A 51,044-nucleotide genomic window follows, 5' to 3' on the forward strand; every position below is an offset into this window, starting at 1 on the left:
AAATGCATCACATGAAAAGGTTTCAAAATGGACTAATATAGCAATGAAGCCTGTACAGAGTTGTGAGTTATCTTAAAACATGTGTTTTCCTTTCTCATGTGTTTCCCTGACAGATACCTACAAATTATGTGCCTACTCCTGGATTTATATATATTGGAATATATTTTGTTATTTATATACGTACATTAATAGCTATAATAGCATTATTTCTTTTCTTTAATTAAATGATTATTTTTTAAATCTAAAAGTATCATAAGCATGAGTGGCAGGTTGTATAGATTAAATATATATATATATATACACTGGATGGGGATTCAGGAGCTAGAGTTGTGAGTATAAGAAGTATATTTCACATTAACTGCGTTACCTAAGTGAGAGAAATCAGGAGATAGTGGACAAATCTAAATTCTGATAGTATAAAATCAAATTAGAGACAAACTGTGAGAGAAGTAGGGGTGTCTTACACACCTAGGGGAGAGGTGGGAAGCTCCTATATAATGTGAGGGTTTTTTTTTTTTTTGTTTTGTTTTTTAGCATTTTATTTCCCTCCAGTTACATGTAAAAACAATTTCTAACATTTGTTTTTAAAACTTTGAGTTCCAAATTCTTTCCCTCTCTTGCTTCCCCTTTTTTTAATCCATTGTAATGAGTAGATCCTAGCTGTAGCACAGAGTTCTAATATTACACAAAAAGAGAATGAAAATAGCCTTGACAAAATTTATGGTAGCATGGCTCAGTGGAGAGGATCTGGACTTGGACTGAAAATAGGGTGTAGGACTCTAGTCTTCTACAAGCCACTTAATGTTTTTGAGGTTCAGTTTTCTCATCTGCAGAGTATAGATAAGGGTAATGCCTGTAATATAAATCTTACAAGGTTATTATAATGATTAAATGAGATGATATATACAAAAGGTTTTGTAACGTTTAAAGGCCTACATTTATTAGGTATGAAAAAGGCACTCCTAAGCATGGCAGGACGAGAGATTTAGGCAAATAAGGGAGTCTTTCCATGGACCCAAAAGTATAACAGAGCAGCCAAAAGAGCTAATGTGATATTACAATATGTTAAAAGAAGCTTAGAGTCTGAGGTAAGGGAAGTGCTAGTTTGATGTATTTTTGCCTTTGTCAAATTATATCTGAAACGTGTTGCGTTCTGGCTAATGTCTTTCAGAATTAACAAAGCATGGAAAGCAATTAGAGATGAGATTAGAGACAGTACAATGTAAGAATCAATGAAGGAACTGGGAATATTTAACCTACAGAAGAAAAGACCCAGGGCAGGGTGAATCAATGGGTGGATTACAGCATTATGCTTTAAATATTTTACCAAGTTGAATGGACTATCTCAGAATTTTGTGAGTTCTTACCTGCTTGAACTATATAGCTACTGAGGTCCCTTACAATTCCCAAATTCTCTGATTCTGTGAAATAGTTGAAAGTGTCATGAGGGTTTTGTTTATGTCCAGAACTCTTAAGATGTCATCCCCATGAAACATCTGTAAAATAAAGAGCTGCTTCAGAGACTGGAGCACAAGTCAGTGTTCTGTGCTAACTTATGACTTATATGCTGACAACTAATGGTTGGGAGCAGCCAATTTTCCCAATGGTTACATAACCAAAGTCACTGGGATCTCTTAAAGTGGCCTGCCTTCCCACAGCTTCTGCTGCATTCCCATTTTGGGGAGAAATTTACTCTTTCACTCATACCATATGGAAAGGGGGTAAATAGGGTCTTAGGGTTCTTTCCCCTCCTGAGGCCAAGTGGTAACAACAACAAAAAGGAAGCTGAGTCTCGAGTCTTTTTGTTTGTTCTTCAGTTTCTAAATCAGGACATAGAGTCTCTAATCTGGCCTAAGAACTCAATCCACAAGGATTCGAGCCTCGCGGAATCTAAGCTAAATGTTGCACCTAACTGAGTGGTAAGGAGAAGCATGGTCCTAGGAATCCAATCTAGCAGATATTATCTTTGGACATGAACTTGGGATGACTGGCATCATCCTTTTCTGCCTCAAGACCAGTGTGGTTTAGGAAAAGATTATGCTCACAATCAAAAACTCGTCTGTATTAAATATGTGGCTCATATTTGTGCTGGTCCCTTCAAATCTACACTGTGTTGATAAAAACTTTAATAATTACATCTCCACCCTTTCAGTTTGTTCCCCTTCCTTTGCAATCTCCCTGTTTACATGTTAGTAAATGGAACTGGCTTAGCTATCTGGTTATAATACAGTTTAAACACATAATAGGGAAACCCAAAAATATCACTTAAAGAGATTACAAGCCTAATGCTAGCTACTCAATCTGCAGCTAACAAGGGATTTTTCCTTTTCCCCCTCCTCCTGCTCCCATCCTCTATTAGGATGGACAAAAGACAAAAGGAGATGAAAGCAGAGAGTTTCTGTTCCATAAAAGCATTTGGGAAACCCCAAAACTAGTCTCACTAATCGATCTTCACTGCATAAATGTCCATTTGGTGCTATTCATCTCTAGAATGTGCTGTCTCCTACATTAGGTGTCCCCTTGACCCATTTTTGGAAAAGCTTAACATCAGACTTAAACTAGCTTTGCACTGCTGCCATTATCAATCATCTTCCAGGGCAGCTCCTTCTTCTTGGAGGAATTAAGAGGAGGAACTCTCAGGAGATGCCCTGGATGAAAGGGCTGCTGGGATGGCATATTCAGAAAAACTTCCAAACAACTGAAGTTGTCCAAAAGCAGAACAGGCTTCTTCAGGAATTACCAGAGTTCTAGGAGATCCATGAACACAGAGAAGAAAAAAATGCTATAATTTTAGTTCATTAACCACTAAATGAAATTAGAAATTTCCCTTAATTACTTAAAAGCATTAGTCTGAGACTGCCAAATGGGTCGATTGAAACAAAAAGCCAAGAACACCCAATATAATTAGAGGTAAGTATTCAGGAAGAGTCAGATGATCATTTTTCAATGACGTTGTAGAGGGGAATCCTTTTTAGACACTGGCTGAACTCAATGCCTCTGAAACTTCTTACAGTTGTGAGATTCTGCAGTAATGCAAAGAACCACAATGGCTACAACATATAGGGAGAATTGTTATGATGGAATTTAAAAAATATTTTAATGTACATTATTTAACATATTTAACATAATATTTTAATATGTTTTAAATATTTTAATATTTTCTTTCAAAGAAGAAATCCAAACTACCAACAACTATATAAAAATGCTTCAAATCACTAATTATCAGCAAGATACAAATTTAACCAACCCAATTCTATGTTAGTATCAAATTCAAATAGGAATCCTCTGAGCTGAAAATTGACTTAGAAAACCATAAATCAAAAATTTCTGTGTTGCATTATGTATTTTTATTTTGTGAAACATTTCTCAATGACATTTTAATCCAGTTCGGTCTACACTGAGGATTTTTCTGGGCTGCTTACAGAAGCAAATCATCAATCTGGCATTTCTGGCCCACCTCATAATGCTCAGATGATCAGAGAAGACCAAAAATCAAATTTTTGGAGGGTATTGGAGAATATAGATTCACTGAATTACTATTGGAACTTCATTTACCTTTATTCCTTTCCAGTACTCCCCTAGGAATCCTGATTTCTTTCTCAGCTATTTATTCTCCAATAGTCTTCTCAGCCAAATTTCCTCCATTCTGTGGCTTTCTCATCCTGGAAGAAACCTCCACCCTATAGCTCCTTCTGATAGGTCAGTTCCTCACAGAACCTGCATTATAAGAAAGTGCCCACATCCATTCCTTCAATCCTCTGGTAAGCTACTCTTCAGACTCTCCAAATTTTTCTCCCTCAGGCCCTGGCTCAGGTATCTTCTCCTACTCCCATTTTTCAGCTTTCTTTTTGCTGTCTTCCCATTACAATGTAAGGTCACTGAAGTAAGGAATTACCTTTCTTTTTACTTGTGTGTTCCCAGTGCTTAGCATAGTGCCTGGACAAACAGTAAGCTCTTATTACATCCTTGCTGACTTGCCTAGAATTGACTTGAGTTGTGAATTGGTTCAGCCATTCTGGAAAGCAATTTGAAACTATACCCCCAAAGACATTAAGCCGTGTATACCTTTTGATACAGCTATACGAGCTAAGCCCAAGATATCAAAGGAAAAGGAAAAGGATCCATATGTACAAAAATATTTACACTAACTTTGCAGCAGCACTGAAAAATATGAGGAGTGGCTGAACAAATTGCAGTATGTGAATAAAACAGAAATATTATCACACCATAAGAAATGATGAAGGGGATCTATTCAAGAAACCTATTGGTAATATTTATATGAACGAATTGAGAGGAAAATAGACAATTTATACAATAACAACAACACGGTAAAGACAAACAATTTTGAAAAACTCAAGTATTTTGAGCAATGCAATTCCGTAATTCCAGAGGACAGACGCTGAAGCATGCTACCCAACTTTGAACATGGAGATGACATGTTCTTTTAACATTTAAGATAGAGACATATATATATAGATATGGTCATTGTAGATTTTTTTTTTTAATTATGCAATTTTGTCCCCAAAGTGTTGCTTTTCTTCAATTTGGGAAGTTAGTGAGAGGGAGAAGGGGGGACATTTTAGCACCGGCTCCAAGAACGGGCTCCTTTCCCCAACTTGACAATATGCCCCCACCCCATTATAGAAAAAGCCAATTTCTGAGATTACCATTCTCTGCATCAGGTTCCATCTGAATACAGAGAGAGGGAGTGGCTAGAATTCTCTGAAGTTGCAGGCGGATCCCTACTCTGTGCCTCTGAGATCCTTTCCCTTAGTATAATTCAAACAGACTCCATCCCCTAGCAGGTGGAAGTTTATGGATTTCCCGGGAATAGGGATCTGCAAAAGAGAGTGGAGGTAGAATTGGAGAGAAAAGTCCAGCAATGCTTGAGGTATTTAGAATAAAGGAAGGAACTCCAGGAAGGAAGCCTGAGTAAGTGGTTTTGTATAAGCCAAAACAGGCCTTCAAAGAACCTCAAAAGAGCTAGAAATTCATCAATCTAATTCTAAAAAGAAAACAACAGCAAATCCAAAGGAGAAAGGAAACAAATCCAACAAGGAAACCTCCAGAGTTAAGTATGACTTGGCCTGAGTCAAACCCGATAGATTCTCTGTTTTAAAAATATATATAATAACTTTTTATTTTTCAAAATACTATGTTTCATACCTTTGTGAGGGGCAGAGCTGGTGAGAATTTGGGACAGAAGAGAGCCTTTGTCTTCAGCATCTGGCTTCAAGAGAGGACCACATACCATCCCAGGCTCTGTTCAGTGAGCGGTCCCTGGAGGGAAAGAAAGACTCTGGGAAAAAGCCAACATGTAGAAGAGCCAGTAGCTCAATATGTCTTTAATGTCAAACAGGCCACATTAAAGACTGTGGTGCTTTTCCTTTGGGGTACTACTGAGGACTCTTTTGCTTGAGCCATATCAGTCCCAGAGGAAGATCTTAACTCACTCTGTGTATCATCTGATATATTCTAATCTGTACAATTTCTCTTATTTCTGTTTTTTGTTACCTTGGGTAAATGGGTTTTACTTACGATTTGTGATTTTTTTTTTGGGGGGGGGTAACTATTTTTTTGGTGATAAAAAAGTTAAGCCTTCAGATGAAGCATGGGGAACACCTTCCCTGTCAAATGATAGTAGCTAGGCTTGAACCTAAAAATTACCTCCTCTAGACGAGCAAAATTTAGGGGAGGGGATCAGGGAGATACATTTCTTCTCTGGATATCCCCTTTCTATGGAGAGCAGAAAAAAAGCTTAAGAGCTCCAATTTCCTCCTCCCCTTCAAGAGAAATTAGTTTTTTTGAAGAAGGTTGAAAAATATTCCAGAAATCTATTTATCCTCTTGATAAGGCACATTTAGACATCCTACCTAAGCTACATGACAACACAAGGAACATATACATCTATGCAACCTACATGAGGAAATAAGGGGGGGGGGTTAAAACTAATGCAATGAAAATATCACAAATTATATTATTTTGTATATCTCTATATATATTACATTATGTGTATAATATAGACTTATTTCTTTTAATTTGAGAGAGCAATTTAAGGCCCATACTTTTGCTTCTCTAATAATTGCTTGGTTTCTATTTCTCTAATGCACATTATTAAGCACATAGTAGGTCCTCAATAAATGACCACAGAATGAATCAGCAAGTTTCATATTATAATTAAGAAATAGAAGGGACCCGGGTTTCTGTTTCTCCAAGGCACACTATTAAGCACATAGTAGGTCCTTAATGACCACAGAATGAATCAGTTTCATAATATAATTAAGAAATGGAAGGGACCCCGGTTTCTGTTTCTCCAAGGCACACTATTAATCACATAGTAGGTCTTAATGACCACAGAATGAATCAGTAAGTTTCATAATATAAGAAATAGAAGGAACCCCGGTTTCTGTTTCTCCAAGGCACACTATTAAGCACATAGTAGGTCCTTAATGATCACAGAATGAATCAGTAAGTTTCATAATATAATTAAGAAATAGAAGGGACCCCGGTTTCTGTTTCTCCAAGGCACACTATTAAGCACATAGTAGGTCCTTAATGATCACAGAATGAATCAGTAAGTTTCATAATATAATTAAGAAATAGAAGGGACCCCGGTTTCTGTTTCTCCAAGGCACACTATTAAGCACATAGTAGGTCCTTAATGATCACAGAATGAATCAGTAAGTTTCATAATATAATTAAGAAATAGAAGGGACCCCGGTTTCTGTTTCTCCAAGGCACACTATTAAGCACATAGTAGGTCCTTAATGATCACAGAATGAATCAGTAAGTTTCATAATATAATTAAGAAATAGAAGGGACCCCGGTTTCTGTTTCTCCAAGGCACACTATTGAGCACATAGTAGGTCCTTAATAAATGACCATAGAATGAATCAGCAAATTTCATAATATAATTAAGAAATAGAAGGGACCCCGGTTTCTGTTTGTCCAAGGCACTGAGCACATAGTAGGTCCTTAATAAATGACCACAGAATGAATCAGCAAGTTTCATAATATAATTAAGAAATAGAAGGGACCCCGGTTTGTTTGTCCAAGGCACGCCATTGAGCACATAGTAGGTACTCAAGAAATGCCCAGGGAAACAACCATCGAGTCTCAGCACATAATTAAGAAATAAAGGGACCTTGGGGATCCTATTGGTTGGCTCCTCATACTTACAATGGTCACTGATTCAGTCATCAGATACTGGCGGGCTCTGGCACCGCCCACTTGACCACCATACTCTGCCCCACGTGCCACTGGGGTCCGAGGGGGTGCGTGCAAAGGATGTGCTGTGGCAGGGAACCTGCTTTAGGGTGCATACGGAGCAAATGTAAAATGTACGGATAAAAACTCCCAACATGTGAATGTTTGTCTGTGTATGTGTGTGTCTAAGAAAGGCGGCACAGGGGTTCTCCCAAAGCAGAGCCCCTAGTCTTCCTCCCCGACCTTGGGAGTCCCCATGCAAAGGGCTCAGGAAAGTTCCAGAATCTTGCCCGCGGGGTTTAGGAAAAGGGTCACAAAGGGCAAAAGTTCAATTCAAACTGGGAGCTGGGAGGTGCTGACCCCGAAGCGCCGTGCGCAAGTGCAGCGAAGGGAGGCTCGGGGAAGGGAGAGAGGGAAAGGAGAAAAGGGCGGGACTAAAGGGGATACCCAATAAAAAACCGGCGAGTGTTTGCGCGTGACTACCTGAAGGAAGCAGGGATTGGCGAAAAATTCTTGAGATCATTTCCTTTTCCCTGATCTTGAAAGCATCCGGGTTATAGTCCTTCAGCTTAAACGCTGAGTGCCCACCCCGCCCCTTTCGACCAGTCTCCGGGACCTCCCTCTGGTTTCGCTCCTGCGCCGCGCGCGCCCGCCCCGCCCCCCCAAGTCGTTTCCCCCCACCTCGCCCCTCCCTTCTGGGGGGGCTGGCGTGCTCCGTTGCTGCCCCTCTCTGCTGCCGCCGCCGCCAGGAGGTGGGTGAGGGACCTTCCTGGGACCCCGGGCCCATCCGGAGAAACTGACCTCTTACTCCGCCCTCCATTCATTGGCCGGACTGTGGGGCATAGGTGGCGGCCGGGGTCCAGGAGCCCTGTGCCTGCTGTGGGTGGCGTGTGTGGGAGGATGGTCCTGGGATTGGGGAGTCGTGGGGGTCCGGGGTGGGGGCGGGGCGGAGTGACTCGCATGCTTTGTTTCCTCTCCTTGCGTCCTTCTTAGTCCCTCGTATAATTATCCCCTGTGTTTCCCTGCATTTTAGAGGACAAATGTTTCGTCTACCCCTTGGTGGGCTTAGCCCCCCCATTACTGTCTTCCTTTTGGGGGTCTAAGGAAGTGGCAGGAGCAGATGCTTCCTGAAGGGCCGCCGAGCTCCAGTCAGGCTTCACAATGCTGAGGGACCCTGGAGGTCCATCAAGGCCTTCAGCTTTTTTATTTTTATTTTCTGTGGTTTATTTCTTAAGCCTCAGATTTATGATTTTATTTCTGCAAATGAGAAAACTTCGCATGTGGGACTGCACCTGCCCTTCCACTCTAGGGCGTCCGTAGGTTATTTATCTGCGCTTTGTGTCAATTAGCAATTGGCTTGAGTTAAGAACTCCCAGCTCAGTTTTCTGTGCGTTGGCCAACTTTTAAAAAAAATAATTTTCTGAATCTAACGGGACGAAGGTTCCTTCAACATCTTCCTGTTGAAAAGCAAGGTCTTTCTGGAAGGCATAGGATATAATGATAGATTTCTATTGCATCCTTTTTTTTTTTTTGATCATTATTTTATGATCTCACCTGCTTTTTGTGTAAAGTACAGTAGATTTGGAAATTGAAGAAACTGAGTTCTTCAATTAAAAATTGGCATAAATTATAATTTTAGTTTTGGCATAATTTTAGTGGAAATCCCATTTCTCCCACAGTATTTAATATTAAAAGTGATGCTAATATTTTGTATGCAAAAACTTTTAAAAATTGAAAAGAGAGTTGTAAGGTGATCTAAACCTAATTCTGCCAGAGTGGTTTATGTTTTTCCATAGGAAAAATGGAGTCCATATTTTAGAGGTTGTGTCCCTCGGTTTATCAAATACTTGCCTACTATTTTGGATGACATCTGGGTCTCAGCTATATAATCTGTTCCATTGATCATCCGTGTTCTTTGTTAACCAGCACCAAATATTTTTGATTGTTATATTAATTTACATTACAGTTTAAGGGCTCCTTTATTTTCCCTTGTAGTCTCCCTGGGCAGGTCACTTTGCACTTCTAAGTCAGTTTTTTCATTAATGAAACGAAGAGTTAGATAACTTGAGTCTAAGATTGCTTCTTATTCAGTCCAATCCTACTCTTTGTGACACACACAACTCCCTCCCCCCCCCCCCCCCCATAACATGCTGATATTGTCTGGGGGTTTCTTGGAAAGGTATCAGATTGGTTACCTGTCTCCTGTCTTCTGGACTCTACCCACTGAACCATCTAGCTGCCTTTCAGATTGCTGCTAGGACCAATATTTCCTGAGAAGTTGGGATGAATTTGAATTTGTCATTTTCAAATCTTCTGCTTCAGAATTGACTTTGTTCTCTCCATAGCTTAATGAAAAAAAGTAAAAAAGTTATATGAAATCAACTCTAATAATGTAAACATTCTCTGATTTTGCACAATTGCAAAGGCAACAGAGATGGCAAGTATTGGTTGAAGTTGCAAGACTTCATCTTTGATGTCATTTTAAACACATAGTATTTTAATAAAGGAATAACATCATTTTATTAAACAAATTAGCTTTTTTTTTTACCCATTCTGGTAGTTTTTATGATGTCATGTAAATAAAATCAGTATCAGTATTTGCTTTTCAGTATTTGTGGTATTCTTTAATTATAATACAATTCTCTCCCAACAGGCAAGATGAATGGAAGGACCGATTTTGGGACAGAGCAGAATGCAGAAGTCTCACCACCACTCCCTAGTAAATATTTATTAAACGTTTGTAAATGCTAACTTTCTGTAGTTAACTTTTCTTTGACTTGAGTGATACTAAGATTAAGACATATTTGAAATAGAAGTTTGTTTGAAGTTGAGAATTTTTACTTGTTACAGAAGAATGAATATTGTTAAAATTTAGAGTTTTTTTTAATAAAGTAATTTTTAGTACAATATTTTATAGAGCAGTTTTCACCCTTTATCAGTTCCCTCTCTGGGTACAGACAGCATCTTCCTTCACATATCCTTTGTAATTGTTTGGGGTATTTATAATAGTCAAAATGACTGAGTTCTTAAAGTATTGCTGTTATGAAAAAATGTTCTAAATTCTTACTGATCAGAGAAATGCAAATTAAAACAGGCTTGAGATATCATTTTACACTCTTGTAGATTTTTGATTAAAATTTTTTAAAATTTTGATAGACATTGGAATGGATTACATACCAACAGAAGAAGAAAGAAAAGTCTTTGCTGAATGTAATCGAGAGAGCTTCTGGTACAGATGTAAGTCAAGTTTTTTACTACATTTTAAGTAATTATTATAGTGACTGAAAAGATCACAGTGTTATTAAAACAAGGTTTTCTTACAGTTCTTGCTGAAGGGCTAGTAAAGAGACAAATTTTGTAGCTTAATAAGCATAATAATTTCTTGATGATATTTCAGGACTTTTAGTGATTTTGGCTAATGTTATATTAACAAATATAGTAAAATTAACTCTCATTTTCTTATTAATAATCTTGTTATTAATCTTGTTATAATTTTAGAAGTCATTTTTTCATCTAATACTTAGTATTTAAAGTGATGGTGATTGTTTATGTGTAAAAATTTGGGGGGGGTAGGATGTGGGGGATTGATTTAGAGGTACAAAATGATCTAAACCTAATAGCTAGGAGACTGTTTTCTGTTTCTGTTTTTTTCTGGAATAGAGTCTTTATCCAGTTTTATCTTTTGGCTTATCTTATATATTATGCTAATATGTTGGATGGTTTCTGATCATCTTATCTATTTGTTAATCTGTACTAAATAATTTTTATCATTACTGATATATTTTACAGTTTTAAAATTCCCTTAAATTTTCTTTTTTCCAATATTTCTGTCATAAAAGTATTACATAATATATTCCTTTGATGGAATATATATTGTTAGTTGTGAAGATAACGCCAGCACATAATGAAAAGATAAACAGGATGGTTAAATGCTCAACTACATTCTTGTGGCTGCTCTAGGAAGTGCATTGGGCATTTAGAAAATGCAGAGAGATTAGTTTGGCCTGAAGTATTTAAGAAGACCTCCTTGAATAGGTGGCATTAAGTGGCCTTTACATCTGGGAAATAGACAAAAGAGAATTCACCCTAAAGTGTTATTAAGAAAGGCACAGAGACTAGAACGAATGACTGTAAATAGTGTGTGCCAGAGTTGGTGCTGAGGACCCAAATGGCAGCCAACCAGGCAACCCCTGCCCTCTGAGAGCCAATGTTCTAACAGGGAAAGACAACTTAGAGATAGTTGGAAGTGGAAGGGAGTCGGAAAAGACTGAGAATGCCATATGCAAACGAAAATGTCTAGGTAGGCCTGACTAGAACAGAGACTATGTGATGTGGGAAGAATAGGAATTCTATTGCTCTGGAAAGGTTTTGAGTGGCCCTAGCCATGCACTTTGTGCTTTTGGAGGACTAGAATAGATGGGCAATGTTCTCAGTCCTCTGTTTGCAACATTATGAAGAAGAGTGGTGGTATTATTAATAAATAGCATCTTCTCATAAGACATTCTGAAGTATTAGTGTGAAAAAGCAATTTTTAAAAGACTCAGTAAGAGGCCTAACTAAGCAATGTCATTCTGAGGAGATTTAAAGGATGAAATTGAAAGGATAAACAATGATAGAAAAGATCTGCAAAGTTGTTTTTTGTTGTTGTTGTTTTTTTAATAATAAACTTTTTATCTAGTACCTATTCCTAAACTTTTCATTATCAGCCACCCAAGATAACAGGACTGTAATAAGAGCATCTACTTGGTCTTGAAGAATTTATGTCATCTGGCTTAGATGAACTATATTCATGAGTACTGAAAAAACAGGCAGATGTAATTGCTGAGCCACTGTCAGTTATATCTGAAAAATGGGAGAGGTGATAAAAGATTGGTAAAAGGCAAATGTTCTATTTTTCAAAAAATAAATATCTTAGAACAGAATGTGCAATCTGTAAGTCATTGACCTTGACTTTAATTCCTGAGAGACCTCTAAAACATTAAGGAGAGTGTTGAATATGAAGAAATGGAAGTGGTGATTACGAAAAGCCAGAAAGGCTTTAACAAGACCTGGCCATTGCAGCCTAACCCCATTTCTGTTTTTGAAAGAATTACTAAATGAATAAGGATGAGGGGAATGCTGTGAATATAATTTTATCTACTAGATCTAGCACAGCTTCTGATAAAGTAGGCCATACTCTTTTTATAGAGAAGATGAATAGTTTCAAATAGAGAATTAGATGGACTGATTGAATGACTGTTAAAGTTTTAATGCCAGAGTGACAAGAATGCTTCAGTTGAATAGTCCCTGGATCTGTGTTGGCTCTGAGCTGTTAACCGTTTTGGTCAATGACCTGGATAATGGCATCAATAAAAGCAGAAATGACATTAGGGGCACCTAGCAGAAAGGTAGAATGTGTGACCGAACAAGTCACTTAACCTCCGGCTGCCTCAATTTCCTCAAATGTGAATGAGGATAATAATAGCATCTGCCGCCCAGGATTGCTGTATGTCTAAAGTGCTTGACATATAATGAGCATTCTGTAAATGTTAGCTATTATTACTATATTTATTGAATTTGCAGATGACACAAAGCTTAAAAAAAAAAAAGGCAATACATTACATCACATAGTCAGAATCCAATAGGATCTTGACAGACTAAAGCAATAGGCTGGATCTAATAAGACTGAAATTCAGTAGAAATTAAAAAAAAAAAATCGTCTACTTGGTTACGGGAAAATGACCCTTCCATATTATGAAATGAAGAAAAAGCATGGTCAGATAGCAATTATGAACAAGATCTTGGGCTTGGGTAGAGTACAAGCTCAGTAGGAGGCAGCCAGAAGCGCTAATGAAATATTGCATGGCATTAAGACAGCTTGAAAGTAGAGAGTCTTTTTATTTTATATTCTCCTCGTCTTCCTCTGAAGCATTGATATGGTTCTGAGCACCATATTTAAAAAAAAAAAACCATTGATCTGTTGGGGAAGAAGGGAAGATCAGGAAGTGTTCTAAGTTTGAATGATGTATGATTTGGATCAAGGAATTGATCAAGTTTAGCCTAGAGAAGATTTGTGGAGATGTTCACTTTCTTTCAAGTAGTTGAAGGATTGTGTAGAAGGGAGGTTTGATTTGTTATTTTTAGCTCCAGTATGCTTAAAATCATTTTGTGTAGAAATTGCAAAGAGACAAATTTAGATTGCACATCGGACATTAAGAGAAACTTCCTAACTGTGCTGTCCAGAAGTGGAGTAGACTTCCCTTAGAAGTGGTACAGATCCCCTTAGGAATGCCTCTTATGTATGGATTGGATTGAATAACGAATGAAATTACTTCCAAATCTCAAATCCTGTGGTTCTGTGAGAGTGGAACCACTACCACATTTTTGCTCTTAACATCTCATCCATGGCAGTGCTAATAGAGAAATTGGAGACAGTGGGGAAGAAAATGACAATAGGAAAAGTAACTGACTTATAGCAAATATACACAGAGGAAGTCCATGCTAGAGGCAGCATAATTTTGTTTGGGTATTAAAAGTTGAATTTCTGAGGAAGGGGAAGATCCTAAAGGTAGAAATAATTTTGGATTTAATTTTTATTTTAAAATAGAAATAGAAATAGGAAATTAGTAACCACCTATTTATATACCTCTTTTATGAGCTTTGTTTTTAAATTTTTTATTCACTTCAAACTTAAGCACACAAGACAACATAAAAAGAGGATTTGATAGAAAACCATGAATTTCCATTTGACACATTTACCTTTTTTTTTTTTTTTTTTTTTTGAAAATTATGTAACAAATAGTACACATCATTTTCAAAGCTACCTTGAATTGTTTTGTTTCCTTCTATGTTTGCTGTATATTTTTCCTCCTCCTCTCCCCCTCTGATCTTGGGAAGACTACCACATAGGTACAAAAATGTATTTATGTGTAAGTCTATACTGTACGTTTGTGTATCAGTTCTTTTCCTGGATGTGGACGGTATCTTCTTTCAAGGTCTTTTGTAGTAGTTTTGCGTATTTATAATTCTCAAAATGACTTAGTTCTTAGAACAGTATTGTTATTACTGTGCATAGGTAATCTGCACATTTCACTCATTATTTTGTGCCAGTCTTTCCATCTTTTTAAAAAAAATCAACCAGCTCATCATTTCTTCCATCAGTCATATCCACAGCTTTGTTTAGCCATTCCCAACTCATTTTCTTATGTGATTATTCATTTTTCCTGATGTTTTCCTCTTTCTTATTTGATATTTGAAGTAAAAGTTTTTCCAATAACTATTTTTGGGCTTTTAACCAGTTGGAATGGTGTTTATCATTTCACTGTCTTCTGAATATTAACCCAGATTTTCTCCACCATAGTAACTATGGGAAGCTGGCTTTTCTCTCCTCTCTGGCTGCTAGAGGTAGCTTTGGGATGAGGAGGATGGGGAGAAAGGGGGCGGATGATGCCTCAGGCTCCAAGTTTTCCATCTTGCTTCCTAAGCCCTTCTCTCCACTCCTGGCACCCTTCTTCCCCATCACAGACTTTAGCTTATTCCTAGACTGCAGCTGGACCCTGGGTCAGACAGAGCATGCTGCAGGTTTGCCCTGTCAGCCCTGGCCCCTGCCTAGCGCTTCCCCCAAGGCTTGTTTCTTACCTTCCCTTGAGCCAAACTCCCCCTTTCTGGCCTTTCCTCTGCCCTCCCAGTGGTCTTAAAGCTGCTGCTTTACCTGACGTTCAGGCTGTTCTGAATTCAGGGTGAGCTTGTGTTTAGTCTGCTTTTTGATTCTTGGCTGTAATCCAAGTTCCTTTGCCTTTCAGAATATCAGATTCCAGGCCTTTTGATCCTTTAAGGTGGAAGCTACTAGGTCCTCAATATTTCAATTGTTTCTTTCTGTCTGCTTGCAATCCTTTTTTCTTGGTCCAATAATTCTGAAATCTAGCTACGATATTCCTTGGAATTTTCATTTTGGGGTCTCTTTCAGGAGATGGTCAGTGAATTCTTTCAGTGACTATTTTAGCTTCTGGTTCTAGGACATCAGGGTAATTTTCCTTGATGATTTCCTAAAACATGATGTCTGGGCTCTTTTTTCCATTGTGGTTTTCAGGAACTCCAATAATCCTAAGATTGTCTCTCCTAGATCTATTTTCTAGGTCAGTTGTTTTTCCATTTTCCTATTTTTTCTTTTTCTTTTTCTTTTTTTTTTTTTTTTTGAGGGGGAGGGTGTTGTTTGACTGGTTTTTGATGTCTTAGCTTTATGAAATTTGGGGAAGCAACATGGAGAAGGAGATGGAGAGCCAGCCCTGAGCCCCTGGACCCAGGCCTCAGCCCTGGTGCTCACTAAGTGGGATCCCCCTGCAGTCCCTAAATGTGTCTGGAGGTTCACCTGCATCACTAGGGAGATTCTTTACCATGTATAGGCCAAAGACTAAAGTGATGTTTTGTTACCTATGTAGAGGTGAGCAGATGAAAAAGTACCTATTAAGCATTCAGTGCCAAACCCTTTGCTAAATCTTAGTCTCTTGGTTGGGGATCTCCTCCTCCTGTGCAGATGGGCACTTTCCCTGGGGCACTGAGAGGGATTTGCTGATGTGGCCTTGTGGGTCTTGGGGGGGAGGGAGTGAGCAGAGGAAGGTAATCAGCAAGGTCACACTGGAGGGCATTAGGGAACAGGAAAGCTTTTGTGAGCATCTTTCATTGCATCCATCTATTCATCATATTAAAATCAACTGAAAGATATAGAGACTGTGATAGCCTACTGTGTTACTTGGAAGGACAAACCACCTCTTCCTAAGGATGTTCCTCTAACAAGGTCTTCCCTATACATAATGCCAAAACTAAACAGCATTCCTCCAGAGATACAAAAGTATAAAATGGGGATATTTGGAGAGAACCCTCTTCAAAGGGACTCACTACTATCACAGAGCAAGTGCATGGACATACATCCAAATTCATTAAAAATTCCAGATAGATATAGATATATAGGTAAGTTTCATTTGCATCTTGTCACAGATGGCATGAAGCTGATTGTATCAAATGTTAACAGCATTGTATGACCTCCTAAGTGAGATCTATAATCACTCTAAAGGGTGGGTTCTTAAATTTTTTTTTTTTTTTGGTCATAGTTTTCATTTGACAATCTTTGAAACTTACAGACACATCAAAATAATGTTTTTAAAAGCATAAAATAAAACACATAGGATTGCAAAGGAAATCTTTTATGTTGAAATACCATCATCAAAATATTTTAAAAGAACTAAAACAGATTCACAGACCCAAGTAAAGAACACCTGCTCTAAAAGTTTACCGTAATTATCCGTACAGAAAAAGCCAAATGGATAAAGAATACTTGATCTCAGTGTGCAGCTGGGTGGATGTTCTGTGGTGTTTGTGTACAGTCAGACCCTTCCCTTCCCTCCCTCTGCTCCCTCCACCCTGACCTTGGTCATCAAAGGATACCCCCATCAGAGGCTACTTAAACTCTTATGAGGAGTCTGACTAAGACAGATGTCCACTCCATTCCTTCTTTTGAGGTAGAGGACCATTGGGTTTAGCTAACTCATTGCCCTGTCACCATTTGCAAAGATTTCTCTGGCCCATTACCCTGCCTGTCAAGCACTGTTGTTATCTTACGTACTTAAATAATCTGAAGTCCTCTAAGCCTTGCCGTTAGTCCCCTGATGACCTCCAATTTCTGTATCTTCTGACTCCTTTTTATTCTTTATATTCATTGTTTCTTATGGAAAGAATAATATTCATGTACCATAGTTTCTTTAGCTATTGCCCAGCATATGGGACTTAAAAAAAATTGGTCCATTGAAGTATATACCTAGCACTAAAATCTCTGGATATTTTTTTGTCATTTTTTTCTTACAATCACAAATTGTTTTCTTGAATGGTTCGATCAGTTCATAACTATACCAATAGTCTTTAAAATGCCCCATTTTCCATGACCCCTTCAGTACTGACTGTTCTCATCTTTTGCCATTTTTGCCAATTTGTTGATTACGAAGTAAAACCTCAAATGCATTTTGATTTACATTTCTCCTATTAGCACTTTCAAGCATTTTTTCAAATAATTGCTACTTTATTTTTTTATTATTGTGTACAGTGTATTTTTTAAATTATAGCTTTTTATTTATAAGTTATATGCATGCGTAATTTTACACCATTGACAATTGCCAAACCTTTTGTTCCAATTTTTCCCCTCTTTCCCCCCACCCCCTCCCTTAGATGGCAGGTTGACCAATACATGTTAAATATGTTAAAGTATAAATTAAATACAATATAAGTATACATGTCCAAACAGTTATTTTGCTGTACAAAAAGAATCAGACTTTGAAATAGTGTACAATTAGCCTCTGAAGGAAGTCAAAAATGCAGGCGAATAAAAATATAGGGATTGGGAGTTCTATGTAGTGGTTCATAGTTATCTCCCAGAGTTCTTTCGCTGGGTGTAGCTGGTTCAATTCATTACTGCTCTATTGGAACTGATTTGGTTCATCTCATTGCTGAAGATGGACAGTGTAATTGGTACTTTAAAAAAAAAAAGATTTACTAGCAATTTTCTTTTGAGAATTGTTTAATCTTGTTTTCTGACCCTTTATCTTTTGGGGAGAATGTTAAATATTTGTGTTTTGTTTGTATCTTGACTAACATCTTTATCTGTGATACTTGGTGCCCATTTCTTTTCTTATGCTAATTGGAATTCTTTTGTGTATACAAAACATCTTCAGTGTGTCCTGTAAATTAAGTTTTCCATAGTTTGTTTTTTGGGATGTGGGTGTGAGAGAGAGAGAGAGATCACCTTTTTTACTTGTTTTGTTATTCTTTATCTATAATCATAGAAAGCATTTGATCTGGTTTTCTTTGACTTTTTTTCCTAGATGTGCTCTTTAATATTCGAGCCAATGTCAATTTTGAATTTGTAATGTATGGTGTAAGGTCTTGTTCTAATCCTAATTTCTGCCAAATTGCTTTCCAGTTTTCCCAGGAAGTCTTGTGAAATAGAAATACCTTCTACAGGTAATTTACATTCTTGGGATTCCTTGAACACTGGGTCACTTAGGTTTCATTGTTTCTGAGACTTCCTATCGGATCCATTCTAATAATATACTTTTTTTTTTTTTAAACCAATACCAAGTATTTTGATTATTAGTACTTTATAGTATAATTTGAGCTGGACGTGCTATTTATTCTCTGTTCATTTTTGTGAATTTTTTTATTATTATTTTTCTTGAAGCTTCCTCCTAATAAAATTTGTTGTTTTGACTAGCTTGATAAAGCATTCTTTTGATAATTAGGGATAGCATTGAATCTGTAATCTAATTTAGATATTATGTTTTATTATACTGATATGGCCCAAACTCGAGCACTGAATTTTCTTTTAGTTATTTATCATCTTTTATTTCTTCGGAGAATAATTTATAATTCTGTCTGTACTGGTCTTGATAGTGTTTTGATGGGTTGACTTATAGATATTTATGCTATTTATTTTGAATGCAAATTTCCTTTTCACTCTTTCCTCTTGTATTTTGTTACTATTATATAGAAATGTTCTTGCTTTTTGTGGATTTATTTTGTATACTATTATATTGCTGAAACCACTGGAGTCTCCATTAGTTTCTTCACTGATTCTCTTGGATTTTGTATATAATTTGTCATGTTGGCAAATAACTATTTTAGCATCATTTCTGCCCATCTTGCCTGTCTCTTTTTGCTATTGGTAGCTTATTTCTTAAATTCTGTCATATAGTAAAAGCTAAGAAGGTAGAACTTTGCTTTATTACTGTAGTTGTTGGAATTGCTTCTAGTATTTTTCCCATTTCATTTCAGTCTTAGATATTCAGTTCAGATAAGAAACAACAGGGTTTCTTAAATGTTTTTCACCGTTTCATCCAAGAAATTTTTACAGGGTAGATAGGTATGTAAAGTAGTTAAACAATTCAAACATTTACTGATAATAAATCACAATTTTGCAATCTCCACATTCAGTTATGAGACTCTGTATGAGATCGTGACTTATAGTGTAAGGGACTGGATCGTTTTTTAAAAATCCTTTTATGAAAAGGCCCATTTCAAAAATATCAGTATCATGGAACCAAATCTCACATTTGAAATTGTGGATCAACCAAAGGGTAATGGAGGGTGACCTGAGAAGGCTCCATCACTTTACAAACAAAGACTATTGAGAAGGGCCTCTCTGCTTGTCCAGTCCTCTCAGCCACGACTTGGTCTAGCCATTCTGCTCTACACAGGCGCTGATCTTTTAAACTCCTTTTCTTCGGGCCCTAGAATACCCTGGCTCACCCTCCCCAAACTAAGTGTCTTCATTTTGTATTTTGTGTGCTATAAGGGTATGTTTGTGTACATACATGTGTATGTACATATATACCCACACTGGGTCATCCTTGAGAAGATCTGTAGGGCAAGGCTTCCCCCCATTGTCTTTATATTTCCAGTGCTACTAGTTAAGTGCTTAGTGAATGCTTGATCCATAACATAACTTGTACATTTAATGGTGAGAGAACCTTTTATGTGTATTGAGTAGGGACTCCTGGTTTCATACTGACTTACACATAGCAAGTAGCAGAATCTTCAAATGAGGTTGAAGACCATTTGTGTATATTCATAGAGGTAGGAGTGTGTTGATAGCTACACAGGCTTCTTTGTGATTTGGAATAGTGCCAGATTTGTGATTTCACCTGTATGGGGAACTGCAAAAACTACCTCAAAGATTGTGGTAGTGCTTTGCAGCTTGAATTCTCCAGCATTGCCTAGGGGCCCTGAAGTTCTGTGACTTGCTGTTGGAATCTGGCTCAGAGGTGGGAATTACACCCTGGGCCTCTTGTCTGTGTATCCCAGGCCTCTTGATCTGTCTAATGCTTGTAAGCTCCTTTCTAATTCTAAATCTGATCATACACACACACACACTCACACACGGTGTATTTATTCATTTTCAAATGTACTTCTGGGGGAATGATATTTTTAATAAGTAAAATGATGGGGATTTTGTTTTTTCGAGAATGAATAGCATAGAACTACTTAAATATGAAAAACCAACAAGTATAAGAGGTTATTAATACATTGTAAAATCTTCCCCAAGCTGAAAATCTGTAAGGAACTGAGGCTGTTGTGTGAAAAAGACAGATAGGCTATCTTAAAGTCATTTGGGGTTATCTTGTGGAAGAGTTATTAGATGTATTCTGCTTGGCCCCAAGCCAAGTGGGGCCTTGGGAGTTACTGGGAGTTACTGCTCAGTCTGGGGGGAAACTGTCCCCAACCACAGTGAGTGTCTCAGAAGTAATGCACTCAGCCATGATTTCAGAGATCAGTAATGAAGCATGTTGCTGCCATTAGCTGTGATAGATTTGGTGCAGAATGAGACATGGCTAATACAGGAATTTGATTAACTGTGTATATGTTACAAGAGTTTTCTTTCTTTTTTTTTTTTTTTTCATTTTTTATTCATAGGGATTGGGGTAGAAGAAAAAGACTCAATTTTTCATCATTAAAAAAAATTTAAGATAGTATGTTTCTTGTCATTAAAAGTCTTAAAGTAGTAATCGGATCACCATTTTGGGGGGTGTTGAAGATAGACCTGTTCAATTAAGTTCTGTCATTTCAGACTATTTCTTAGAAATGCATTGGACTCCTACAGATCCCCTGAATTTTCTGTATGTCTGATGCTCAAAAAAGTTATTCTTAAAAAAAAAAATTTATAGCGTAATGCTTTGTTGATTCATTATTTATTCCAAGATTAATTACAAACATTTCAAATTTTAAAGTGTGAGTAGCAGAACAGTTCTGAAAGTTGCATTGAGAAAAATTTAACAAGTGAAATTAAATCTATTAAATCACTTTGTTTTTTAAGGAAAACATGTGCCACTAATATACATCTATATCTGGGCATGGTAGGTATTGCCAGACTCACCTAGAAATCCTTAAAACACATTTATTCTTAATTTTATTGACTCTGGTATTCTTTATTTGAATATATAACATAAATCCATGCTATTCCCATGTGGAAGAATGAAGTATATCAGTAAAAACATGATGTATTGTACTAGAATCCTAAATATAAAAAAAGAATTCTAGGTATAATTAAAATATTTCAAACTGTTGTTTACAATTTTTTAATATATTAGGTTTTTACAACTCCATTTTTTTATTGTAATCAAATTCAGAGTAAACAAAAGTAATAAATAAAGATAATATTAAAAATCTTGAGTCAAATCTTTGTCTTTATCGGTTGGAAAGAAAATTTAATTGATATTTCTGATGACTTTAATTAAGTGTAATTGCTGGTTGAATTAATAATTTGTTATTTATAATATATATATTTTTTTGGCAGATTTTTTGGTGAAAACACATTATTAAAATTAAAGTCATTGTTGAACTATAATTTGTATCAAATTGCTAGCAGTAGAGAGGGAGAGAATATGAAATTCAAAATGAGAAGATAAAGGTAAATAAATAATAAAATTTAGAAATTAAAAAAATGTTTTAAAAAAAGGATATTTTGACCAGAATAATTTCTTGCCACAGTGCTTTTTTTTCTTCAGGTACAGGTAAATGTCTCCAAGATAATTTTTTTTATTTGATTTATTCCTTATCCAACTAGTCTTCCATATTAAGTAATAATGTGTTGGAGGTGATACAGAATGAGGGAATTGGTCTAGCAGTATGGCTTTTACTTGATTGAAACTGAAGACCTAACCAAAATATCATTATTATTACCCTTTTTTTCAAATACTATATAGTTATTTAACACGCCACAAAAGATAAGGAAAAAAGTCAATTAAGTGCAATCTCTCATATTAGTTGTCTGCTATACTTACATATGTTATATCATGAATTTATTATTCATCAAGGTATTTTTTTTAATGTTAATGATTAACTTTTGGTTTGATAACATCAGAAGTCTTAAAAGTTATTTAAAAGTATTAATTTTTCATTTGATGATTATCAACAATTTTAAGTGTCATAAGTTTTATTTATGATAATTCCATATCTTACCATGAAACTGTTCAAAAAAGTTATTCTTAAAAGAAAGACTTTTAATCTTAACAATATACAAGTAAATTTTGTTTTCAGTTTGCTTTAATTTATTAATCCTATTAATTAGTGTTCCTAGGAAATAGCATCCAGTAAAGTAATATATAAAATAGATTGATTATTATATACATGCCCACATACAGATAGCATTTACATATGTTTTGTTGTTTGGATCAGAGATTTCATTGATGTTAAAAATTTTTGAAGAAACAGTTTCTACACATGGAGATCAGCATGCCTTCTTTAAAGGTCCTTTAACTTGTCAGTGCCGAGTGCCAGGTTTGTAATTTGAAGAAGAGTTGCTGATTATTATTAATGTGCATAATTAAGCAAAAGAAGGGGCCGTGTTATCTATGGCTAAAATTGTATGTCTCATTCTTTTTCTTTAATCTGTCATTATTATCAGAAGATGGCATGATTCATAATCTCTGGAATCATGGTTAGTCATGATTTGATTAACTTTGATTAAAGTTCATAGGATAGAAAAAGAAATTTCATTTAAAATCACTGTAGACAATTTAATCTATTTGGGAGTCTGCCTGCCAAGTTAAATACAGGAACTATGTGAACACAATTACAAAATGTTCTTTTCACAAATAAAATCAGATCTAAGTAATTGGAAAAAAGTTAATTGCTCATGGGTAGGTCAAGTTAACATAATTAAAAATGACATTTCTACCTAAATTAATTTGCTACTTCAGTACCAGTTCAGATTATCAAAAATTGTTTTATAGAATTAGAAAAAATAATAACAAAATTCATCTGAAAGAAAAGGTCAAAGAATATCAAGAGAATTTATTCGGGGGAAACATACAAAGGAATGTAGCCTTGCTGTTCCAGATATAAAATTATATTATAAAAAATTAATCATCAAAACTAATATGGTACTTGTTGGAATCTTTACAGGTACTGTAAATAGATGGATCAGTAGACTCAGATACATAAGACACAGTAGCAAATGTCTACAGTAATCTACAGTTTGATAAACCTCCCAAACTCAAGCTTTTGGGATAAGAACTAATTATTTGACAAAAACTGTTAGGAAAACTGGATAATAGTGTGATTGAAACAAGATAGAGACCAATATCTCTTACAATATACCAAGATAGGGTCAATATGGGTATGTAGACGTAAATGTTGATGCCATAAGCAAGTTAGCATAGCAAGAAATAGTTTACCTATCATATCTATGGGAAAGGGGAAAATTTATGGTCAAATAAGAGTTAGAGAACATTATGAAATGCAAAATGGATAATTTTGATTATGTTAAAAAATTTTGCACAAACAAAACTAATGCAAGACTAAAAGCAAAGCAGAAAAAGAAGGTAAATAATTTTAAAAGAAGGAAAGCAGGAAGCTGGAAAACGATTTTTATAGCCACTGTTTCTGATAAAGGCCTTATTTCTCAAAGGACTGAGTCAAATTTATTAAAATAGAAGTCATTTACCAATTGATACATTTACCAAAGGATATGAGCAGGCAGCTTTCAGGTAAAAAAAAAAAATTGAAGCTATATAGTCATATGAAGAAATGCTCTAAATCACTTTTAGAGAAATGCAAATTAAGAGAACTATAAGGTACCATCTCACATCTCTCAGATAGGCTAAGATGACAGAAAAGGAAAATGATAAATGTTGGAGGTGGTATGAGAAAATTGGAACACCATTGCTTTGTTGGTGGAATTGTGAATTGATCCAATCATTCCAGAGAGCAATATGGAAGTATGCCCAAAAGGCTATAAAACTGCGTACCCTTTGATCCAGCAGTGTCTGTATCCCAAAAGGGAAAAGGCCTCAGGTGTACAAAAAGATTTATAGCACCTCTTTTTGTGGGGGTGAAGAACTGGAACCTGAGGGGATGCCCATCAGTTGGGAATGGCCGAACAAGTTGTGGTCTATGAATCTAATTCAATGCCAAAAGAAGTGAACAAGCAGATTTCAGAAAAGCCTGGAAAGTCTCACATGAACTGAGTGAAGTAAGCAGAACCAGAATACTGTACATAACATTTATGATGGTCAACTCTGATAGATTTGGCTCTCCTCAGCAACGCAATGATCCAAAACAGTTCCAAAAGACTCATGATGGGAAATCGTGTCCACATACAAAGAAAGAACAATGGAGTCCGATTGCAGATTGCAGCATACTAGCTTCACTTTTTTATTTTTTTCTGTGTCTTGGCTTTTTCCTTTGTTCTGGTTCTTCTTTAATACCATGACTAATGTGGAAATATATTTATCATGATTGTACGTGTATATCCTATAGAACTCAAAGTCTTTAAAATGAATGTTGGAAACTATCTTTACATGTAATTGTAAAAAAAAAAAAAAAGGTACTATTAAGTGGGGAGGAGAGTTTGTAAAGTCTTTAAAAGTTTTTTGTCTTCATTGTGTTAATGAATTCTAATTCTGCCATTTTATACATGAAAAAGGTTTAAAAGTTAATCATTTAAACTCTTTAAAACTAATCTTTCTAAGATTAAAAATCTTTGCAACTTCTTTTGTTTTGATGAATTATTCTTTCCTCCCCTACAGCTGTTCCCTTTTCTGCAACTAGTGTGTTGGTTACTCAGGGATTAATTACTAAAGGTAAATATTGAACATTTGAACTTTTTCTTAATTTAAAAAAAAAATTTGGATACCTATTTATTTTTGCATTATTCACTTGTGCGCAAACCTTCCTCTCTTTTCCCATTCCTTTATTAGATTGAACATATACAGTGGGCATATCTGATAATACAATTTTGACTTATTTTTACTAAAATTAATGTGAGCAAGTCAATACGATGAATTTTAATTTTTAATGTATATTTTTTGCCTTTATTTTTAATATAATTTGCCTTTTTTTTTAACATCTATTTGCAAACACTTTTTCTGTAATACTCTTAATTTTAGCACTGCAAAATTGGCAGCATTTTTATTGATTCTCTTAAAATAAGTTAGCTAAGTAGCACAGTGGATAAAGCTTTGGGCCTGGAATCAGGAAGGTCGATTCATACATGGCCTTCGGCCTGGATTTCCTCAGCTTCAAATTTAGGGTAATAACAGCATCCTTTTGGCTGCTTCATGGGGTATTGTGAAGATCATAAGACTGCGTGTTTGTAAAAGCCCTGAGCCCAGGGCTCAGCACGGCGAGAGCATGGAAGTGCCTACCTGTGCTCTTCCCCAGCTCTCGCTGAATGGACCTATCTATTACCCTGTTATGGCTATGTAATGCTGGGCAGGCCTGAAGTCAGGTTCCCTGACTCCTGAGGCTGCTATTAGGATTCTGAAGTGGGCCACGCATTGGAGGAGGTTTCTCGGGCTCTTTACAGTTTGGTTCCATCATCCCTACACGTTGTATTCCAGCAAAAATGGGCCCCTCTGAATCCTGTGCCTGGTCTTTGCATCACCTGTTACTCCTGGCTGAAATGCAGTCCTTTTCCACCCCTGCCGACTTAAGTGCTACTACCGATATACAATTTTTCTTTATCCCAGTTGCTAGTGCCCTTGCTCCTTAATTAAACTTTTTTAATTTTGTATTTATTCTGTGTGTACTTAGTTGTATACATAATTCACTCCAGTAAATAATAAGCTCCTTGAGAGGAAGATTTATATTTTCAGGGACTGGCACAGTCTCTAGCCTATAAGGGCTTATTGAAGTGCTTGTTGAAATAGTTATTGCTTGAAAAGAAGGTAAAAAACATTTAAAAGTCCTCTCTGTTCAAGGTTATCTTCTCTTCCACTAAATACAAATTCATTTGGGTTATTAAGCTCCTTCCTCAAAATGCAGACTACTAATGGGAGAGAAGAAAAGTTACTTAGAAGAGAGTGGATTGAGAAGCTCTGGGCCAGGACCTGCTACTACTAGCTGTTTGACCCAAGAAGAGTCTGGATGGGCCCCTGGGGGTAAAATAGTGGGGAGCGCCTCCACCTGGGTACTTCTGCCTAGACAGAGTTTTTTGACTCCTTAGTTGTTAGTGGAGTCCCACTATTCCCATTATTTTTTTGTGTACGTGTTGTATGTTCTCAGAACAGTAAGGTGGCAGCTTTTCCTTTTTCTTGATATCTATGTTGCCTAGCAACTATAGACTGGCTTATATAGTACTAAATAAATGTTTGTTGGGTTAGTGCCAGGACTAGAGCTAGAACTTGGTGCTTCTGCTTTAAGGAGCTCTCCCATAAGCATCGTGATGGTCAGTAACAGTTGTAGTCAGAGTACATCTAGTCAGGGTTAGGAGGCGGAGGAAGCAGGTCTTGTTTGATGGCATTGATTGAGCTAGAATCTCTGAAGGAGTATTTAGAAGTGCTAGAAAGTAGGAAGAGACTGATCATGTCTGCTGGCATAAAGAGAGTGTTGGGTTAGAGTTGGAATAGAAAGGAGGAGGAGGAATGGATTTTCAGGAAGCCATCAAGAGCCTGTAGGTGCACTGAAAAGCAGGAGTTGTGGTCCCAGTGCTGATCTCCTTTTAATGACCAGTTTAGAACTAGGTTTTTAAAATCTGTTGAGGGACATGAATACCTTTTACAAGTCTGATCTGATCAAATTTTTATCAGTGCCTGCTTTTCAGGGAGCTTTTATTTATACTGTTCAAAACAATTTCTTTCTACCAACATATATGTTATACATTTTGTTTTATTTTTCTGTCTTCTAACTGTTAAACTTGCATCTTCATTATTTTCTGGAACCTCCTTAAAGTCAAATTTCCTATTGTTTTAGTCTTTACTATGTTGTCAAGTTTTTTTGCTGCCGCTTAACATTCTCAGACCTGAAGCCATTTGATCCATCTAAAGAGTTCTTTTTCAGTTTTGATATACTTTTGTACTTTTTTATAATTAAGTTTTCTTATATAATACATTCTGTATAATCCATATTTACATTCTTATAGTTATAGTAAAAATCTTTTAAAGATCATATAATTTATATATATTTCATTCCTTCCTCTCCTCTAAAAATGGATGTTATATTTACTGAGAAGTTATTCTTTTTTTATTTTTAGGAATTCTTTCCAGTCATCCCAAATATGGTTCTATCCCTAAAATTGCATGTAAGTATAAAATATTTATTAATATTAGTTGTATTCAAGTCTTTCTAAGAACATGCAATATTTTTTTCTCAGTAAAATTTTAAACATTATCAAATTGGTGGTTGTTTTAATCCATATAATATTCTTTTCATGAAATGTTCTCCTGTGAGAAAATTTATTATTTACATAGTTTGAATTAAAACTATCAATTAGCACCAAGTCTTAAAATTTAATAAAAACCCCCAACATATTCATAGTGTAATATATTGTTCTTTGGTAACTAACTAATCATAAGAATTACTTTAACTATACTTGAAGAAAGACTCAAGTATTTATAGATATACTAAGTGATTTTATAGTAATAAACATTTGGAAGGAATATACATATTTTGCTTTCATGTAGTACTTTACAATTTTGTTTTTCTTAAACTTCTTTTACATATATTTTCTTACTGATTCTCACATAGCTTATCTTACTGATTGAGGTAGTCAGGTTTGGTATCATAAAAAATAAAGTGAGATGGATAACTTCTCCAAAATCACATAGCTGACAAATGGTAGAACTAAAACCAACTCATTTCAGTTCTCTTTCCACTGTTTCTTGTTTCCTAGAACTTTTCATAAAATTGGTGTTGATTGATTTCACTTTAATGAAGTTCATTTTTTATTAATTTTAAGGAACTTTAAAAAAAATCTCTTGTCATTTTATTTGATCATATCTTAGAGTTTACAAATGCATACCAAGCTTATGCGTTGTAGCAATGACTGCAGAATTATTTCTTAAAACTTGTTATTCTTTGAACTAAAGACATAATTAGAACTACAGTCTATTTTAAAATCTGTATTATTATTAGTTTTGGTTTTTTTTTAAAAAAGTTTTGGCTGACAGGAACATTATGACTCAAATTTGTTTCTTTATAATTAAGTTGCTTGCATAATGGGATATTTTGCTGGAAAAATTTCCTATGTGAAAACTTGCCAAGAGAAGTTTAAACGACTTGAAAATTCTCCTCTTGGAGAAGCCCTGCGAATGGGACCAGGACGTCGATTTGCATCACCTGGGTAAGGAAGATTCTGATTCTTTTGAATAACTTATTTAAAATGTTAAATTCCTGTCATAAAAGTTGTAGGAAGTCAGCTACGTGCTGCCATTATTTCAAGGGCATGACAGCTTTGCCTAGGACTGCGTTGGCAACTTTCCACGTGCTGCAAGCTGACCCTAATTTTGTATAAGATGGAACATGATTTAGTTACCCTCCTTTTAAAATATTGAGAAGCATTCTACAAGGATTGCATGTCCCAGAATATAATCTTTTATCTGTATGTAAGTTGCCAAACTCATTTAGTTCTTTCATTGCGCACTTCTTATTGCTTTAAATTCAACGAAATTTGTCTCTAATGAGAATTTTAATTTCTCCCCTATTAAGAGTTAAAAACAAAAAGAAAAAAACAACCTAAAACTGAGACTATTTGATCCAATAGAGCAAGGATCCCTTCTGTTTACTTATGCCCAAAAGGCAATTGTTTCAGTCCTTTTATTATATTTTAAATAAGCTTTTATAGGTATTTTCTTTAATTTAGATCATCATAGTTATGCCAAATATCCCTTTCCTTCTCCCTCCCAAAGAACCATCCCATATAACAAATAGCATTTTTAGAGAGGGAAAAAAAATCAGGACAGCTGATCAGTATGTTGAAAAAGTCTGAAAACATGCACAATATATAACACTGGTGGAAAGGTGTGGAGAAACAGAGTTTGGAAGTTTTCATGTCTCTTCACTTGAGTTCTGCCTCACCTTTATAATTTTGTTAAATTCCCTTTTGGTTTTTTTAGTGTGTGATGGTTATCCCTTTACATTGCTGTGGTTTCGGTGTATATCGTTTTCTGGATTCTGCGTAGTTCACTTTGCATCAGTTCATGAATATCTTAGACGTACTTTTTTGCTTATACCACATTTCTCATTTTTTACAGATCCATATTTCCATTACATTTATGTAGCGCAGTTCTCCCGTTTTCCATTTGGGGGGCACCAACTTGCTTTCTAATTCTTAGCAATCACAAAAACACTGTTAACAAATATTTTGGAGTAAATTGAGGCTCCTTATCAATGGATTCCCTGAAGGGTAAGCCCAGTAATGGCATCTCTAGCTCAAGGGATATAGATGTTTTAGTCAATTTGTATAATTGGAAGTTGCTTACCAAATTGGTTGTACTGTTTCACGGCTCTTCTAGCCACTGAGCAGACTTTTTTTTTTTTTTATTATAGCTTTTTATTTACAAGGTATATGCATGGGTAATTTTTCAGCATTGACCTTTGCAAAACCCTCTTTTTCAACTTTTCCCCTTCTTCCCCCCATCCCTTCCCCTAGATGGCAGGCAGACTCATACATGTTAAATATGTTAAAGTATATGTTAAATACAATATGTGTATACATATCCATACAATTATTTTAGCAAACATTTTTTAAGAACCTATTATATACCAGGTACTGTGGGATAAAAAAAAAATGGCAAAAGGGGGCGACAAGGTGCTCAGAGTCCACCTGCAGAGACAATACACAAATGGAACATTTACATAGCAAGTTATGAATAGACAAATAAGAAATAATTAACATAGAGAAGGCACTGGAATTAAGAGGGGTGACGAAGGCTTCCAGTAAAGGTGGAATTTTAGTTGGGACTCAAAAGGAAGCCAGAGAGGAAGTGCATCCCACACCTGGGGATAGCCAAGTGGTGCAGCAGCCAGGGAGCCAGCATGGCTGGATTGGAAAGATTTGTCAGGAAGTAGGGAGGGAGAGCCCAGCAATGTCTTCAGGGCAGAGAGAGAGTAGGTTCAATAGGTAAGAATTCAGACACCAGCCTGATTTCTCAAAGGAAAAGGCTTTATTGTTGTATTTATATGTGCTTTAGCAGCACGGAACCACACAGCATCAGGGGACTGGTTGGGCTAAGGGGCTCCTCCTGGATGGGTATTTTGTAGGGAAAGGTGTGGGGGGAAGAAGAGTTGTTAAACACTCCACAGGGAGAAGTTCACTAATTAACCATTACCACATTTTGAGAAAAAATGGAGTAGAAATGTAGTAGTGAGTTTTGTCTCTGCAAAAGCTTTTCAGTTTCCAGCAATCTATATTTTATCCATTTTATTTTCTGTGGTTGCATTTATTTCTTGTTTGGTGAAGAATCTATTTCTTACTTGTCGCTTTGACAGGCATAGGATTTGTGTCTTTTTTTTTTTTTAATGGTCTGATCTTTAATATTAAACTTATATGTCTATTTGGAATGTATTATGGAGTGTGGTGCAAGATGTTGTTGGCCTTAGCTTCATTTCTGCCAAACTGCTCTCCAATTTTCCCAGCAACTTTTTTTTAATCAAGTGAGGAGTTTGTTTGCCTAGAGAATTTGTTTTCCACTTTATCAAACACTGAGTTACTGAATTCTGTTGTTTCTGACTTCCCCTTGTCTAGTGTGTTCCTTTAAACTATGTCTATTTTTTAATACCAGAAGGTTTTGATGGCTATTGCTTTATAATATAGTTTGAGCTGATAGTGTGTCTTGTGTTTTGTTATAATTATATAGAAATGCGAGTGATTTTTGAGAATTTTGAAACCTGACGTTTTGCTGAAACTATTAATTGGATGTCTTTACAGATTTCCTAGCATTTCCAAGTATCATATTATCCACAAATAAGAATAGTTTAATCTCCTATTTAACCTAATTTTTTTTAATGCTTTTTAGTTTCTTTCTCTTGTCTTATTGTTGCTGCTAGCAATTCTTGAACTATATCAAATAATACTGAAGAAAGCAGATATCCTTGCTTTCCCTGTCACATATTTAGTGAAAATGGCTCTGGCTTATCTCTATTGCTGATGTTACTTGCCTTTGATTTTAGATACTTCTTATGATATTTTTAAAAAGTTTTTATATCCCTATATTTTATAAGGGTTTTAACATAAAAGAGTGTTACATTTTATCAGGCTTTTCTCCATTCCTATTAAGATGACTATTTAGTTTTGCATGATTTGGTTTTTAATAAGATTAATTATTAATTAATACTTAATCATACTAAATGATTTCTTGAATAAATGATTATAATCATTTTGACAGGATTTTGTTTAAAATTTTTGAATCATTGTTCATTAATGAAATTGACCTGTGGTTTTCCTTCTGTGTTGTTTTTTCTTTCCTGATTTAGATTTAGTTTCACAAAAGGATTTTGAGTGGAATTTTTCTTCCTAAGTTTTTGAGACATTTGTGAAGATGGGTTACTAACTGTTTAAAAGTTTGATAGAATTTTTTTTGTGAATCCATCAGTACTAGGAGTTTTATCTTTGGTAGTTCCTTTTTGGCTATATCTATTTCTCTTTTTTTGAGGTTGAGTTAGTTTAAGGCCTTCATCTGGTCTTCTAAATAGTTTGGGTATCTTACATTTTTTTGAAAACATTCTTCTAACTTATTAATGTATTCTTAGTTTGTTAAAAATATAACCATGCGTAATATGTTCTGATTATTCTTTTTATTTCTTCTGGCCTTGCTGTGCTTTCAACTTGTTTATTTGTTATTTTATTCATTTAATTTTCTGTTCTTTTTTTAATGAGATTAGTTATGGGTTTATCAATTGTTTTGGTCTTTTCAAAGAACTAGCCTTTAACTTTATTACTTCATTTTTTTTGTTGTTTCCAATTTATCTATTTCCCCTCTAATTTCTAATAGCTCCTCTTTTTTGTTTATTATAGAATTGTTTATCTTGTTGGCTTTTTTATTTTTTGAAATGTATATTCAGTCCATTAATCCTCTCTTTTTCTATTTGGTAAATAATATATGATTATAAGGCTTTGTTTTTTCCTCTCAAGGATTGCTTTAGCTGCATCCCAAACATTTTGATATGTTGTTTAATTTTTGTCATTTCCTTTTTCATAGCTCTTAATTGTTGCTATGATTTGTTCTATAACCTACTTTTTACTTAGGATTTCATTAGTAAGCCTTCATTTGGGTAGAATCTTTTCTTTGTGGTCACAGAATCATTTATTTTTATTGTGTTGTGGTCTGTACAGGATGTATTAATTATTTCTGCTTTTTTTTTTTTTTTTACATTTGTTTGCAATATGCCTCTGCCTTAGTAGTCAATTTTTGTAAAAAAAAAAAAAAAAAAAAAAAAAACACACACACAAAAAAAAAACTTCATCTCATGCTGAGAAATTTGTATATTCTCTTGCTGTCCCATTTAATAGACTCTGTAGTCTTTTAACTATATAAATTTGTATTTTCCTTTTTTCAAGGAATTAATGGTGACCAGAAATATTTAAAAAGTTCTCTTCCATTTCAAAGTCCATTTTTTTCTTTGTAGGATTATATGCAGCCTGACTACAATTCTTTGGTACTTGATACCTTTTTCTGTCATAATATATATAGGAATTCTTATGTTTGACATTGGCATTCTTGAAACTGTCTTTAGGGGGTATCCCCAGGAGGAAATGGATGGGTTCTTTTGATCTTTGCCTTCTGGATTTGGGCAGTTATTATATATGATTTATTGAAATATAATATTTAAGCTCTTTAATTTGTTACCAGAGAAATCAGGGTTGGTTTTTTTGTTTTGGTTTGGTTTTTACATCATCTATCCTCTTTGTTCAGACTTGATTTTGTTGTGATACTTCTGTTTCATGGAGTCATTGATTTCTCTTAGGATTATTCTAATTTTATTCTTCCAGTTCTTTCTAAAGGGCTTTTTGTTTTGTGTTTTTCCACTTTACTTGTTCTAGGTATTTGTGTGGAATTTCTAGATAATTTCATGGAAATTTTAATTTTTTCTTTTAGTCTCTGCTTATAATTGTTATGAAATTAGTTTTGAATAATTTTTAAGGCTGTTTGATGTTTTCTTTAATTTTCTCATCCCCAGTTTTAGTTCCTGAATTTATTCAAGTGTTGGGCCAGAGCCAGGCTTAGTCCTTTATTGTACTTGGATCCGGTGTTTTGATGATGGTTATTGTTTCCCAGCATTTCTGTAATGACCTCCACTTCCCAGGGTTAGGCCTCTCTTAGATCTTTCAGAGTATTGTCTGCTGTAGGGGCCTCTGACTTGTCTGGACAGAGTGCTGAAGCCTCTGTCAACGCTGAGCTGGTCCCCAAGTCGCTGCCTATCTCTGAGACTTTCCCACAGCAGCATTCTGCTCTTCCTTCTTTGAGATAGACTTCCAGGCTCCACCTATCTTATCCCCAGTTTCCCTGGTACTCTGCTAGAGCTGCCCCCTTGCCTGTTTATTGTTGGGCCTCTAGCTGATTTCTTGTGGTGGAAGAAATAAATTAGTTTCTCAGTTGATTCAATTTTCAGTTTGATAATTATTTAGTCTGGTATAAACTTAAGGGTTTGCTTAAGTAGGGTGGAGAGAAGGAGAAGACCTTCCTCCTCTTCAGGCAGCCATTCTTGACAGGAATTGGCATAAGCATGTTACATTTCTTTAAATGATTCTTCAAAATATATATATTTCTATAAATGATTCTTCACAAATTTCATATAGTTGGGAAAGTAGGAACTGTTGTTGATGTTTTTCCTGTTGCTTTTTTGGTATTAAATAAGTTCAAAATTTTGGTATCCTCTCTTTGAGATAATTTGTGTGCTAATACCTTGATAGCTTCACAATTTTATTTACATCCAGCATGAATTTTTTTTTCTTGGTCTAATACATTCTCAAATGAAAGAGCTTTTCTTTCTTTTTTAAAATGTCTTTTCTTTCTCTATTAGCATATCTTAGACTGTGATATTAAAATCCAAATATGGTAACTTGCAGATTTAAAGTTTTTTTATAAAAATATTTGCGGAACCTTTTTCATTTTTCTTACATTTGTTCTCCTGTTTTCATTTCTAAGTATCTTCAGAATGTCTTTGTTTCGTTGAAGCTCTTTCTAAGCTTTAAAAAAAAAAAAAAAAACCCTTGTGCCCTTCCTAGCTTTGATGTTTTGCTGTGATCCTATTTATAATCATCCATTGATCTTTGTTAAAAGTTTATATTCTAAACTAGTGATGACTTGGGCTTTGAGAATTAAATGTGTTACTCATTTGCTAACTGAATTGTTGTTTAAACTTGTTGAGTCGTTCTGGTATACCAGTTGATTTGCAACAGCCAGCCAGGTACTGTTTATTAATTGCCTTCAGGGTCTAGGGATATAAAGAAAAGTGATAGAATCTTTGCCTCCATGTTTGTTGGACAAAGCAACACTATAAATATACAGCGTGAATATCTGCACATAAATAGAAGGAAAAGTGTGGAAGGGAGAAGTTGGCACTTGACCTGCCATGGAGGAAGAGGGCCTTCAGTGAGGCAGAAATGAGTAAGGAAAGCATGGCCAGGATGAGGAAGGAGCCAGTGCCAGAGCAGGAATCCAGAAGATGGAGGCCCCTCCACTGAAGTACAGCAGGCAAGAAAAGGCAGGGTCTGCCTTGGGGCCACTCTCAGAAGGAGGAACTGAGGGGATCAAGGAGGGATCTGGGGGCGATTGTGGAAATAGAAACAGCAAGAGAGGAGAGGTGTGAGTTCTGTGTGAAGCTGTTATAGTCTATATTCCTCCTTTTTACTCTTTTAAGTTTTTATTAATTTTCTTGTTCTTATGTGACTAAATGTATATAGTGGCTTCCAAGATTTGCATCAGTAATAGTCTGTTAAAATCCAATCAATTAAAAATTTTTAATGATATTATTAGATGGCCTTTACCTATTAATTTTTTCTTCAATCAATCATCAATAATATATAGGCACAAAACTTTTGTAGTTGATTCATCTTTTGTTCTGCTCTTTCCTTTTTCCCTTGAACCATGTTTTCCAAAGTTTTTCTCTTCATGTTCATGTATTCCCATTTTTACATCGAAGTTATTAAATATCAATGTGTGTGTGTTGATAGAATTGGAGGAGAGAGATTATGAAGTTCATTGTTGAATTCTCTACCTCTTCATTCAGTGTAAGAGATATTAGAGGTTTTGTGGTTGTCTTTTTGCAGATGACTCTTATTGCCTTTGGGCAATCAAATAAGATAATATTTTTGAAGAATTCATCACAATGGTTAACCCATAGTAGGTACCCAACTTCCTGTTGGGAGCCTGATAAAACTAATAGTTCTTTTTCTTTTATATAAACATTTACATATATTTATGTATATTTATATGTGTATATATATATAATAGCTTATTATTTTCCCAAATATATGCAAAAATAGCTTTCAACATTCAACTTCACTTTTCAAAGAACCCTTTAGCTCAGCTGCAGTAACTTCTAATTTTGTTTATAATGAAAATATCAAGATTCAGACAGCTCATTTCTTCAGTACCATGTCCACTGATTGGTGATTGGAAGAGATATGCAGGGGTAGTGGAAAGGAATAAAGTGGTAAGAAACAGTGTTTAGACTGTCAATAAACTAACCTGGCTGTTGGCCCTACAAATGTGAGGTTTTTCTTTGTTTCATGGTAATGAGCCTCTTCCATATTTGGCTGAGCTCAGAAAGCTTGTTCACATCCTCAGAAAGTTAGATGCAGTCTATGATAGCCAGGGCTTTTTTTTCAGCTCATTAGGAGCTGTCAGCTGTGTTGAACTAGCACAGTCATCAAGAACCCTGAGTAACTTCTTCGCCATGATAAAAAATCCAAGTAGGACTTTGGACAGCTTCAGTCACATTTTAAACACAGCATTTGAAAATGAGTTTTTGTGTGTGATGGTTTTCATTCATTAGTTTTGCTTAGGTGTAGTGTCTTCAGGGTTTCAAGATGGCCCCTCTCAGCCTGACCCTGGCGTCTTAATCTAGGTCATTAAAAACGGTCACCATTTTGGACATGGAGGAACAATATGTTAAGTGAGTTGCTTTTGGTCACATAAGTTGGTGTTGGAGCCAGGATGCAGTTCCAGTTCTTGTGCTTTCCCTATCCAGTGAAAGGTGGGAAGTTCTGGATTGGAAACAAGGGGACACATGTTTGAATTGTGTGTCTCCCCCTTCTCTTTGCATCTGCCCTCATCTCTAAAGGAGAGGGGTGGACTGCATGGCTTCTGAGTTCTCGGTTGATGATTTGCATCCAGTTAATCCTGAATCCTCAGATAGTCAGAAACTCATTTCAGGCTTAACATCCTTTGGGCCAGGGCCTGTATATTAACTCCATCTCAGATGTCTTTTGTCCATATGTCTCTCCTCATCTTTCAGATTTCAGCCAAAATGCTGAAACTTTGTGAAGTAGAGTTATTGGAGTAGAGAGTTTACCTTTGTGTTCTTTAAGCATTTTATAATCTTTCTGTGCTGAAAGTAATTCTGATTTTTTTTCTCTGACTCTGCATGTCCTCTCTCCTACAGAGCCATGTGCTCTTATTTATATTAGTGTTTCTCCTAATGCCCAGGGTAGTAAATTACAGATAGTAAGTATTTATAAATGTTCACCTGCTGAATAATATGCTAATTCCAAAAGCTACCCTTAGAATTTCTGTCTCTACAATGAACTCCCTGGCTTCCTTTCACTTCACAATGTCTGCCATCCCTTTAACCAAAACCCAGGGAGCATCTCTCCCTCCCTTTCACCCCCAAAGAAATGAACAGTGCAAGTTGATATAGATCATGTGCATTTATCCTGTGCTTCCTATGTGCCAGGCACGGTTGGAAGCAGAAAGGCAAAAACAGAATTCCCTTTGATCAATTATGTCACATCATTTTAAGAATGTGTAGTTTTGTTAGATATGATAATGCTCATGCTGCAGTGGATCTCACCAAAAGAATTTCATCTTTGCATCCATCAGTAATTGTCATCCTCCTTATAATTACAAGCATTTCTCAACTCATATTTCCTGCCATGTTGGGAGCGTAGGGTGGAAGGGCCTGTGGCAAGAGTACCAGGTATCACCTCATTTTGTAGATGAGGAAACTGCTCATGTGCTCAGCAGAGATGTCAAGGGACTTTCCCTGCATCCCGCAGGTAGCTCAACCTTCAGATGCCAAATGCAGTTCTTTCAACACTGTTCTGTAGGCCGAAGGCTGTTTGAGGGATAGGGACAGATGCCGTAACGGGGGGAACTCATCTGGTCTCTAAGATGTGATTTAGTCTCGTTAGTAAAGTATGTCCTAGTAACATTATATGGAACTAGACCTGATTTCTAATGTGTTTCTTCCTAAAGTTTTATAGAGTGGCTTCATAAACCCCAATGATTAATAAGTTACTTTTTGGTCTTGATGTTTTCCATCTAAAGTATGAAAGTTTGGGGAGTGGTAGGTTAGCAGTACCATTTGTCCTTATGTTTTAACACTAAAAGCAGATTTGATTATATTGTTTAAAATTACAATATTCAAAAGCTTTTCAAGCAGGTATTTTTTTAAAATAAGAGAATTGTTCTGAGACACTAACATAGCACTTTTTTTTGTGGTTTCATTTCTCAGGTATTTTTCACAAAAGTCAGAATTTGATTCAAAAATGCCTCCGCAGTCATCTTTTGGAACATCTCCAACTTCTGAAAGCAGTGCAAAAGAAGGTGCTTTTCCTCCTTATGAACCAATCCCCTTCAGTGCTTCCATGAATGAATCCTCTCCTACTGGTATTACTGATTATAATGCCCAAGGTATAATTTATGTTGAAATGAATTTCATTGTTTTATAGTTCAATTTGTAATTGTCTTTAGTTGATAAGAACAATGCAGTCATGCAATGATTTTTAATTATGAAGTATTTGGTATCCATTTTCTCACTTGACCCATAGAGGTAAGTAGCACAAGTATTATTACAACCATTTGTTAGAAATCTTCAGCTTGATTTTAATGGCAGGAGGAAATTTACTGCAAAGAAATAGTCTAATTCTATATATTTTTTTAGCCATCATAATTTTTGAGCTTCCAGAAATATTATTACATGCTCACAAGTTTTAGAATTTTATTAGGCAATGTTTCTTAAGTTTTTGTTGCTGGCAAAAATTATTTCTTGATCTACCTTTTTGGTATTTTCCTAAAAAAAAAAAATTGCTATCAGTGGGTTTTATTTTTATATAAGCTGTATTTCTCATAGTTTTTCTTTCTTTCCATTGATAATAAATTGGGTTTTATGAATTTTGGATCTTCTATTTTGCACTTTCCCCTTTTTTTTATAATTTCATCAGCTTTTATAGGTTCAGTAATTAACCTTATGCTGATGACTCCTAGATCTGTATTGTTAGCCTTAGTATCTCATAAATTATAGTCTTTACTTCTCCAGCAGCTTGCTAGACAGCTTTACATTTTATAACTTCTAATTGTAACTGTCTAATATATTGAAACAATGTATTACAAACATAGTTATCCTATGAGGAACATTTTACAAGTAGGATAGCAGACATTTCCCAAATTATTCCTGAGAAAATCTTGTGTTCTATGCAGTATACACAGAGGTTCTATGAGAACAATTTGATGAGTGTGGAGGAGAAGTATGAGATTTCTTTTCAGAAGATTTCATTTTGAATCCCCTCTTCACCACTTAACTGTGTATGTCATTGAGCAAGACATTGAATCTCTCTGGATCTGTAAAATGAGGAACTTAAATTAGATAATCTCAAAGATCAATTGTGTCTTTTAATCCTGTGTCTGAAATGGAACAAACTACCTTTTTCCCCCCTATGCCCTCCTCTCCTCCAAATTTTCTATTTTTCTAGAAAGCACTATATTTTCCTTTAGTAATCTCACTTCAGCTCTGAAGTCCTGAATTTTAAGAAACTTGCTCAAATTTATATATTTAATTTATAGTGTCTAATTAGAGGAAGGAGGGTTGTTATGACTTAAGTCCCCTGATTCCTTCTATTAATTAATAGAGCTCCTCAGGCTTGAGTTTGACCAATAGACACCAACATTCATCCTAGGTTTGGGCCCATTCTGCAAGCCTACCTCCATTGAATCTACCTGAGTTTGAAGTGCACTGGGATAGTATTAGGATAGGACCTGAGGAAACAGAAATATAATAAGAATAAGAGGAAACATTCAGCACTTCTTCAGTACCTCATATGTACAGAACACTAAGCTAAGAAAGAGGGAAAAAAGACAGTAGCTGTATCATAATGAATTTTTATACATTGTAAAATTTATTTTTGTTTTACAAAATGTTTAATTAGGCCTTGCTCCTCAGCTCCTAAATAGGTCATCATTATAAAATGTTTTTTTTTCAGTTGTATTCAAAATAAATCATACTGTCTTTGAAAAGTATTTTAGGAATTACATTAAAAAGTTATTCAAAATTCTTGCATATTTGTATAATTTTGGTACCAAAAAATTTCTGTAAAAATGTATTTATATACTTGTCCCCTTGATTTTTGTTGAACTATTTTGGTTTTGTCCTGAGGGAATACCTGAGAAGTGAAGTATTTGCTTTTATTTTGTTCTGTTGGTGAGTACTAATTGTAACCACTCCACTTCTTTTAAACTGCTAATCTTTGAGATAACGTATAGTACTGCTATTTTCAGAACTAGTCTTGGGGGGAGCTACAGTTATAAATGGTGGCTCTGGAGTCATTTTGCAAGTTCATAAAAATAAAAGTTTAGATGACACCTTTTTGTGATTCTTCCTCAATTTTAGCATGTATTTTGGAATGAAGTAAACAGAAACTTATTCTTGAAAACCCATTATTGGGATTGGTATTATTTTGAATACATACATACGTGTTATATATTCATATGTGTGTACATATATGTACATTTGCATATGTGTATGTACACATATGTTCATGTACATGCATATGTGGGGGTTATATTTGCATATATAAACACAAATATATAAGTATATATTGCATCTTTAAAAGTTGTGCATTATTTTCCCTATCTGTAACCAGTAAGTACTAGTTGATTATCCAAAACTGATGGCAATTTTTGTCTGAGGTATCTTATGGTATTATTAGCAAAAGCAATCAAAAATATTTTATTTAATTAGGGTTTCTTAACATTACTTTTTTGGATCATGAACTGCTTTGGCCATCTTGGGAAACCTATATACCCCTTCTCAGAATAATATTTGTTACTTAAGTTCATGATTGAAGAAAATGCTTGATTGCAGTAGTTAGAGGTAAGTGAAAATAAAGATCTAATTTTTCCCCAACTTAGTTCAGAAATAGCCACAAATGGGTCCATGGACTTCAGGCTAAGAACCTTGTATTAAATATGTGAAATACTAAGTGGTAATAAAAGTGATTAGTTAGATATGTATAAATACAAACTTAATATGATTTTTCTCTTTTCTTACAACGTTAACTTTCTCTTTAGTTCTCTATATAGTCTTATATATTTTTCCAGTTCATAACATCTTAAAAAGTTTAAATTGGTATCGTTTCTGATAATATAGAATATACTTTTTCTTGCTAGACTTAAATCTGTGGCAGTTATAGACTTTGACTTTAAGCTTTGAAATAAGCTAAACAGGCTCAAGTGCTTGAGAAGCTGATTTTCTTCTCAGTTACTTTTTTTTTTTTAATGTGATGTGATTCAGTCATTTGTGTTGCTTTGCATTTATTTATTCTATACCTTCTATAGTTGTTTTATCTCCTTTCGTTGTTTTAGGACCTGATATAATTGTGGAAGAAAGTCCTAAGAGAAAAGTTGTTACATATGAAGAATTAAGGAATAAGAACAGAGAAACATATGAAGTAACCTTGTCACAAAAAGGTGATCCCCCACTTCGATCTGTGCAAGAAAGAGCACCAAAAAAACAAGGTACAGTAGCTTATTATATCATCATTTTTCTTAGTGACATTGTCACTTGAAGTATTAGTTTCACTGAATTAAGTTTTTTAATTTCTTAGAAATCAAATTTTATAAATTCTAATTAAATTTAAATTTTTTAAGATTTTCAGTATTACATTTTAAGTTAAAATTTGGTTGTGTTAAAGTTTAATCTTAATATTTCAAACTTCACTGTATTTTAACAAATTACTTTTTTTTAATTAAGCCTTTTTATTTTTCAAAACATATGTATGAACAATTCTTCAACATTAGCCTTTGCAAAACTCTGTGTTCCAGTTTCCTTCCCCTTCCTCCATGCCATCCCCTAGATGGCAAGTAGTCCAATATATGTTAAATCCAATATATGTATACATATTTATACAGTTATTGTGCTGCACAAGGAAAAAAGAGAAGTAAAACAAATTGCAAGCAAACAACAAAAAGAGTGAAAATGCTAACATAAATTACTTTTAAAAATAGATAGTGACTCAAAAAGAAATAAAAGTTTCTAACAAACATAGAAGAACTTGAGTGATAGTATGACCTAGCAGACAGTAATCCTCTACGAATTATGGTGACCATTAGCCAGTCCTTAACCTCTCAGTGCTTTAGATTACCCTATAAGTTACAGATAAGTTGCTATTCTGTCCTTTTGGAGAAAATTTCTGCTGTGGGAGTTTGCACAACTGTAGAAATTACATGTCTATACCACACCAGAAATTAGAAATACAAATGTCAGTTGTCTCCTTACATGTCATCACCTTAGAAGTCTACATGTTTCTTTTCTTTCTTTGTTTTTTAACTTTTTTTTTCATTTAATAGTATTTTATTTTTCCAAATATATGTAAATATAGTTTTCAACATTCATTTTAGTCAGATTTTGAGTTCCAATTTTTTTTTTCGCCCTCCCTAGCATAGCAAGCAATCTGATAAAAGTTTAATTTATAGCTAGGTAGATATTATACAATCATTTCAAACACATTTCCATATTGTTCCTCTTGTGGGGAGAAAATCAAAATAAAAGGGAAAAGCCATGAGAAAGAAAAAAAAAGATGAAAAAAAGTGCTTCAATCTGTATTCAAACTCCATAGTTCTTTCTCTGGCTGTATGGCATTTTCCATTCCAAGTCTATTGGAATTGTTTTGAATCACTCTATTGCTGAGAAGAGCTGAGTCTATCATAGTTGATCATCACATAAATTTTTTTTTCCTCTTTAGTATTCTATTTTTACAAATACACATATAGTTTCCAGCATTCATTTTTGTAAGATTTTTCTCCTCCCCTCTTCCTTCCCTCCCCCCAGCCTTTTTTCCCCATCCCCTAGCCATTCACTGGACTCATGGAGGAAGGAAGGAGAATGTCCTGGGCATTGATACCTAACCACTATCAGAATCTTGTTTGGGCGATAAGTATAGATTGATCCTCAAAGGGAAAGAGGTTGCTGAGTGATGGAGGGAGAGGGAGGGTCTGGTCTGACAGGGGCCTCCGGGACTCCTCCCCCTTGAGCAGTGAGTCAGAGGATGTGAAAGGGCGGTAATGATCGCTTCTGGGGAGAACCATGTCCTCAGGAGGGAGAGTGAAGGAGCAAAATGCGAGTTTGTTAAGGGCCCCTAGCACACTCTCTTACATGCTTTCAGAGGTGCTGCTCCTTGGAGTTAGGACTGGCCATGGCCAATTCGTGACTAGAATCAGTTTGATTGCAAGCCTGGAGGTCTTTGAGCAATGTTAGTGACATGGAGCACTATATGTGGTTTCTTGGGATGATATTTTAAAAGGACAAGACTTTTCTGAATATGTTCATTCTAACATAGATCTTTTAAAAAGTTTTATAGTTGTATCTAATAAATGGCAATTTCTGTAACGCCATTTTAGATACAATAGGACATACTTTGTTTTCAGTTATTTTAGCTTTTAGTTCTTCCTCTTGCATCTGGGCATTGCAAAAAAGTATTGAAACAATCAAACTTTCTGGTCAAAACAAGTTAGTCCTTATTTGGGGCATATTTTAAATAGCATTGTTCTCTCAAAATAGAATGACATTGCTATTTTCTTGAGTTGTTTTCACAGTGTAGAATTTAGTGTTTTTTAAGTTGTGGAATTTAAAAGGATGTGTCATTGTTTTCAGAAGTTTACTCTTCTGTTTTATAAATTAAAGGAAGGAAGAGGTCCGTGGCATTGAACTTAAGAGGCATTTCTGGATGGGCAAACAAAACTTCGTAGCAGAGAATTCAAAACAGTTCTCAAACACCAGCACTCTTGTTTTCCGTTAGTTCTTTAAAATTGTCATCATCCAAATACAGGCTTTCCCCTAGTTTAAGATAGTTCTATTATTCAATTCAATTAATGTTTGCTTGTTTGGTGTTTTCTTTATATGTGCATGGCACTATCCAAATTTGTAAATTAGAGTGAGATAATTCACTTTACAAAAGAATTCCTTCCTTTGTCAGAGGATTAAGTTATTTTAAATAATAAGATCCCTAAATGCATTTCAAATATGAGTAATTTCTAAAAATGTTATTTTCATGCAATTTCTCAGTGACATCTTTTCTATAATATATAAAGTTTTGAAATATATCTTTTAAAAAAGAATTTACTTTGTTTCAACTAACATATATAAATGTATGTATATATAGGAATTTTGGCTTTCTATGATAATACAGAAAGTATCTATGGATTTGTAGTATATATTGTTACACCACAGTTTTGTTGATGTATGAAACCTGAGTAATCTAAGTATTGCTATGTGTTACATGTGCCAGCTAACCATTTCAATAATTAATTCATCTTTTTTCATTACTTCCTTGTCTTACTATAATTTTTCTTAATCTTATTTAAGCTTTTTTTATTTTGAGAATCACTGAAAATGAATACCATTTATTTCTTCAGTAGTGCTCAATATCAAATAGGACATTTTCCATATGTCTTCCCATAAGTCCTTATCCTACCCAATCCCACTCAATAGAAATGATTGTTAGAGAAACTAAAGGGGTGCCATTATGTTCCATTGTACCTCCTTTCCCTTCACTGACTAGAACATTCCACCCCCATCACGATTCTTTGAGGGACCCTGTTAGTGAGGGAATAGGATTAATACTAGAAAATAGAATCCTATCAGTCACAGGATCATTGATTTAGAGGTGGAAGGAAGCTTAGAGACCATTGGGTCCAGCCCTTTAGTTTTATGGATGAAGAAACTGAAGCTCAGGGGTTGCTGTGTTTAAGGTAGGATTCGACTCTTCCTGACTCCCAAGTCAGGCCCCTTGTCAGCTAATAGCATTTAGCCACCTACAGTAACATCTCTCAGATTCTAGGAATACAGGAACTAAAGGAAGTAGTTCTTGTTCTCCAGAGGTTAATGAGCCCATTCCAGGGAAGGCTGCACAAACACAAAAGAGTGTATAACAGAGATGCTGGTATGAGGGTTAGGGATCACCCTCTCCCTGCCTCATTTCTACACAGAAGAACCTGAGCATAGAGAAGGTGAGGGGTTTAATCTGAGACCCCCAAGGACCTCGGACTCCAAATCCAGAGTTATTTCCATTCTGCTCTGGGTCTCCTGGTAGAGGTTGAACAGGTTTCTGTGGACCAAAAACTTTATCTTGTCTTTAGGACATTGTTTATGTGTGAAAATATTATCTTTTGAGTTTCTAATAAGTGACTTAAGAAAAAACTTTTGGAATGCAGTTCATTGGTAAGTAAAAACTATAATAAAAATATCTCATGTTAGTATTAGGTTTAATCACTAGATTTTCCTGTGTTTCTGGACAAAAGAGGAAAAAAATAATATAACACATTTCTTAGCAATTTTTTAAATTTAGAAGTTTCACTTGTGTGCTTAATCCCCAGGGAAAGTAAACCAATATGGAGATACTTGGGATGAGTGAAAAATTTTGTCATCTACTGAAGAGAGTTTGCGTTGAGTCTACTGAAGAGAATTTCAGCTAACCAGCGTCATCTAAATGGTCATGAGCATCTGCAGGAAAGTGCAGAAGCAGCTTCCACAAGCCTATTTAAAAGAAGAAACTTGGGTTTTTAGTAGTGTGGCTTAACAGAAGGTTTAAAATTAATTATGGACTTTAAGGTTAATATTGTATCAGTGTGCATACACTGCTTGGGAAACTAGATGAATGAAGGTACTGGACTGTGATTTTATAATTTATAAAATCGTTTACAAAAATTGGTTAAACTACTCTTAAAGTATCATCAAAAGACTCTGATGCACTGAAATGGGCATAGACAGATCAAGTACTATATGTGTGTTTGTGCACATATGGGCAAAGCAACCAAAATGTTAAGTATTAAAACGCCATGTGAGAAATTTGCTTTTTTTTTTTTCCCCAAAAAAGGTTTGCCATGTCTTCATGTATATCTTGTCAATTAAAGTTGGAAACAATATGCAACTACTCCTGTATTTATTGAATATGTGATTCTGTCTTTCTAGCTTGTAATGAACTTGTGAACATGTTACAAGTAGAATTGAGTCAGGCTAGGAAAGAGAAATTCTGGTCATCTGTTTTAATAGAAAGAATACTGAATTTGGGATAAGGGAACTGGACTGAAATGCCAGCTGGATCTCTTATGTGGCCTTGCGAAAGGCCTCATTTTCCTTATCCATAAAATAAAGGATTTGACTAGATGAGCTCTAAGCTACCTCCCTTGATCTCAGAACATTTTTAAAATAATTTCAAGAGTAAATGTGACTCATCATCAGATGACTGCTCTGACAAATTGATTTGCAGTGTATTGGAAGGAAATGGCTACAAGAAAAGGCCAAGCAAGCATATTTCAAAAATAAAACCCTCTATGTGTGGTACAGGTCCTTTGGGAACAATAATTGGACAAACTCTTTCTTTGCTGTAAACCCAATTTGTGATCCTGTTTCGGGGCAGATAAAAATGTGCTTATGGTTTTACCACATCTTATTGTTGATCATGGATAACTACCACTTAACAGGGAACAACTTTGGCTCTTGCATAAATGTTCCAATAGAAATAATAATAAAGAAGCTGATGTGTTGTGGCAAAGCTTAATTGAGAAGTCTTTGAGGAATCTTATTTGGGGTATATCAGAGGGAATGGGAATTAGATCCAAAACTTTGATGGTGGGAGAAAATATATGGGCAGTGTGAGATATACTTATATATGCTTAATCCAGCCAGGTGGTTGGAAGTCCACTTCCCTCAACCAGATAATGCTGATTTTCTGTGGGTGGAGAAGGAGTATATGATGGGATTCCTGATTGCACTCCACACCTTCTTAGCATGAATCTTCTGGCAGAGGCACAGTTCCCCCTTTATTCCTTATACCTATCACCAACCTTTCTCCACAGATGCCAGCACAATAAATCTTTTTTAATTTTAATAAATATGAATCACTGGGTAACCAAAAGACAAATTGGCACCTATTCAGTTTTTTCCTATAGAATCTAAGTAGAAAAAAGTGAGGTTAGGGTGAAAAATAAAAGAGGTGGTCTTGAATCCACTCTGCTTCTTAATCCAGATGAATTATTAGCAGTTTTTTTAAAAAGTCTTGTTCTTATTCCTTGCTATTCTTGAGCAGGATGTACCTTTTTTTGGAAGCTCCATTTGGAATTCTGAATGCTTTTTCTCATAATAAGATAGCAAGATGACTATATTATATGGCATCATTCAAGTCAATATATAGTTTAGGCCATTTGTCCAACATAGTCTACTAGGCAGTAGGGATTTAAAGATGGAAATAGGGCATATATTTTCAAGATGATCATCTAATTTTGTGGAGAGGAAAAGAATTCATGCATGCATTTTCTTCTGATTTTCAATCAGGCCCAGACAGTATATTGGTTTGATCGCATTACCTATGTGGGCTATCCCAAACTCCCCTCCTGAAGCTCCTGACTTAACCTTACTCTCTCTCTTTCCTTGTCTATATCTCAAAACCTCTTATCTCCAAAGATCCTGTATTTTCCTGTAGGGACTCTGTCAAGGCTGTTCCCACTTTATGCCCATGGTCCTCTTATATTTCAGGGGGCTTGGTCTGTGGATCATTCCTTTCTCCCATTTTTCATATCTGCTACCTTTTTTTTCCTCCTGCTTAGAAGCATGATCAGAGTTTCTCCATCCTAAAACCTAATTTTGACTTGACTCACTCAAATGTTATTCAACATATTCTCTTGCCAAAATTTTAGAGTTAGTTCCTAATTTCACTTCAACGTCACTCAAGATTTTAACATTTTAGAATTATATTTGAACTTGGAGATCCAAATCATTAAATTTGGAAGTAGAACCTTAGAAACCATTTACCTTAAGCCTCTTATTTTACAGATGAGAAAACTCAGGCCTGGAGTAGTGGATTAACTTGCCCAAGGTCTCAGAGATAATAGATAATGCATAGCAGAGCACATCCAGCACTACACCACTGGAAATTTAGTCCAGAATCTTCGTTTTGTTTTATTGCTTCTTTTAACCTATTAAAAATTCTAATTTCTGATTGTATCCCTTTCCTTCTCTTCCCCTGCCTAGTAATCCCTCCCTTCTGACAAATAATAAAAAAAGAAAGAAAGAAAAGTTAACTAAATGGGAGAACTATTTCTAGCTCCAAATTCAGTGCTCTTTAAAGTATTTCACACGTCACTTACAATCTGTTTTACCTTCTGTTCAACTGAAACTGCTCTCCAAGGTCCTGGTGACCTCTTACTTGTCAAATTGTACAATTTTTGTTCATCCTCAGCTTTGTTACAGCATTTGCATAGCTCTGTCACATCCCATCCCCACAACCATTTTTGTACTAATGACTTCTGAATCAGATACTGGAACTATCTGTGACTGGATACTGATACTGGAACCTATCAGCTAGCTTGGGCTTCTTTACTGGCTTATTTTCTAAATAAACCTAATTCTAGTACACCTAAAATGTACTTCCCTCAAAATTGTGCTTTGCTAAAAACCTCTTCTTCATTTAAAACCTAGTTCAAGTGGCAATGTCCATCTTGAAATGTTTTCCTAAACTCTTTAGCTTTAAAAATCATTGTTCTCTTCCTAGGAACCTAGACCTCTACTAATCAATATCATTAACTTCAAAGATTTATTTTAAAACTTCTATTACTATGCTAATCTATATAAATCAAAGATTAAAAACAGTTGTTCATTCAAGAAATTTAGAATTTCATAGAGGCTAGGGTGAATTCAACATGAAGTACCTTGAATGATAAGCAAAATTATTTGAACTTTTAAGGAGACATGACAGCTGAGTTCAAGTATTTGAAATGCTGCCATGTCTTGTTCCATTGTCCTCAGAAGGAAGCAGCAAGAGCAATTAATTGATGGAAGTGTAGAGACAATTTAAGTATAATCTTAGAAAAAATTTCCTAATTAGGCTACCTCCGGAAATGATAGGTCCTCTCACTTCTTGGAGGTCCCTGGCAGAAGCTGTCTGGTATGTAATAATGGAAATTTCTTTTTGAGTAGGGATTGAACCAGGTGGCCATGTAGGGCCCCTCAAATTGTGACTCTGGCAGGCCACAGGAAACTAGTTATAAATAGAGTACCCCAGATTAGAAGCTGCAAAAATTAAACAGGATATGTAGTTCTTTAGCTGCATAGAAACCACTATAATAACTAATTTCTCCCTCCTATGTAACTGAAATTACCTTAAGTCTTACATTGTTTTCAAAGTAGATAGGAGGGTACATTTCCACTTTCCCCAGGTTCTGGATATTATGGAGTAGAGTAGAAAAATGAATAGAATTATGATTAAGGAAGATTAATCTGGATGAAAAATGTACAGTACTGTGTCAGGGAGTGAATTTTTTAAAACAAATTATTTGGCAAGTTCTCAGACTGTCAGTAGGAGTCCAATGGGGAGAAGCAGCCCCCGAACCCAGCAGCATGAGGGAAGGAACTTAGGAAAAACAGTCCCTTGGGGGAGGGGTAGGGCTTCAGCTTTGACTATATTATCAGGGGGATCCATAGAACATTTCACTCTCATCCCCAAATGAAATTCTGAGATTGATGAATGAGCAAAAGGAGCAAAACAATGAGGCGTCGATGGAAGAATATTCCTTTGGATGCCCAAGGATTTGATTTGAGCAGTGACCTCATAACAAATCCAAGTGTAGCCCCAGAAAAATAATCCCTGACTGCCAGGATTGGAATAGCAATGGGAAGAAGTGAAATGGGAATCATCAGGAAGGAAAGAGCAATGATTATTCATTACCAGTGGAGAAGTCATGAAAATTAAAATGGCCAGAAAGAAAATAATGAGTATTATAATAAAATCAAAAGATGGAAAAAAATGAAGGTGGAAGGATAGTTGTATAATCCCTGATACCGGGGAGGGCAAAGCTTGAGCTGCGGGTTCTAGCTCCAGGCTAAGCCCAAGATCAGGTTTCTGCTCCACGCACCCCTACCTATAGCTCAGAAGGAGCTGGTCCAAGCTCTGTGTGCCGGATCAGCACCAAGAGCAATGTCTTGTGGGTGACCAACTCCCACTGCCCCTGCAGCCTATGTGAAACCACATCACAGCAGAGAGCATCCTAGATCCTCTCAAAAAGGAGCACAAGTCTAGAAAGAAATAAGAATCTAAGATCCCAGAATCTATGGTTGATGGTAAACGGAGGGGGCAGTTTGAGTTGAGTGATGAGGTTGACACTTTACAAAGGAATAAGAAGTATGTGAGAGGAGAGGTTGTGGAGGTGATGAAATATAGTTATTTTTTTCTAGGAATTTGAGAAAAAGAACAGATACAGGGTGACACTTTGAGAGGTGATATGATCTAACTAAGGTTTTATAAAGGGTGAGACTTGAGGAAATTGGAAATGACATTTGGCTGCATCTGATCTTTTGAGTGTGGCTGTGGGGGAGAAGGGTTCTGGAGAAAGGATGGGAGGAATTGGGGGAAATTTTTTTAGATCCTATCAGGAACAGAGAGCCTAATCTAGGATTTTGTCAATCTGCTGTTTGTTTTCAATTTTGCTTCAGTAAATGGAGAAGCAGAAAATGGCTCAGTAGGTAAAAAACCAGCCTCAGTCAGAAAGATGTTAATATCCCACCTTGATATATATTGACTTTGTGATACTGGACAAGTCAGTTAACCTTTTAGTTTTCCAAGGAAGAGAGGTATGAAACATACCAGTTCCCTATGGCCAGCAACACCCCTGAGTGTGTCTGGGAACCAGACTAAAATGTAATTCAAAAATAATAAAATTAATAAAAATACAGTGAAGCACAATGTTGATATGTGATTTTCTAAGACAAAATATGATACCCAGGGATCTTTTTGTATAGTTTAGTGGGCTGTCTTTCTGTTTGACACCACTAACCTAGGTGGCTATCTAAGACTGTAAACCACCAGCCGGCATTGGTAAAAGAGTGTTTTCTTATGCTGGAGTTCCCCATACTAACGGAGATAGTCTCTGTCAATGTGCTTTAGTCTTAAGTGTCAACTGAATAAATTCCATAGAATTACGCCATGAAGGGAGAGAAAATGAAGGAACTGAGTGGGATGGGGACGAGTTGAGTAAATTTCAAGTTACTATGGAAATATCATTTTTGCAACATTTTAACCCATAAAACAACTGGTGGTGTAGAGGCTTGAGGTAGGTAATTCTATACATGCATGTGCAGAATGACTAAAAAAGGGAAACAGAACCGGAAAAATGGAAGTCCTAGTGAATGTGGAGAAACTTGAAATTCATGCCTCACCTGTCCGGGAACTCATCCAGACATAACATTAAAACAATACATAATCATGTTAAAGAGAATAAAAGAGAGAGAGCGAGTAAAAATGAAGTTAGTGTTCAATTAAAAAATTAGAAAATCATCAAAATAACCACTAAAACAAATTCAAAAGAAGAAAATTTGAAAATCAAAAAAGCAATAAAATTGAAAACAAAAAGTTTTCATTGCTAAAGAAATTTTCTTATGTAGCATGATAAATGTGGAAATATATTTAGAAGAAGTGCACATGTTTAACTTGTATTGGATTACTTGCTGCCTCGGAGGGGGAGGGAGGGAGAAAAATTTGGAACACAAGATTTTGCAAGGGTGAAAACTATGCGTGTACTTTAAAAATAAAAAGCTATTATTTTAAAAAAGAAAAAACAGATCTGGGATTTTTTAAAGGCTAAGAAAAATGATAAACCATTAACTGATTTGAT

The 51,044-nt window shown here is 35.5% G+C and overlaps 1 protein-coding gene across 1 annotated transcript; it reads left to right on the top strand.

Annotated features, from left to right (window-relative positions):
* Positions 1-7,745: 7,745 nt before the first annotated feature.
* Positions 7,746-45,305, top strand: OCIAD1 (OCIA domain containing 1). Its single transcript, XM_051964134.1, has 9 exons — positions 7,746-7,958; positions 9,860-9,925; positions 10,363-10,443; positions 24,756-24,809; positions 27,200-27,247; positions 28,153-28,288; positions 37,624-37,802; positions 40,749-40,901; positions 44,757-45,305. Exons 2-9 carry the CDS (start codon positions 9,865-9,867, stop codon positions 44,792-44,794), a joined length of 750 nt encoding a protein of 249 aa, XP_051820094.1. The 5' UTR covers positions 7,746-7,958; positions 9,860-9,864; the 3' UTR covers positions 44,795-45,305.
* The last annotated feature ends 5,739 nt before the right edge of the window (positions 45,306-51,044 follow it).

This window comes from Antechinus flavipes, chromosome 6 (assembly GCF_016432865.1).
Source record: "Antechinus flavipes isolate AdamAnt ecotype Samford, QLD, Australia chromosome 6, AdamAnt_v2, whole genome shotgun sequence".
In the NCBI taxonomy this organism is placed as follows: domain Eukaryota; kingdom Metazoa; phylum Chordata; class Mammalia; order Dasyuromorphia; family Dasyuridae; genus Antechinus; species Antechinus flavipes.

Coding starts and splice junctions, on each gene's coding strand:
- OCIAD1 (XM_051964134.1), top strand. CDS start 9,865: ATGAATGGAAGGACCGATTTTGGGACAGAGCAGAATGCAGAAGTCTCA. Junction 37,803..40,748: donor TACTGATTATAATGCCCAAG/GTATAATTTATG, acceptor TCGTTGTTTTAG/GACCTGATATAATTGTGGAA. Junction 40,902..44,756: donor AAGAGCACCAAAAAAACAAG/GTACAGTAGCTT, acceptor CTTAATCCCCAG/GGAAAGTAAACCAATATGGA.